At 44.5% G+C, this 72,089-nt stretch overlaps 2 protein-coding genes across 2 annotated transcripts; both read left to right on the plus strand.

Moving 5' to 3' along the window:
• The first annotated feature begins 24,998 nt into the window (after positions 1-24,998).
• On the plus strand, positions 24,999-31,457 carry LOC111185731 (C-C motif chemokine 2). The gene is made up of 3 exons (XM_022595577.3): positions 24,999-25,158; positions 25,930-26,047; positions 26,430-31,457. The coding sequence occupies exons 1-3, from the start codon at positions 25,083-25,085 to the stop codon at positions 26,533-26,535; spliced, it is 300 nt and encodes a 99-aa protein (XP_022451285.1). The 5' UTR covers positions 24,999-25,082; the 3' UTR covers positions 26,536-31,457.
• Positions 31,458-52,154: 20,697 nt separating this feature from the next.
• On the plus strand, positions 52,155-54,315 carry LOC111185794 (eotaxin-like). Its single transcript, XM_022595713.3, is given in 3 exon segments — positions 52,155-52,488; positions 53,686-53,797; positions 54,195-54,315. Coding segments are annotated over 3 exon segments (309 nt in total). The 5' UTR covers positions 52,155-52,412.
• The last annotated feature ends 17,774 nt before the right edge of the window (positions 54,316-72,089 follow it).

The following is a 72,089-nucleotide window of genomic DNA, read 5'->3' on the forward strand; positions in this document are numbered from 1 at the left end:
GAGATATGGGGATATATGTATGTATATAGCTGATTCACTTTGTTATACAGCAGAAACTAACACACCATTGTAAAGCAATTATACTCCAATAAAGATGTTAAACAAAAAACCTGTGAAGATGATTCATCTTTACTTTCCTATCTACCATCGTGTCTGTCACTTCAGAGCTAGGGGTCAAGCCCTGGGGCAGGGCAGGGGTTGGGAAAGTGTGTGTGGGTCTGGAAGTATATTTCAACGGCCAACCCAAAGGGCTGGCTCTCAAGTGACTCTTGCGTCTCTGCCTCTCGTAGGGCTCTAGGGACACAATCGTGTGGCAGTTCTCTCCACCCTCAACACACATACACACGCTTAGAGCTCCCTGAGGGATAGAGTCCGCTTCCCTCTGCATTTGGCTGGCGTGGCTACCAGCTGGGTTGAAGGCTGTGGGTGGAGAGCAGTTCCTGTTAAGGTGAAATTAGTCTCCCTTGTCATCTTCACGGAGCCTGTAAAGGGCTCCTTCTCTGTTAATCATTCGCTGTTTCTCTTAGTTATGGGTGAATGGCCACTACGGTGAGTTACCCTTTTTCCAGAACTGCCTGAGACTGTCAGACTCTGGCACGGAGAGGACAGGGGGTGGAGAAGGGATGGTCCCTGTTCGGTAAAAACAAATCACAGCATCAAACAGGTGGAAGAGACTGTGAACCAGACAGCCTCTAGGTTACCTTCAAAGGTGAGGCAGGAAGCCTGCTGTACCTGGTGCTCCGGACTGAAAGTAATTGGCCCCCTTCCTGTTCTGAATCCAAAGGAATCTATCTTCAAAGTCACAAGAAGGACGATCCCCCCTCCTAACTCACACGCACACCTGTCTTAACCCCCTACCTGTTTCCAGCAAGCTAGGGATACGGTGGTACCCTGAGGTCTTCCGGGCTCAAAAGGAAAGAAACAGAATCCAAGGTAAACCCCTCTTACATAGCAAAGCAGAACCAATCTCCAGGTTCTGATAATTCAAAACTGAAGTTTCCCTCCTTGGAAAATCTGGATGCTCTGTGCTATACAAACTTTCACTTGCAGCTGCCGTAATGTTGGAATATAACAGGGTGTTGTGGGTCCACAGACCCCGAGCATCTGGAGGGCAGGGACTTTATTCATCACCGTAATGCCAAGCACATAATAGACACTCAGTGAAATACTTGCTAAATAAGTGGGTGAATGAATGAAAGACTCAACATTAAGGGCTCAATACAATATTCCACAGGCTTTTTTTTGCAAGACCTGACTCCATCATAAAGAACTATCTCCAAGATGTGAGAAGATATAGGAACTAAATCACATGGATGCTGAAGGCCCCAGTTTTAGCTAAATGCATGAATCATCAGTGTAAAAGGGGTTATGTCCTACAGACCCAATGATCTGGTTTGAGGTTAAATTTATTCCTGTGGCCTGATTATTTTAAGTAGTCTCAGGCACCTGGAACTAAGTAAACCAAGCCACATCCAGCACCTGGGAAAAATGGAAAAGTGAATAAATAGATGTGTGCATTGGATGAAAGGTTGCCGCGGCCTTAGAACTTGCATTACAAAGTCAAAAGGAAAAAAAAAATCTAGGATTCAAGTTGCAGCCACATTTCTGAGGTTGAGTGTAATAAACAAAGCATGAGATAGGGCTGTCAACACTTATTCCTCCAGTCTCTGTTCCCAATGGCAGAGTCTAATTCCTTTTGCTGTGCATGCCCCCATCTCCCAATATTGAATACATTAAAAGAATTATTATCAATGCTTCTACCGTTTCGAGGTTCCTATCACTGAAATAGAATTGGCATTGGGCTGTATAGGGGTCAGTTAAGGGATTAATCTGTACAATGTCTTGGGAGGAAGTGTGGCAGAGGGGAGAGAGCTATGGAATTTGCATTGAAGCAGCCTCGGGATCACACCTCAAATATGTCTGTAATCACAATAGTATTTTTAACAATAGCAGTATATTTAATACGGGTATCGCACGGATTAAATGATATATCCCATGTAAAATGCCTCACACTTGTGACATAGGTCAATAAACTTGAGCCCCGCTCTCTTCCCTTCTTTTCATCCAAAAGCCTCCACATCTCCTTTGTTCTTTCTTCTCTTCATCCCTTATCGAATATTTCACCTGCCTTCCAGAGGCCAGCACAGTGCTGGGTATCTTGTAGACACTCATGAAAGGAGCATCCAGTTGAATACAAGCAAATGAACCACCTTCTCTGGTTCTTCCTCTTGAAACCTTGTCTCCGACCTTCTTCCTTTCAGTTCAGTTCAATGTTTACAAGCCCTGGCCCAGGGACTCAGGAAGCATGGAGAGTGGCTGGTCCCACCTGGTTGCTGACAACCTGGAGAAGGTTTAGGGAAGGAGAGAGATGCCCAAGCAGATCTTCTCAGTGTTTTCTGTGCTGTAAACTTCCTTCCTCCTGCAATGGGTATAATTCCCTAACACGTTCCATCCAGCTCTCCATATTGACCACTGCACACGGACAGGAGGTTTCCCTGAAGAACACATGGGGCCCAGCACTTCCTTTGTGCCACTATTCACATCCTGTTCAGATGATAGGTATTAGCGAATTTGTCTTATTTTTTCTCTCATTTTCCCCTCCCCCACCCCCCACACGAAGGTGACAGCTGCCCTAAGATGGATACTTCAGGTATCTGACCCTGGATCTATCTGCCTTCCCTAACTGTGCAAACTTGAACAATACCAATAGCAAACAGCCTTTCTGAACCAGCTTCAATTTCATAGTATGCAGATTGGATTTCTTGCAGGTATTGGGAGGAGCAAAAACAAAATTGTGCGCATTTCTGTCCTTTCTTATGCACCATTGCATCTCCTAGCCACGTACCGGGCACTGGGAACTGAGTCTGGCGCATTCTCCCTCAGCCTGTGGGATGGGGAGCCCTGTCTTGAAAAGACCTCCACGTGGGATTGGTGCTGACTTGCTCACACTATCCCTGAAGGGCACCTTGTCCCCTCCTCTGAACCAGAATCCCTTCAGCCACCCAACACAGGGGCTGCCCTGGCTGTACGATGCCCTCCCCCTAGACTGGTCTCAGGACTGTTAGCTTCCAGGGGTTGTGATTCTGTTCCTGTCCCCCAGGATCCCTAGCTTCCTGCTCCCTCCCTCAGCTTCCCACCTGATTCAGAAACGTCTTGTTCAGGCTTTTAGCAGTGTGACTCCCCGTGTACTGGATGCACTGCTAGGATGTCCTAGGGGTCCACACCCACCACCTACCAACTGTGAGACTTTGGTTCTTCCTTCCTTCCTCTCTTTCTTTCTTTCTTTTTCCTTCTTTCTTTTCTTTTTTTTCTTTCTCTCTCTCCTTCTCTCTCTCCTCTCCCTCTTTCTCTCTCTTTCTCCTTCCTTCCTTCCTTTCTCCCCCCCTCTCTCTCTCTCTCTCCCTCTCTCTCTCTCTCTCTCTCTCACACACACACACACACACACACACACACACACACACTCTGTTTCCTCCTCTGTAAGTGAAGGAGCTGGTGCTAACATTCTTACAGCCCCATCTTATAAAGGACCACACTCTTTTTCTACAATCAGAACCCCCTGGGCACACTGCACACTGCTGACTGGGTCAGGGCTGCCATCAGAGGGATGCAAAATCCAGCGAGGGTGTGCCCCCTGGGAAGGTCATGGGACCAGTGCTGCAGGACTCTATCTTCTCAAGTCATCTATTACAAACATCCATGGCTAGATTCCCTGCAGGGGGAGATCCAAGGGGACAAAATGAGGCAACATCAGGGCCAGACACATCCACCCACTCATCACCCCCCCACCCCCGCCCAAAGCCCGTGATTAAGGGGTAACAACCTCCCTGAAGGTCCCTGCCTCGTGGCGCTGTCCTCACGAGTCACCAAAAAAGCTGGAGCCAGTCTTCCACCGCTAAAGTCTGATTCCTCTGCCGAAGCCCCGCCCAGCTTCCCCTGGGGTCCTGTTTCCAAAAGGACTTGGAGGCAGACACAGCTGCCCTGACCTGCCCTGCAGGCCCCACCTGCTTGCTCCATGTGCTACGGATGGATGCTCCAGCCTGGCCCTGGAGGCCTCGGGAACACCCCCACTTCCCCGCCTGGCCCCCAGGAGCCCAACAGGCAGCAGAAAAAGAATTTAAAAAAAAGAAAGAAAGAAAAGAAAGCCTGGAGTTTCCTCCCAGACTCTGTTGATTGTCTCCAAAAGGCAGGTGAAACCCCATTGACAGGCCTGTCCTCCCAGCCCTGAAGGCAGGTCACTGCCAGGGGGCGGGGGGTGGGGGGGCTCTTTCCAGCGGTGAGTGTGGTGAGCCCAGCCTGCATCCATTGCGCTGGTACGTTGGGACTTCTCCCTACCCTCAGGGATGCAGGAAGCCATCGCAGGTGCTCTGGTGGTCTGGACACTTGTTAGAATCAGAGGGAGGCCAAAGTGACTTCAGGTCATGAGCAGCCTTTGTTTCCACATCCCTGAAAGGGAGACAGGGGTGACCTCCCAGAATTATGGTGACGATGAATAAAACAGTGCAGAGCAGGAGGTCTGGGGAACGGGGTTGACTGTGAACTCAAACTTGCTGGAGGCAGCAGCCTGTCTCACCTGCAGAGGGAGGGCCAGGCCATGCGGGCAATCAGACCAGGTCTACTCCCCCAACCCGGCATCAGAAGGGCGGGGCTGCCTCCTGGCTCTACCTCTCCCCGGCTGTGCAATCTTCATCGGTGGTTAGCCTCTCTGGGCCTCCATCTCCTCATGTGTTAACCGGTGATGATTAAACTGTCACATTTAAAGCAGCTAATGTCTGTCAGGTGCGCACGTCTGTGCCTGACAGGTGGGGTCCCTACCCTGGACACTGATCCCTTAGTCCATTCACTACTCCCAACACGCTTTCATCACCTCCTCTGCCCACCACCAGCACATCTCACGTGGCTTTCTGAGAAGTTTCCCTTCTCTTTTGTGAAATGCAGCAAATAGGGACTCCCCTGCCCTTATAAGAGGAAGTCCTCCAGCCCCAGAGCCCTTCCCCAGCTTTATGTGAGGACCTATGCTCAGCTACCCAGAGGGCCTCTAACACGGATTCTCTTTTCTCAAGTTCTTCGCAGGGACAGCAGTCAACTCCCTCTTCCCCAGTCCCCCAGGGTCTGCCCAGAGCCACAGCTGGGCAGAATGGGAGTGAGCCAACTTTTTGGGGGGGCTTCCCCATCACCCATTATTATGACCTTGGCACTCCAAGAATACCTGCCCTCAGCCCACTTTCCCCAGAACTCTGCCTGGCCCACTTGCCCTGGCACGGCCCATGCCATCTGGCTCTACCCCAGCTGCCCTCAGCAAAATGTGTCTGTTCTTTTTGTCAGGCTTCAGCTCCACGGAGCCCCATGGTGTGTTAATAAGTGAGAATCACTCTGTTAACTGCCCACTGGTGACAAATGTGTAAGACGTGATAACCTAGTCCATGGTTATCCAAGACCAGGACATTAAACAGCAATGAAGCACTAGTACAGAAAAGCATTCCCTTTTCTGTTATCTTTTTTTATTGAAGTATAATCGATTTACAGTATGTTAGTTTCAGGTGTACAGCAAAGTGATTCAGTTTTTTTGCAGACTATATTTCTTTATAGGTTATTATAAGTGTATTATAAGGATGTAATTCCTTGCATTATACAGTAAATTCTTGTTGCTTATCTATTTTATGTATAGTAGTTTGTATCTGCTAATCCCATACTCCTTATTTGTCCCTGTCTCCTTCCCTCTCCCCTTTGGTAAGCATAAGTTTGTTTTCTAGGTCTGTGTGTCTGTTTCTGCTTGGTATATAGATTCATTTGTATTATTTTTTAGATTCTACATACAGGTGATATCACATAGTATTTGTCTTTCTCTGCGTGTCTTGCTTCACTAAGTATATTCTTTTAATTTTTCTGATTCAATTAATAAGGAAGTCTCAGTACTTGCCAATCCCCCTTCCTTCTCTCTCTGCTATTTTTCTTCAACCAGAGAGTTAGTTCAGGACTCAGAAGAGCAGGCAGGCAGCTGCATCAAGTACAAACTGAAAAACAATGTTTGTTTTGATTGTATATAGAGCATTAATATTGGTTTTAAATGTATAGCAGTTTTAAATGTATAGCAGTTATAAATTGTTTCCTTCCAAAATGAATTTATTTAAGATAAAAAATGAATCATCTTAAAGAAAATCACCAAGTATATGAGAAAACGGTGTTACAAAGACTTGTGAAAAATCACAAAAGTAGAACGCCAGAACTGGGGACATGCTTTAGCTGAAAGACACACACACTGTAACAGTGACAATTCCAGACCCTTTGGACCAGCTGGTGGGGAAGGTGTCTGGATCCCAGACTTTCTTAATGTGCCCTTGAGTCTCAGCTTTGAGGGTGAGTTTCATGCACCCTTAGGATGAACTCCACCTTTTCCCCCCTGTCCATTCATTCATTCAGCCAGTAGGTATGTTAAAAAAAAAAAAAAAAAAAAGACTAAAAGACCAAAATTTGCTGAGCAGAGAGCCCCATCCAGCACCAAGTATGAGCTCTGGGAGATGAAGCTGGGGAGAGGGGAGATGGGGCTGGCAGGCAAAATCGGCATTACAGGTGGGCTGGCGAGGTCTGGGTTCCTCAATCAGGTGAGACCAGGCCTGAGTGGAGGTGAGCTCTGGGTGACGGTGGCCAGCTGCTTCTGCTGTACATGGGACATATGTGAGTCAGGTGATGAACCCAGACAGGTCTGCACCAGTGTAGGAGGCTAGCTGGGGAGGTCACAGGTGTCACTTATTTAAATTGTGTCATGATAGGAGTCAGAAGCCCTGAACTCTGACTTCAATTCTGATTTCTGCTGATTGTATGACCTTGAGCGAGTCACTTTACCTCCCCAGACCTCAGTTTTCTCACTTGCAAAAGGACAGGGATGGGTACTATCTCTTAGCTCATAGAGCTATTGGGAGACTTAAAAGTGAGCTTTAGATAAACAACAAGGATTTTCTGGATAGCACAGGGAACAATTTTCAATATCTTGTAATAACCTACAATGGAAAAGAATCAGAAAAAGAATGTATATCACAAAATTATTTTGCTGTATACCTGAAACTAACACAATATTGTAAATCAACCATACTTCAATTAAAAAAAAAAGATTAAATGTGAGCTTCACCAAGGCAGGAACCATGCCTGTTTAATGAGTTAATGTAGACCCAGTATCTGTCCCATATTAAGTTCTAATTATCTTCATGAATTAATATGTAAACTGTCCAGCAGTAATGTTCTACCTATTGCAGGGTCTTGAAAATGGTAGGTCTGATGATACAGTCGTTCCCTCTACTCCTAGCACCAGCATTTTTCTGCAACGAGGATGAATCCACAGCAGGACAACAATGAGGGAAGCCAGTTGAGTTCAGCGGTTCCCCGTGGATTTCAGGAGACTTAAACATGAGCAGATGCATGGGTCCCAGTTCCCAGGTGCAGCAAGGCACCTGTGTACCGAGCTCCTTCTCCAAGCTCCAGCTTTGGCAGTTTGGCCCTGAGTGGGAAGAGCAGAAAGACGCTGGGCAGAAACCCTGACCATGGAGCAGAGAGAAAGAAACTCCGACTAGCAAAAGGGAAAAATCAAATGGCTTTTTATTCTCCTCTTGAAAACCGCCCGAGGACCTATGCTACAGGCAGAAGCCACAGGAAAGCATGTGGACTTTCCCAGTTACAATGACTATGCTGCTTCTGCTTTTTGAAGCATCTTGAAATGGGGCTTGAAAGCGATCCATTTGTTCTCTAGAAAAACAGACACAGACACATTCCTGCCTTCTGAGCTCCAACCGCCCACGAGGGAGGACAAAGTTGACTACATTTTGCAAGCTGCTTTGGAGCAGAGAGCATAAATAGCTTCTTTCTTTGAAATGTTTCCTGAGTTCATTCAATAGAACATGACTAAGCACCTTCTTGGTCTAGGCATTCTCTATGTAATATGGATCCAGGGTCCCACAGATAAACGGGAGACAGGCAAGACCAATAATGCAATAGAATACATGAATTCTTGTTTGGGGTGAACATTGATGCTGTAGAAATGTAGAAGAAAAGCATCTTTTCCAGCCTTGGCTTCCAGGAGGAAAGAGCCTCTGAGCTGGGTTTTGCAGGATGAGCGATGCCGAAAACTTGGCCTCTGTGCATAAGTGCCAAACCGAATCTCAGAGACAGAGTTTTGGGTGAGGTAGGAAAGAATAGATGTATTGCTTTCAGGCAAAGGGGAACACAGCAGGCTCTTGCCCCTCAAAACTGTGTAACTGTGTGTGCCAACCTGGAGGGATTTTGTGAGTTTTATAGCAATGGTTCAAGGATGGGGTTGCTCATAAGGATTAGGGAGTATGCAGGGCCTGCACTCTTTTAATCTGGCCTCAAATGGTCTCTTGAAGAGCTTTAATCTGGAATTTAATCTGGAATAAAGAATGCTAACATCTTCCATTTGTTGGGGGTTTACTTCTGTAAAGAGCTCAAAGATATTGTTATGTGTATCCCTTGAGGTGGAACTAGGACTCTGCCCCAAGGCTGTACTATTGTTTCTTGGCTGCCCCTCCCTTGTCTCTGCATTCCCTCCCTTCCCTGATTAGCAACTGCTTGAATCTGCCCTTTGGAACTCGAGGAAGGTCATGGAGGCTGGAGTCTATTCCCTACAAGAAATGGGGGACATGGAAAGGCTTCCCCAGGAGCCCCACAGGGTAGAAGTTGGTTTGTTAATGAAGAAAGGTAAGATCCTCCAGGAAAAGGAAACAGCTTATACAAAAACCCAGAAGTGTGCCTTTGGTGGATGGGAGGGAGAGGTGGAGTCCCTGCAAACTGCTTGGTTTCTGGTCCTGTAACAATCAGGGTGCCCGAGGCAAGAGAGGAGAAATGAAACTGGAGCAAGAGGAAAGGACCAAGCCATCACGAAAGTCCAGGCAGACACACTGAGGGACTTAGAGTTTATCCTGAGGACAGGAGGGAGCCATAAAGGATTTTCAGCAGGGAAGAGACACAGTGGGATTGGCATTTCAAGCTTTTGGCATCAGGATGGAGGATGGATTAGAGGTGTGAGATTGTGGGCTAAGAGCCCAGCTGGGAGCCTGGCAGTATCCAGGAAAAAAATATTTTAAGAACCCGAAGAAGTGCAATGCCAATGATGATGACGAGGAGAAAGCTGGACGTGGAGTGTAAAGTAGATTGAAGAGCCCAGGGTGACTTCTAGTTTTCTATTCAATCTGCTGAACCAAGATTTAACTCCTTGAAGTCAGGTACAATGTTACGTCAACTTCCAGCCTTCTAAGCAGCTAGCATGATGCCTTGCACAGAATAGATCTTTTTTTAAAAACATTTTTAATTTTTGGCTGCTTTGGGTCTTCATTGCTGTGCACGGGCTTTCTCTAGTTGCGGCGAGCGTGAGCTACTCTTCGTTGCAGTGCACAGGCTTCTCATTGCGGTGCCTTCTCTTGTTGCGGAGCACAGACTCTAGGCACGTGGGCTTCAGTAGTTGTGGCACATGGGCTCAGTAGTCGTGGCTCACGGGCTCTAGGGCGCAGGCTCAGTAGTTGTGGTGCACGGGCTTAGTTGCTCCACGGCATGTGGGATTTTCCCGGACCAGGGATTGAAACAGTGTCCCCTGCATTGGCAGGCGGACTCTTAACCACTGAACCACCAGGGAAGTCCCCAGAATAGATCTTTGATAAAATGTTGTTAAAGGAGGGGGAATGAATGAGTGAGTGAATGAATGAATGAATAAAATCTTCCACTAATACCTCTCTCAAGGTCACTGCTAATCTAATCAACACTGGTTGATTTTTTTTTTTTTTTGTCTTATCTTCTCTTTAGGGACAGTGGATGACCCGAAGAGATGAGGGTGACAGGAAACTTCAGTCAGCTTAGATGAGAAAGCCCCCCACCTTCTCCGGGAAAGGCCCGACTGGAGTCAGTGGAGAGAGAGCTCTGGGCAGGAAGCCAGGTCCTGGCCGCTGGCCTGACCTTGGCCATCTGCCTGTGAGGCTCGCCGGGGGCCCAGTTGGGGATTTCGCCATGGGGTTGGGGCCTGGGCATGGAAGACAAGGCCGGGCAGTGGGAGGGGCCCTGAATTTGTGATGCAGTCACTTAATCACTGAATTTCAATACAGGTGACTTCAGAAGATTGCTGTAAGGAAAAAAAAAGTCAAAGCTGTTGAAGGTACTTATTACAACTGAACTTATTATGAGTTTCTGTGTGAGAGCAATATAGCAAAAACCCCCAGATTTAGAGCTTCGGTTCTGTTGTTTTCTATTTACGCGGCCCTGGCCAAGTTGTTTAACTTCTCTGAACCTTAGGTTCAGAAAATAGAGTGTCTCTAGAACAGACTGGTATAGAGACCAGAAGTGAGACACATTATGCAAATGAGCTTAATCAACTGTAAAATGCAACCTACCTCTAAGGGATCATAATTGTCATTACTATAATCATAATGGGAAAGGCGAATGGAAGATGGCTCTTTTCTGGGAACAGATCATTTGGTGGCCTTGGAGAGTTCTTCAGGCATGGGAATGACCAACAGTCCCTGCCTCAACTTCCTTCATCAAGGCTTTGGAGAGCCATGTCAGCAAAGAGCTCTGTGGTCAGCCTGTGACAGAGCGATTTGACCCCCTCCAGGCAACTTCTTCAGGTTTAAAGGTATCAGGTAGGAATGACTGCAAGAGATTTATCCAGAATCCATGCTTGGAGATTTTGCAAGTCACTTACTAGAGGCCTCTGATGCTCCAAGAACCTTGTGGTAGAGGAATGACTTCTTCCCAGAAAAGTTATCAGAGACCGAAGTTTCAGCCCAAACCCGGGTCACTAATTTGCTGTGTGACCTTGGGCAAGCCACTGCTTGCTCTGTGCTCTTGGAACCTCAATATGCAAAATGTGGCATGGGCGCCATGATCTCTTTGGTGCCTTTCCATTCTCAACCTAGACATGCAATGTTCATGTCAATCAACCCTCTTACCTGTGGCTGTACCCACTGATAGAAGGATGGTCTCTTGAGCTGATAGGGTGTTAGTAACCCTGATCTCTGGTGAACCTGGAGAAAAGGCCACAGCGAATGTTGAGGGTCTAGAGTCAGAGTTGCCTTTTGATTTCCGCAAGGGCCCGGCTAAGAACCCAGCAGCCCCCAGCAAGGTTGTTGCTTGTTTAGCAAGATGCAAATAATGGAGGAGACAGGGGCTTTCTGACTTGACTTTTCCTAGAAGGTCTAGAGACTAATATCAGCCCTGGAAAAATCAGTGCCATCCTTCAAAATGGGACGTCTGATGTCACCGAGACAGCCAGTTGGGATGATGACAGGTCCCAAGGAGATGAAAATGAAATGAGAGAAAGAAGAATGGAGAACTAGAGAAACAGCTGTAAGGAAAATTGAGCTGCAGAACCTGATGACCAGAAAGGGAACTAGAGGCTTGATGTTTGGCCCAGAACAGTGAAGATAAGAATTACATTGCAAAACACATCCAAGAAACAGGGCTAAAGAGGATGTGGTTTAGGCCAAGATGTTAGAGCAGACCCCACTGCAGACCACACTGGTTTCAAATTTGGGTATCCAGACCCACTTTCTTGCCAAGATGCCCAGCAAAGCTGTATTGGAGAGTCCCAAACTGGGCTGGTTGTAGATGCAGAAGACCTGCTTTCCAATACTTGTTCCACCACCTTCTCGCACTTGACCTTGGCAGGTCATGTGACCTCCTTATATAATGGCATGATCATCCCCGACCTGCTCATTGTTACAAATATCAAGTGAAATGATACTAATGCTGGGCCTGCGGGCAGGAAGCCAGGCATCCCATCCAATAGGGAATTTCCAGAACTGAGATATTTCTCTTTCTCTGCAGCTGCCTCAGAAATGAAGAAGTAATGGGACAAATGAAACTCAGAATTATAAGGAAATTCAAAGATTTATCATTTCCCTTCTGCCCACGAGGACCCATGATAGCTAAACACTCAGCCAAGGTAATAAAGTGAGTCAGTGGGAGGGGTGAATCTGATGAGTGGATGCCCAGTGTAGCTAAGACCCATTTAAAATACAGTCAAAACACAGATTAGATTTTTTTTCAGATTTTGACCCTTTTATTGAGTTGAGGTCTTCCTATCCCCAGGCTCTCCATTCATTCAGCAAATATATGCCTAATACAGAGTCCCTGTCCAGCAGAGAATAGGAGGCTCTTAATTACTGCTTGTTAAATGAATGAGTGAATGAATGAATGCCAGGCTCTGTTCTAAGTGCTAAGATAAATTCAAAAAAGAATAGGTAGATCCTGCCTATCTTTGCTCAGAGTGTGGTGCAGAAGACATACATATAAAAAACCTTTAAAATACAGGGTACAATCAAGTGTTGTAAAAAGGAAAGAACACAAAGGATCATGTGTCTTAAGGAGTCTGGAAAGACTTCTTAGAGAAGGTCCAGCTACTTTTCCAAGCAAAGGAAATAACGCATGTGAGGGCCATGTTCTGGGAAAGATGATCTAATTGGTTTTGGTATTCAAATACCCAGCCTAGGGTATTTGAAAGTATTGACTCATGACATGTGCCCTTAAAGGTATGCTGGGCCCAGGTCAGCCCTCTTGATGGCCATTCTAAGGCCATCAAGTAGATATGGAGAGTTGCTGAAATATTTTTAGCAGATCAGATTGGTAGTTTGGGATAGATACCTTTGCCTTCAGTAAAAAGGATGGACTGGGTGGTAGATTTCTCTTGGCAGGAAATCACATTAAACTGTTTTAATAGAGCTCAGACTGAGGCAGGGTCATCTGGGACAAAGAAGAGGAGGTGAATGCAAGAGATGCTTCAGAAGTGCAACAGATGACATACACACAATGGAACACAACTCAGCCATAAGAAGGAATGAAAGTTTGTCACTTGCAGCAACAGAGATAGAAGTAGAGATTATCATGCTAAGTGAAGTAAGTCAGAAAGGGAAAGACAAATACCATATGATATCACTTATATGTGGAATCTAAACTATGACAAAATAAACCTATCTATGAAACAGAAACAGACTCACAGACATGGAGACATGGTCCTACCATATAGCACAGGGAACTATAGTCAATATCCTGAGATAAACCATAATGGAAAAGAATATAAAAAAGAATGTATATGTATAACTGAATCACTTTGCTGTACAGCAGAAATTAACACAACATTGTAAATCAACTATATTTCAAAAAAATTTATTTTTAAAAGAAGTGCAACAGGTGGATCTTAGTGGACCAATTGGATGTAAAGGAGGTGAAGAGGAAAATCTAAGGATGGTCTCTGCACTCTGCTTTGGCCTCCTGGGTGAGTGGGCATGGGAATTCTTGACAGGGGAAGCAGATCTGAGAATAGCATGGTGGTTCTGGGCACTGTGGATCAGGATTGATCTGCAGACCTTGCACTCAGCATGGCAGCCAACAGAGTAGTCACATACAGAAATGGCATCAAGGGATGGTTTGGGGAAGTTTAAAACCCCTCCTCAAAAATTCTCCATAGACTCCCTGCCTGAAGCCTCCTCAAATGAATAAAGTAAGGGAAAATGATGTCCCTCTTATGCAAATAGAGCCTCAACACCAGTCCTTTACCCTGTCTTCCAACCAAACTGATTCCCCAAGGCTCTCAGAGGTAGAAGTTCTGCATCTGCCACAGGGTCTTGTTATATTTTGGTTGAAAGAAGAAAAGAAAGAAGGAAGAGAGGGAGGGAAAGGAGAGAGGCAGAGAAGGGAAGATGAACTTGTTGAAGTTGAGTGGCATCCGGGTAAATGTCCAGTGGGCGGATAGAAACACAAGTCTAGAGCTTATCTAAAGACTAATTAGCTGGATTATGAAACTTAAATGTGGGAAAAAGAGTCCAGACCCAAGGTAACAGATTCAACTATAACAGGAGCCAGGCAGATAGGATAAGTGAGTGAAGGGAGGGAGCAATAATTAACAGAGAAATTGTGGGGAAGGGAGGAAGGGATTCTCTGGTGAGCCTGTGAACCTATGCTTTATCCAAAGGGACCACAGCCACTCTGCTCCCACGGATCGTTGCCATGCGAGGATGCAGGCTCAGCGCTGCCAATTCTGATTCTACCAAGACAGACCAGATATCCAAATTTTTAAATGAGAAATCGTTCCCATTTTAAACATTAGCAATTACTTTTATTCTTTTGAATCACTGTACAAGACAAACAGAAAAGATCTCCAGGCCAGAACCAGGCGATGGGCCACCAGTCTGCAAATGCTAGTGAAGAGTGAGAATACAGGGACTTCTCCCCTGGTGGCACAGTGGTTAAGATTATCTGCCTGTCAATGCAGGGGACACAGGCTCCAACCCTGGTCCGGGAAGATCCCACATGCCGCGGAGCAGCTAAACTGGTGCGCCACAACTACTGAGCCTGCGCTCTAGAGCCTGCGAGCCACCGCTACGGAAGCCCGTGCACCTAGAGCCCGTGCTCCGCAGCAAAGAGAAGCCACCACAACGAGAAGCCCGCGCACCGCAATGAAGAATAGCTCCCACTCGCTGCAACTAGAGAAAGCCCGCGTGCAGCCACAAAGACCCAGTGCAGCCTAAATAAATAAATAAATTTATTTAAAAAACAAAAGCAACAAAAGAGTGAGAATACAGGTATGACCCCGTCGTGAAGATCAGTATTTAGGGATGAACAGACAGAAAAAGCCAGTGAATGCAATGTCAAAAAAGAAGAAGCAGAGAGTAGCACAAGAAAAGAACAGAGCCCCAGACACAAAGGGAGGACAGGATCTCCTGAAGGAGGGGGTGGTAGACGGGGGTTTCACAATGGATCAGAGTTGAGAATAATTCCTTTAGTTAAGTAATGAGGAGGCTGCTGATGAGATCGTAAGAACTGCAGTTGAGCAACAGATATAGGAAGTAAATGGCCACAGTCAAGGAATTAATTGAGAATGTAGAGGCCACAAGTAGAGATCAATCATTTAAGGGTTTTTGCCGTGGAAAGAAAGAAAAGCAAGGGAGTGGCTTGAGGGAAGATGGAGTTAAGGGAAGTACTTTTTTTTTTTTTTTTTTAAATAATGAAGAAGACTTGAGCATGTTGGTTGGAAGAAAGGAAGGGGATTGGAACGAGGGAGATCGAAAAGGCATGGAGCTAATGGAGAATGCCAGGTTCTGGAAAAGGCTGCAGGAGATTAAGGATATGGATTGATCTGTGACCCTCAAAAAGAGGGGCCATCTCTTCTAAGGCAGGAGAGAAGAGATGTCATAACCTGAAGATGGGATTAAGTTTTGATAGGGGCATGGAGGCAAGCATTGAGGGAATTCTCATCTCATAGTCTCTGCTTATACTGGGGAGTATATTGTTTCCTGAGAGCTCTGAGGCTGGAGCAAGAGATGTAAGAGAATGGTGAAGGTTTGGAGCACTGCCGTGGAGCGGGGCAGAAAGAAATAACTAGGGATACGTGAAAACATTGCTGGTGTAGCCATCGAGGAGAGCGAGGTTTCCAGCAAGCCTGACAGCCTGGGAGCGGTCAGGAATTGGGGACATGATCAGATGACCTGGGTTTGGGCACTGGTGAGTGGGGGGACAGAATGGTAGAAATGAGGGAATCGGTATGCTGGTGAGAGTGTGACCGACCCCAGGCTGGGCTGGGGAGGAAGGGAAGCCAGGTAGGGGCCGAGGGGCCAGGAGGAGATGACACAGTGACACAGAGTTGCTGAAGGGGAAGGAAGTGGAAGACTGTGGTCAAAGAAATGTATTACTCAGTCCAAAACCATGAAATGGAGAAGTTCAGGGAGATGACAGAGTCCAGAGGGTGGCCATGTGGGGCAGGGGCTGAAGTGAGGTGGCAATGAAGTCACTTGAAGAGAGACCCAGAGCACACTGGAGAACGTCCCTGTTAGTTGGTTTACATCACCTAACTTTTTCCTTCCTTCCACCTACTCACCAAGCCTTCCATTTACACAGTAGATGGAGGTGATCTCCAAAGGTGGGCTTTAGGATGAAGGGAAAGGAAAATAACCAGGAGAAGGAAATGACTGTTGGAACATAAAGAAGAATGACCTTGGACGGGGAACACGTAGACTTCAATCCCAGCGCTTCTATTTCCTAGACCCCTTGTCCTTGAGCAAGTCAACTTCTAAGCTTCAGTTGTCCCACCTGTGAAATGGGGATGATGATCCCAGTCTCACTTACATTACAGTGCTCTTCTTAGGCTCACATGGTTTAATGAGTCATAAAGCACACATCATGAACGGCACAAAGTTCTAGAAGGCGTTCAGTAAATACTACAATTAATGTTTATCATCATCATGAAATCAAAATTGTATAAGGGAAAAGCTTTTCATGATGTTGAAATATAAGTACCTCCTAATTGCAATGGGAGGGGAGTGGGGAAAAGCAAGTGGGCACATGATGGACTGGAGCAGTGAATTGTCCACAGTAAAGAACTGTGTGTGTGTGTGTGTGTGTGTATGTGTAACTGACATAGTCTTTCTGTCATCTCAAGGCACAAAGGGTTCATGTCTCTTTTACTATGTTCAGTTAATCCCTAGAGCCCCAAGTTGTCCAGAGTAGGAGGAAATGTAATAGTTCATGCTTAAGTGCCCCCTCCCAACCTCCTCATGTTGCCCGAGGACCATGGAGACCTATTCGGTCCAGCTGATCAGTCCTGCTGCTAAAGTGCAAGCAAAGTGAGAGCTGGGTGATCTGACCCACCAATCAGTAGCCAGGGCTCTTGGCTACCATTGATTCCATCACAGCCCCTGGGGGGAACTGTGGACAGCTGACCCCCAACCACCCAAAGCGGTTCCCTGCTCCTTGCTCTAACTATGCCTCCTCTTGTCTTGACCACGGTGCCACCCTTGGGCTTCCAAGGCAACAGCATTATCAGCTTGCCCCCAAAGCATGACTACTGCATCCACATGGTGGGGGGCGGGCCAGAAGGTCTTCCCACCTCCGCCCTCACCCCCTGAATCCTCAGCCCGGACTCAGAACTCGAGTTAACCAATCCACTTGGAACCTCTTCAGACTCTCAGAAAGTGTCTAGTCATTTTGGACTTGAAAGACAGGGTCTCGATTCCTCTCCTTTTAGAAGGTCACCTGGTCCTTAAGCAAATGTCTATTTGGTCCATTTGCTCCCCCTGTGGCCAGCTCTGCATCGCAAGGGGTGCTCGAAGGGGCAGCCTTTCTCTTTGGCCACCAAAGGTTCTTTCCTCCCTCCCTCCAGGGCAATGAGTGCCTATTTACAATGAGTGCCTAATTCTATGGCCTCAGTAAAATTTCTCTATAAACAAAGAAGTGTTTCTCCTAGAGAAAAAATAGCTGGCAGTCTCACTGGAAAATGTTAAGATCCCTGACCAGGCACTTCCCACAACACACACACACACACACACACACACACACACACACACACGGCTTGTCTGCACTGACTTACGAGTGCACTAAAATCCTGGGAAACATTCTTTTCCCCATTTTGATTTAATCAGGGCAGGGATTGTCAACTCTAGGACCTCTCTGGCACCTTCCAGCTCTAGTTATCTTCCCCTAATTCATTCATTATCACATATATGTCAAACCCCTAATGCTGGGTGCTGGTGCTGGGGATACAGGACAAAAATCCCTGCCCACCTGCATGCCTGACATTCCTACACCATTAGGTGGATTATTTAATAATGCTTTGTTCTCAAGTCCCTGCATCTAAGCCAGAAAAGTTGCATGTGTTTTGCAGAACAATTTCCCCCAAGTTCACTCTCTCCCCTGCACAAATGCCTTCAGCATCCTCATTCAGACCCTCTCTCAGACTCCAATTTACGTAAATTCAGGGAGAACTTTGGAGTGTAGCCAGTGCTTTGCAACCGCAGGTTCCACCAGCGAGCCACCTGAAACTAGTAACAAAGAAGGAGCTTTCCTTGGGTTGAACTTTCCCTTTCTCGGCATGCACGTTTTGCAACCAAAAGGGAGAAACAGCCCATCCCCATGAGGGATTTATGGGGCCCCCGAAAGCCACCATTTGGTAGTGGTCCAGGCACTGTTTCCCCAGCCCTGCCATGATCTCGTCCCCAAATAAAACAAGTGGGGAACTCGGTAAAAAAAGTCTTGCTTCCCTACTCATTTCCCTGCCTGATACTAAATCATCCCATAATTCAGATATCTGGGAGAAATGCTGTGAGATTCTTGGGCTGTTCATTAGTTCAAACAATATTTGTTGAGAACCCATTATAGGAAAGACACTGTACCAGTAGCTGGGGTCTGGCCTGGGCAAGGGCCTTGAGGTGGGATGGAGCACGGAGGTTCTAGAAGCCAAGAATGACTCTGGGGGCCACAGGAGGTTAAAGGCAGACAAGGACCTGTCAGAATGTGAACTTCCAGTGAGAGCTGGCTGCTGGGTGAGGGAGCTGATACCCTAACTCGATTTGGGAGCTGCTCCTCTCTGACCCTCAGTTTTTGTCAGCCCCTAAATGCTCTCTCCCTGTCCACACACAGACAAGAAAACAGTGATAAAAACGAACCTGGGAAATCGAAACCTGACTGCATGATATAGATGCCCAATCCACTTTCAGAGCAAGAAATAAGAGTGGAGGCTTGGGGACTTCCCCAGTGGTCCAGTGGTTAAGAATCCACACTTCCAGCTGCAGGAGGCACGGGTTGGATCCTTGGCCGGTGAACTAAGATCCCACATGCCATGTGGTGCAGTCAAAAAAAAAAAAAAAAAAAGCATCAGGGCTTCCTGGGCTTGGCCTTGTACCCAGAGACTGTCTGAGATCGTATTGCTCAGGCCCTCAGAGTGACACAGCTTTTTACACGTTGCTTACAAAACACCTTTGGCTTATTGTTTCATAGGAGTCTCATGACAATGTTAGAAACGCTGTCTTACTAATCATACATTACAGAAGAGGCCCAGAGAAGTCAAGTGACTTGTGCAAAGCCGTCCAGCTAGACAGAAGCAGAGCCAGGCCTCTGGCCCTAGTGGCCTGACATTGCCTGGGGCTCTTTCCACGATTCAAGTTTCCCTCTTCTTTACCCCCTCTCTTCTCTTACACTTTCCATCTCCCTGTTTTCTTTTTTCTGCCTGTGCCTTTCTCCTGTTTGTGCCACCCAGCCCGCCAGCACAGCCTCTACCCCATGCACCCTATGCTCAGCCCAGGGGTGCCCAAATATAGACCAGCAATCATCTGAGGGTAGGAGGAGAGCTTAGAAAAAAATACAGCTTTGGGGGGGTGGGGGAGGGATGGACTGGGAGTTTGGGGTTAGCAGATGCAAACTATTATATAGAGAATAGATAAACAACAAGGTCCTACTGTAGAGCACAGGGAACTATAGTCAATATCCTGTGATAAACTACAATGGAAGAGAATATCAATATATATGTATAACTGAATCACTTTGCTGTATAGCAGAAACTAACACAACATTGTAAATCAAGTATACTTCAATTTAAAAAAGGGGGAAAGAAAGAAAAAATAATCTTTAAATAATAAAATTACAGACTGCGATTCAGCGGGTCAGAGGTGAAGACCAGAACTCTATTTTTGTTAGGTTCAGTGGTCCTTAACTATCTGGAGGTCATGGATGCCTTTGCTAATCTGATGGCAGCTACGGACCTGCTCTCCAGAAAAACACACAATCACATAAATGTGGGACACAATTACAGATGATTCTTGAAGCCTAGCCAAGAGCCACAGGTAAGAACCCTTGTCTAGACACGATGAACTGCTCATGTTCCCCACCCCTGACCACAATTTCCCCTGCTGAGCCCTTTTAAGGTTCTTCTGATGGGACGATAGACCAGTATCATAAGCCTCACCTGGGAGCTGGTTAGAAATGCAGGATCTCAGGCCCACCCAAGACCTACGGAATCAGAATCTGTACTTTAACAAGATCCCAAGAAGCTATGTGAGCACTTTAAACCTCTGATCTCTCTAAGTTCACTCCAGAATGCACCCCTCCTCCATCCAGTAATCACCCAAGGTTCAAAACCTGCCAACCCCTGAGCCCATCTTAAAATAACCACCATGAAGCTTTCCTGAGCCCCGTAGCTGGGGCTCTCACAGCTCTGCATCTCTCTGGTTATTGCAGTGATTCTGTGTGTCACTTGCGTTTCCTTCAGAGGACCCCAACACAGGTGTTAAAACACGGATGCCGGGCTTCCCTGGTGGCGCAGTGGTTGAGAGTCCGCCTGCCGATGCAGGGGACACGGGTTCGTGCCCCGGTCCGGGAAGATCCCACATGCCGCGGAGCGGCTGGGCCCGTGAGCCATGGCCGCTGAGCCTGCGCGTCCGGAGCCTGTGCTCCGCAACGGGAGAGGCCACAACAGTGAGAGGCCGGCGTACCGCAAAAAAAAAAAACCCGAAAAACAAAAAACCACGGATGCCATAGAAGGCTGTCAAAACAGTGTTTCTCTGTCTCCACTCCACCTGCTCTTCATGAGCTCTGTTTCCCTACGATGTCCCCAAGTTCAGGGCTGTCACAGGGGTACCTCAAATGTGCTCGCCAGCCCCCTTGACACTGCCTGGGGCACCTTGGGCAGTGCAATCCCAAGAAAGTGGCTTCTCCCACACGGTGCTACCCCTGGTTACAGTCTATCTGGGGAGCAGTATCGAGTCTTACACTGTCATTATCCTAACGATTTTCTTAGATGTGACCCCCTTGCCCAGAGCAGCCCCTCACTGTAGGGCTCAGGTGCTGGTCCTTGAGGACTGGCCCACAAGGCAGTCTAAGTGACAAGCCCCCCACTTGGCTGAGACCCATTCTCTCCGTCCCCAACCAACAAGAGCTGGCTGTTGCAGGTGAATCTTTCCTTTCTTTTCCCATAAGCTATCCCCGCCTGCTCCCTCCCCCCAAACATCCTCGGCTCTTTCACACATATAAACTTGGGGCAGATCCACCTGGAACACAGGAAATGCCTGGATGCTGAAGCCTGGGGTGAGCACTGTTTAGGTTTACTTATAAACTCAGGTTTATTTATAAACTCAGCCTGACTTCCTGTGGATACTTAATCATCTCATCTGGAGAGCAGGCTGGCTTTTCCCATCTGGCTCGCTTTTCCCATCCTCCAACCCCAGTCCCCTACCTGGTGCTGTGCACCGAAAAGATGCTAACTGTTTGTGTGTTATAACAAGGAGCTAGTGCAGCATCTGAGGAAGGGTGCTATGCTGAGAACCCAGAAATGGACAAATCCCCACAAACTCTGCTGTTCGTCTACTATGTCACCTCAGGCCTGTCACAGCCTCTTTCTTGGCCTCAATCTCCCCATCCGTGAAACAGGAAGATAACCTCCAAGGTTCTGTTTTTATCTGACATTCTGTGCAAGAATAAAGAATGGATTTCTCGTCCTTGAAAGGCAAGGGATCTTAGAGTTGGGGCCCCAGGAAAATAAGCTCTGTCCTCCCTAGAATTCAGAGCTAACGTGGAGGAGAACGGAAGGTAGCAGCTGGAGGAGAGGCCCAGGGAAGTGTCTAGAAAGGACCCAATGGGTGTAAGGCCTACTGTGTATCTCACTCGAAGGCCTGAACCGGAGAAGCATCAGCATGCAAAGGTAAGTGCGCCCCGTGCTAGACGCAGAGGGGGAAGCAAGCGAACTGTGGAAGGGACCAAGGCAGGGGCGAGGTGCTGGCCTCTGGTATGTCTAGAAAGCTCACTCTCAGTTCCTCTTTCCTTTGCCCCTGACACTGAGTGGGAGTCTGGGCCGATGATCAAGGCCCACGCGGAAGATCCGGGTTGGGGCGGGGGGCGGGATCAGCCCACAGGGAGGAAGGAAGGAAAGATTATTCACCAAGAGGAACTTTTCCATTCCTCATCTGTGTGTTGTTGAGGAGGGGTCCCAGGGGGACTGGGGATTCTGGGGAACAGCAAAACCTTAACCCTGCCTTCTCGCCACAACTCTCCCCGGGGCCTTTCCCTTGCATGCCCTCAAGCAGGGCGTCAACCCGGACCTTGCACTGGGATGTTCGCAGCTTATGCCCCACGTGAGACGTCTCTGGCTCCAAACCCAGCATCTGGGATGCAGGCTCCAGCCAAGTGCATTCTTCTCCAAGGAATCTGGGGACTTCCAGAGCTGCCTCAGAGTGGGAATTTCCACTTGTTTCTCCCATCCTGTGATTGACCCTCCAGCTGGGGAGAGCAGCTCTTCTTGACTGAGCAGAAGTGACAGGGAGACGGCTACCATCTTCCTGAAGACTTTCTCTTCTGACTCATCTTTCACCTTTGATCTGTTTGTTGCCTGACACTTGCAGTGACTGAGTCACTTTCCAAAAATGGTGATCGCTTCCTGAAGCAGAGACATGGCTTCAAATACTCAGAAGTCTGCCTGAAAACTCAGAAAAAAAAAACAGAAAACTTCTCTGTGTGACTATGGGTGACCAGGGGCCAGCTGCTCTCCCTGCCCATATCAAGAATATGGTTTCCTTACATAAGAAGAGGAGATGTACTGTAAGATCTCTACAGGTGCATTGGCTCTAGGAGACGAGGAATGATAACTACCTAGCAGAATCAAGAGAGAGCAGTTTCAAGATCTCAACATCTTGATTCTTTTAGGGGAATTATATTTTTATTTATAAAGACAAATTATCAATGTCATGAATGAAAGATGATAAATCAACGTTTAACCTTTAGACAATAAAGAGGTAATAAAAGAATACTGTGGACAAATATATGTCCATAAATTCAACATGATACATAAAATCAACCAATACATCACAAGAAACAAATTACCCAAACTTTCCCACAAAGAAATAGACAACCTGAATAATCGTATACAAAAGCCTGATATCTATCCAGTTAAAAACTTTCCAGATAAAACCTTCAGACCCAGATGTTCTATTACTTTTCAATATTATGGGGGTTTTGTGGGGTTTTTTTCTTATAGACTTACATTTTTCAAGATCTCAACATCTTTAAATTTGTTAACCTAGACAAAAATCCAAGGAACGACCGGATTCTAGAAGGAAACGGGATGCAATCCACCAAGTCCACAGAAAAGGACACTAATAGACTAGAGAGGAGTTTCCATTAATATGAGGAAAAATGTCTTGGAAGTTAAGGTGAGATGGTCTGGGAAGACATACATGACGTTACACAGTCTCCATTCCTGAAAATAATTGACTCATTCAGTAAGAATGGATAGAGCCGTTGGCAGAGCACTGAGCAAAACAGCCCAAGTCGGGGGTGAGGAGGTGGTAGGGGGGTTAAAAGGAGTCAGACAGAATGCAGTTAAGGCTCCTAGAGGGGCACAAGCAGAGCAGTGCCCAAGTTAATTTGTTCTCTTTGTCCTGCCCTTTTGGAATCACACCCAAAAGCCTGGCATGGCCTCTCCATAGATTCTCTGCTCTTAGATTCTCTAGGAAACCAATATCCATCCTGAGACATTAAGTCTAGTGCCTGGAAGTAGGGATTCTGGAATCAGTGTCCTGGGTGGGAATCTCAGCCCCACCTGCTATTACCTGTGAGATCCTCGACAAGTGAGTTCACTTCAGTTGCAATGTAAGGCAAGTTGGCTTGTTTGGAGGACCAATGAGACAATGCTGGAAATCACCCAAGCACAGGGCCTGGCTCCTGGGAAACACTCAGTGAGACCAGCTAGTCCTCTTCTTCGCCATTACTGACCACTGATATGGACCAGATACAGTCATTTGTTCAATAGAACCCATTTCTTATTACAAATGTAGTAGTGGTTACAAATGTCAGATGGTTCTTCCAAAAAGTTCCATGTATTTCATAGACCTTGTCTCAAAGACCCTCTAAGAAAGAAAGGTCACCAGCTCCTTCCATGCCCACTGGGCAAAGACCAAGCAAGCTCAAAAGCACGAGGCAGTGGAATGGGGGAGTAGAGACCTGAATTCGAGGCTCGGCTTAGCCACCAACATGCCTCAAGGAATCCTATCATATTTGTAAAAGAAAAGAGTTCACTGAAATGAATGCTAAGGTCTTAGGTATTATGACTGCTTCCGGGGTTTCTGAGGAAATCTAAGACAGAGCTGCAGCATGAAGGCAAGTGTTCTAATTCCAGTAATACTGTCCCTTTGCTCACCCCCTGCTACCTAGGAATCCAGAAAGAAGCTGGGATAACAGCCGCCGCAGCAAAGGACACGCTTCTTGTCTTGTCTGCCTGCCGTGCTGACCACAGGCTCCAAATCCCATAATGACTTAAGGGCAAGGAACATCCCCGACTCCCCTTTAGACGTCGGCTAGTTTGGCAGAGGCTGAGGAAAGAGGGCGCCCAGGTAAATGACCAGACGGCCAGCCGGAGAATGTGCCCCTTTCATAAGTCCTAGTCATGACAGCACGAGACACTGGGTTCTTCTTGGGGGAACTCAAGCAGGTTACTTAACTTCTCTGTATCTTCGTTGCCTGGCTATAAAATTGGAATGAACAATACCTACTAGATGGGGTTGGACAATTGAAAGACTTGGCATTTGTAAAGGGCTTAGAATGTTCCTGGCACAGAGTAAGTGCTGCATTAGTATTACATGAAAATTTCTTTTGCACCACTACATGATTTAGATGGCTTCTTCCAAGTCTTAAATCCGATGATTCTAGAATTCACTTTTATAGTTTAAAAAACCCTATATTTCAGCTAAGCTTCAATTGTGCCACCATCCTACATTTTAAAGAGCAAGGGGATTTAATACGCTGTTGGGGGAGGCTGCCAAGACTTCAGAACCGTTTCTTGGCTTGAAGGTCCCCTGGGATGTTGCTTGAAGGTGGACCAGGGTTAAACCAGGGTTAAGCTCAGAGATGCTTTCATCATCCTTGTGACCTCTCTTTCTCTTGCTTCCTTTCCTTTCTGCAGTTTTCACTTCGGACAAAGCAGAATCCTTAAGAATAAACCGTTTGGTTTATGTCTGTGGTCTCTCGGGATATAACTGTACCCTGCTCCTCCCATTTCTTTTTATCTCAGCTTCGAATGGAAAAGGTGTCCAGTCCTGACCTACCACTTCTCTCTCCTACTTCCTGGAAATGTCTTCGGGTGCTTCACTTGCTCAGCACTTTCAAGATTCCACTTCGTCATTCATTGAGGATGATGCTGCCCTGGGCCAACCTCTCTCCCATTGCTCCACCCTCTTGGTTTTCAATAAAAGGCAGGCAAAGCCACTGCAGGAGCAGAGAGGCTGAGACCAATCCAGAAACGAGCAGCTCCCACGCTGAATCTTGAATCCTCTCCCTCCAACATGAAGGTGTCCGCAGCCCTCCTGTGTCTGCTGCTCACAACAGCCGCCTTCAGCACCCAGGTGCTCGCTCAGCCAGGTAAGCCCCCTGTCTCTTTCCCTTTGAAGCACATCACCCCATCCCTGGGTTATGATGGGCCATCAGAGCAGAAGGGTACCCACACTCTCGCTTTAACTACAAGATCAGGAAAGTCAGAGAGGCATAGGAGTGAGCTTGATCACAGAGCTTCCCTTGGGCAGAGCCTGGATGAGAATTCCAGCTGCAGACCCCAAATCCAGCTCCTTCCAGGACTCCAGCTCTGGAAGCCTGAACCCAGAGCAGTTACTGCCCTGGCTCCTTTCAGCAAAATTTGGGGACTGGGATATAAAGAGAGGGGGTTCTCTGGCAGGGTATTTCCAGATACTGTGGAGAGCAGAGGAGGAGACCTGGAATCTGGACTCCAGAGACTCAGTTTTGCAGAGGCAGTGGGTACCAGGGAAACTCACAACCAAGCATCGATTACTTGGAGCCTAAAGGGGACCCACAGCTGTGTCCCTGGCCCTGATAACTTGGATTATTAGCTCCTCCTAAGAGCACTTCCAAAAGTTATTTAGTTTTTTTTTAAGTTATTTAGTTTTAACAGAGCTCCCTTCCCTCAGTTCATTATCGATGCTGTATACCCATTTTAGAGCATAGGAAACTGAGTTTGTATGCTATTCTAGCATAGGCAGAAGTATTGGGATTTAAGCGGTTCTACCTCCACTCGTGACTCCCTTTTGTCTTCTCCTTACTCCTCTTTTCTGCTCTGATTGAGATCAGAAAGAACCTAGTCCATCCTAAAGTGCTTTTTCTTTGTGGTTCTATTTCCAGATGCAATTAACTCCCCAGTCACCTGCTGTTATACATTCGCCAATAAGAAGATCTCGAATCAGAGGCTGATGAGCTATAGAAGAGTCACCAGCAGCAAGTGCCCCAAAGAAGCTGTGATGTGAGTTTAACACTTCAGGCCTCCGTGGTCCAGTTCTTCCTCGGGGCACTAGGGGCATGGCTCACAAATGTAAAGTCAGAGAGTTACATGACCTAATCCAATATCCAAAGGTGCCCAATGGAAAAACTGCAGCCACAAGGGAAAAAGTTACTCCTAACAACACTCTCCATCTGGGTGCTTATTCAGACCATCCCAGTTTCTTTAGCCTGAAATCAGGATGGCTTTAACTGTGCCATCTACAGGACTGACTTGCCCTGGGCTCCCTTCTTCCACCTGCTTTCCTCCTCAAGTTCCCATGGCAGCGTCTTGGGGTAAATAGGCTGCATTCATATGCTGAAATCTCAACGGAACTCCATCTAACCGTCCCCTCTCTTCTCCACAGCTTCAAGACCATACTGGGCAAGGACATCTGTGCAGACCCCAAGCAGAAGTGGGTCCAGGACTCCATGAGACATCTGGACAACAAAAGGCAAACTCCAAAGCCTTGAGCACTCCCTCCACAACCCGAGAATCTGAAGACAGTTTGTTTTCTTCTGGCTTTCCCTAACTGCCCTATGATGTTATCTTATTATAATTTTAAAGAGTGTGAACTTTATTGATGTGAAACATGATGCCTTAAGTAATATTAATCTTATTTAAGTTATTGATGTTTTAAGTTTATCTTCCATGACTACTAGTGTTTTGTTTCTTTTTTTAAATGGAGACTTGGGCAAATTGCTTTCCTCTGTGAATCCCAATTCTATCCCTGGGATGGCGGGAGGGTGCTTGCAAGGATGATTAATGAAAAAACTTTTTGTTTTACATTCTAAGTCATTGCTGAAAGTGCTATTGTGGAAATGTATATTATGTAACTATTGAACAAAATATATATATTTTTGTACAAAACCTGTCTTTTGACATTTTCTTGAAGGAAATTAAAAAGCTGAGTATAGGGCTTCCCTGGTGGCGCAGTGGTTGAGAGTCCGCCTGCCGATGCAGGGGATACGGGTTCGTGCCCCGGTCCGGGAGGATCCCACATGCCGCTGAGCGGCTGGGCCCGTGAGCCATGGCCACTGAGCCTGTGCATCCGGAGCCTGTGCTCCACAATGGGAGAGACCACAACAGTGAGAGGCCCATGTACCACAAAAAAAAAAAAGAATATATGACTTGAACTTATCTTTGATGAATGTATGAGATTTTTCTAGACAAATTACAAGATCATTAAGAAAAGGAGAGGGAATTCCCTGGCAGCCCAGTGCTTAGGATTCTGTGATCTCACTGCCGAGGGCCAAGTTTCAATCCCTGATCAGGAAACTAAAATCCCACAAGCCACTTTTGGCATGGCCAAAAAAGAAAAAAGAAAACAGAAAAAGAAAAAAGAAAAAAGAAAACAAAAGGAGAAGAGTGGGACCAAATATCTAGAGGTAAAAATGATGATGACATGTCCATCAAAGAGGGAGAGAACCAATTAGATGAGAATTGGGCTCCATGTCTGTGTCAAGTGACGGGGAAGATTAGGAAGGAAGGTTGAGTAGAGGGTTTTATTTATTTATTTATATTTTGGCTGCATTGGGTCTCCGTTGCTGTGCACGTGCCTTCTCTAGTTGCAGTGAGCGGGGGCTACCCTTCATTGCAGTGTGCAGGCTTCTTATTGCGGTGGCGTCTCTTGTTGCGGAGCACAGGCTCTAGGCATGCAGGCTTCAGTAGTTGTGACATGAGGTCTCAGTAGTTGTGGCTCGCAGGCTCTAGAGCGCAGTCTCAGTAGTTGTGGCACACGGCCTTAGTTGCTCCTCACAGGCTTAGTTGCTCCGTGGCATGTGGGATCTTCCTGCACCAGGGCTCGAATCCTTGTTCCCAGCATTGGCAGACGAATTCTTAACCACTGCGCCACCAGGGAAGTCCCGAGTAAAGGGTTATAAATGTCAAGGTGGAAAGTTAATACTCAGCCTCATAGGTTAACAGGAGATGTTGGAAATGTTTGGGCCAGTGAGGAAGGACATGTCCATGTTCAGAGGTTCATAGATGAGTTTCAGTAACTGTAACTTACTGGCTTCCTGCAGACCTGGACAAGTAGGGACAAGGAAGAGGCTACTGCCATGGTCCAGGCAAGAGATTATGAGTGTCTGAATATGGAGTATAAGAGGTAACATCGGAGAAAAATTAGCTGGGCAAAGTGAAATGCTGGATATCGTAGATGGAGGAGAAGACCTGTGACTTAAGATACAGAGGAAGCTCCTTCTACAACCTACATTCTAAGGGGTCAGCTTTCCCAGAAACCAGAATGCACTTTTCTCCATCACTGTCTCCTAATCCCAACCCCAGGAGTCTGAGATCATATTTTAGATGGATAGGCCTCTTTTTCCAGAATGTCCACCTAAGTTGTCTAGTCCTTTGCGTGGCTTTTGACCTACCTGTGAGGCATTTGACCCACCTAGACCCAGACAGCTCCTCCACTAAGGAAAGCAAATATCTTGCCCTATGAATAAATTCTGCATGGTGAGTTTGCAGATACCAAGGCCACTCTGGTGGGGAGAGGGTTGCTGTATCAAGCTAGATCAGGCAGTGCCTTTGGCAGTAGGGGAGAACCCTGGTTGGCAGAAGGACACTTAGGTTCTAATCCCGGAACTGGCACTGACTCACTCTGTTACCTAGGGCAGGTTGAGTATTCTGAGTCTCCATCAATAAAATGGGGATGATATTGTATTACATGTAGGAACCCAGCAGACCCTAGGTTTTGGGATCTGGGTGTATGTCTTTTGGAAAACTTTCATTTCTACCACCTAGAGCTGAAGAGGAAGAGAAGGTATTCTGCTTCCAGATTCCTGAGCCCATCCGGAGTCCCTGATTCTGGCTGAGGGATTCCATCAAAACTCCAAGGAACACTCCCAAAGTGCCCTGTACATCGGTCAGCAGACAATTCACTAGCAGCTGTTAATGGAACTCACTGACCCTCGTGCCAGGCCCAACAGTACCCCCTGCCCGTCCTTCACTCCTCCAATCCTCAGCCCTGACCGCTCAAATTGCAGTGGATGCCAGGAGGCAAAAACAGAATGAAGTGCAAGCAAATGGGGCATCACCATACAGCTTACTGAGCATCAGACCCTCTAATGCCAGGCTGATTTGAAGTGGAGGGTCTGGAAAGAAGGGAGGCTTAGGGGCGGGGCAATGCGTGTGCTCAAGTCCCCAAAATTATCTACTCACATTTCCTTTGCAACACATATCTACTCACTTTCAGGAAACCTTGAATCCATTTTTGTTGTTGCTGTTGTTCCAGCTAAGCGTGGGATTCCTTGCTCCTTGCATGACGAATCTCTGAGCACATAGCACTGGCAAGAGGCCCTGTTTTAGGAGGGAATGCCAAGTGTATTCATATCCTGTCACTGCCAACAGTCTGTTCTGGGAAAGCTAGGCTTTTCCTATGCTCAAAATTCTTCCAGCCTCTTCTCATTGCCCCATTCTAAAGTCACTTCTACATGTTTTAGTATTTGTAATAGCAGCACCCCACTTCCCGGTACCAAAATCTGTATTCATTCCTTATTGCCACTGTAACAAATTATCATAAACTTAATGCCTTAAAACAATACAAATATATTATCTTAAAGTTCTGGAGATGTTTAAAATGGGTTTGTAGGGCTGCACTCCTTCTGGAGACTCTATGGGAGAATCAGTTTTCTTACCTTTTCCAATTTCTAGAGGCTTTCTGCATCCCTTAGTTCCTGGCCCCCTCCTCCATTCATAGCAGCTTTTTTTTTCTCTGCCCCCACCACCCTTTCCACCTTCTCTCCACACACCTGATAATGGTGAATAAGAGACTGGGGCAAAAGAAATAAGCCAGAGAGAGAGAGAGAGAGAGAGAGAAGGGGCAGGTGATAGGCATCAGCCAGATTCTGTGATTCTTCATTCATCTTCCCTGCATATAGCAGGAGAGCTATATAGGATCAAAGTTCACATATACAATTGAAATTAAGATGGTATTAACCTGAACTAGATTGTTACAAATTACAATAATAGCAGTAATCCTCATAGTGCCCACGAAGAAAATAACTCAAAAATATACGATAAAAGAGAAGAGGAGGGTTTCCCTGGAGGTGCAGTGGTTGAGAGTCTCCCTGCCGATGCAGGGGACACGGGTTCGTGCCCCGGTCTGGGAAGATCCCACATGCCGCGGAGCGGCTGGGCCCGTGAGCCATGGCCGCTGAGCCTGCGTGTCTGGAGCCTGTGCTCCGCAACGGGAGAGGCCACAACAGTGAGAGGCCCACCTACCGCAAAAAAATAAAAGAGAAGAGGAAATAAAATGGTACACTAGAAACTATGGAGCACAAAAAAATTTAAAAAGTAATGGAAAGAAGAATGAAGTCAGTAAGATGACCAAATAAGATGTCCCTTGCTCATATCTCCCCATCAACAACAAGTTTTCAGCTGTCCATGAACAAAAGTGCCTTTTTGGAGCTGTGGGATCAAGCACTGTATGCCACGGGACCTGGGAGGAGTCTTGCCACCCATTCATCAGGTCAAAAGCATATAGATCGAAGTCCTAGCTGTGAAATCGGCAGTAGTCCATGAATTGGCACCAGCCCCTCCTGTCTGTGGTTTGGAAGCCCCTGGAGAGCAGTGTCTTAGCTAATTACCTACAGATGAGAGCGCCTTTGTGGAAGTCCGGGTTTCTAGTGGAGAAGTTCCAGCACACCACACAGTTGGAGCAAGAAAATCAAGTTTGGATGCGTTGGAGAGCGTAACAGGACCAGTTTCACGTCACCTGCATTACCCCTCCCCCAAAGTGGTACAGCTCAGTGCCAAGAAGGACATTCTGGGCTGCTGTGCTTTCTCCTGAGACGTTGGGGGGCGGGGAGTGAGATTGTGTGTGTGAACTTCCCCAGCTCCCCAGCTATGTGGACACTGCCCCAGAGACCCATTTTTTTCCTGCTCCTCACAGAGTCTTGATTCCAAACTACATACATGACTAGGGGCCAGGAAGAGGCTGGGAGAGCAGCAGATAGAACTTTGGGGAGGCATTAGAAGGATGCAGATCCTAGTAATTGCATTACAGACTCCGAGAAGCCTGCAAGATCTCAGCTACAGATCCCCCTAAGTGGCCCACGGGCACCCCGGCACTCCATGAGCCTCACACATACACACACACCCAACCTGTGGCTGGCTCCCTCTGAGTGTTCCCAACAATGGCAAGAGCGAGCTTTGGCAGACAGCTAGAGAGCACGTGCAGAAAGCCGGCCTGAATCTGTGCCTCACGGAGAGATCTACTTGGGCTTGAGCCCCGCCCTTGAGAAAGCAAAGGAGGCTGCCAAGCACTTGGCAGGCTTGAGAGAAGGCATGCAAGTTAAAGAATTCTGCCACAAATGGGAGCTTAAAGCATGGAGCAAGCATATTTTTAGAAGTTCTGAGAGAACCTCAAAATCCCTAGCAGGGCTGACAGGAGGTATTTCTCTCCTGAAGTCACTCAGTGAAGACCGGAGGGAGTGACTGCTACTTCAGATTCAAAGAAAGCAACACAGGGCTTCCCTGGTGGCGCAGTGGTTGAGAGTCCGCCTGCCGATGCAGGGGAGACGGGTTCGTGCGCCGGTCCGGGAGGATCCCACGTGCCGCGGAGAGGCTGTGCCCGTGAGCCATGGCCGCTGAGTCTGTGCGTCCGGAGCCTGTTGCTCCGCAACGGGAGAGGCCACAGCGGTGAGAGGCCCGTGTACCGCAAAAAACAAAAAAACAAACAAAGCAACACAAGGCTTCAAGGAACATGAAAAGTCAAGGAAACGTGACACCATCAAAGGATCACAATAATCTTCCAGCAACTGTGACCCAAAGACACTGAGATGTATCATTTACCTGAAAAAGAATTTTAAATATCCTTTGAAAGGAATCTCAACGAGCTACAAGAACATGGAGAAAGACAATTCAACAAAAGTAGTCAAAAAAATATATACACAAACAAAATAAGAAGTTTAACAAGGAGATAGAAAATAGAAAATCATTTTTAAAAATTCCATGGCTGGAGATACAATGAATGAAATGAAAAATACAATAGATGCCATCAACAGCAGGATGGACCAAGAAGAATTTGTGAAATAGAAGACAAGACCTTTGAAATTATTAGTCAGGGGAGAACAAAGAAAAAAGAAGTAAAAAGAGTGAAGAAAGACTTTGTGGTCTATTGAATACCGTCAAAAGAAACAATCTGTGAATTATTGGAGTCCCAGAAGGAGAAGAGAGGGAGAAGGGGGCAGAAAGCTTATTTAAAGAAATAATGGCTCAGAACTTCACAAATCTGGAGAGAGATTTGGATATTCAAGTTCATGAAGTTCATAGGTTCCCAAACAAACTCAAAGAGATCTTCTCCAAGACACATTGTAATAAAACAGTCAAAAATCAAAGAATCTTAAAAGTGCAAGAGAAAAGAAGCTTGTAACTTAAAAAAGCAACTCCCATAAGGTTGTCAGTGGATTTCTCAGCAAAAACCTTGTAGTCAGAAGAGAGGAGGGTGTTATAGTGAAAGAAAAAAAAAAACAAAAAACAGCTGCCAACCAAGAACACTCTACCTGGAAAAGTTGTCCTTCAGAAGTGAAGAAAAGATAAAGATTTTCCCAGATAAACAAAAACTGAGGCAGTTTATCACCTCTAGACCTGCCCTACAAGAAATGCTGAAAGGAGTTCTCCAAGCTGAAATGAAAGGACATTAATTAGTTATATGAAAATATACAATACACTGGTAAATGTACGCATATTGTCAAATTCAGAATACTCTAATACTGTAATATGATTTTACACTTAACTCTAGTACAAAGGTTAAAGGAAAAAAGTATTAAAAATAAATATAGCTACAATAATATGTTAATGGTTACATGATACACAAAAAGGTTAATTGTAACATAAAAGGGGGATAAATGAGTAGAGTTTTTGTATGCAATCAAAGTAAAGTTGTTAACAGTGTAAAATAGACTGTTGTATCTATAAGATGTATTATGTAAGCCTCATGATAAACACAAAGCAAAAAACTATAGATACGTAAAAGATAAAGAAAAGGGAATCAAAGCATACCACTATGAAAAAGCATCAGTTCACAAAGGAAGGCAGTGAGAGAGGAAGAAAGTTTCAAGGGAACTACAAAATATTAAGAAAACAATAAGAAGGCAGTCCTAAGTCCTTACCTACCAACTATTACTCTAAATGTGAATGGATTAAATTCTCCAAAAAAGGCATAGTGTGGCTGAATGGATTAAAATGATAAGACCCAACTGTATGCTTCCTACAAGAGACTCACTTCAGTTTTAAGGACACACACAGGCTCAAAGTGAAGGGGTGAAAAAAGATATTTGATGCAAGTAGAAACAAAAAGGGAGCAGAAGTAGCTATACTTATATCAGACAGAATAGACTTTAAGCCAAAAACTGTAAGAAGAAACAAAGAAGGTCATTCTACAAGGATAACGGTGTCAGTTCATCAAGAGAATATAACAATAATAAATACATATGCACCCAATATTGAAGCAACTAAATATATTAAGCAAATACTAACAGATCTAAGGGGAGAAATAGACAACAATATTAGTAGGGGACTTAAATACCTCATTTTCAATAATGGCTAGATCATCCAGACAGAAAATCAATAAGAAAATATTAGACTTGAACTACACTTTAGACCAAATGCACCTGACAGACATATACAAAACATTTCCTCCAACAGCAGCAGACTACACATTCTTCTCAATCACACACAAAACATTCTCCAGGATAGATCATATTATAGATAACAAAATAAGTCTTAGCAAATTTAAAAAGATTGAAATTATGCCAAGTATTTTTTCTGAACACAATGGTATGAAACCATAAATCAATAACAGGAGAAAAACTGGAAAATTCACAAATGTGAAAATGAAACAACACACTCGTGAACAATGGGTCAATGAAGAATCAAAAGGGAGATCAAAAAAAAAATCTTGAAACAAGTGGAAATGGAAAAACAACATACCAGAACTTATAGGATGCAGCAAAAACACTCTAAGAGGGAAGTTTATAGTGATAAATGCCTTCATCAAGAAGAAAAAAATCTCAAGTAAACAACCTAACTGTACATCTTAAGAAACTAGAAAAAAGAGGAACAAACTCAGCCCAAAGCTAGCAGAAGAAAGGAAATAACAAAGATCAGAACAGAAATAAATTAAACTGAGTCCAGAAAAACAACAGAAAAGATCAACAAAACTAAGAGCTGTTGTCTTTTTTTTTTTAAAAGATAAACAAAAGTTGACAGTTAGTTACACTGAGAAAACTAAGAAAAAGAAGAAAGAAGGCTCAAATAAATAGAAGACTCAAATAAATATAAAATCAGAAATTAAAAAGAAGACATTACAACAAATACCACAGAAATACAAAAGATCATAAGGGACTACATGAACAATTTACACCAACAAATTAGATAACCTAGAAGTAATGGATAAATTCCTAGAAACTTACAACCTAACAAAACCAAATCACGAAGAAATAGAAAATCTGAACAGACCAATAATAAGGAGATTGAATAGGCAATCGAAAATCTTCTAACAAAGAAAAGCCCAGGACTAAAAGGTTTCCCTGATGAATTCTACCAAACATTTAAAGAAGAATTAATGCCAATTATTCACAGTCTTCCAAAAATTTGAAGAGGAGGAAACACTCTCAAACTAATTTTACGAGGCCAGCGTTACCCGATATCAAAGCTAGACACTACAAGAAAAGAAACCTACAGCCCATGTTCCTGATGAATATAAATGCAAAAATCCTCAAAATATCCCAAGCTGAATTCAAGACCACATTAAGAGGATTTTATACCACGATCAAGTGGATTTATCCCTGAGACGTTACTATGGTTCAACATACACAAATCAATAAATGTGATACACCACATTAATAGAATGAAAGATAGAAACCACGATTTTCTCAACAGATGCAGAAAAAGCATTTGATGAAATACAATATCCTTTCATGATAAAAACTTTCAACAATAGGGGTATAAGAGGAACATACCTCAACATAATAGAAGCCATAGATGACAAGCCCACAGTTAACATACACCCAACAGTGTAAGGCTGTAAGCTAAAACAATGGTTTTAAAACGTGTCTGCAAATTCTTTTACACTCCTTACATTAAGATACATGGTCTATGTTCCCTAGCCTTGCACCTGGGAGCCTAAAAGGAAAATGGGGAAATTCCTTTCATCTCCTTGGCCTTGGTATCCCTACCTCCTTCCTTGTTCTACAGAAAGTGTTTTATTTCAAAAAGCAGGACACTTAATAATAGCCAGAGGTCACATCCTGTGGTCCGACTGGGTATAGCCCCTACCTCCCCTACCGCTCCTTACCTTAGAAGGAAAACAGGCCTGCGTCAACTCACACTTTTCTCTTTCATCTCCTAACAGCTTCCTCAGGGCAGGTTGATGGCTCGGCTGATTTATTACTCCATGCTGTGATTCATCCAGAAGAATGAGGGCCTCTCACCCACTGACTTTCTCCCTATTCCTGTGTGCTCTCTATAAAATGTAGGCAGAGCCACCAGAGGGGAAGAGAGGCTGAGATCAACTCAGAAACCAGCAACTGCCATGGTGAAGCTGAAATCCTCACCCCCCAACATAGGGGTCTCAGCGGTCCTTCTGGGTCTACTGCTCACAACAGCTGCCTTCAGCACCCAGGTGCTCCCTCAGCCATGCAAAACCCCCTCTTCTTCCCTTTGAAGCACATCACCCCATCTCTAGGTCATGATGGGCCTTCAGAGCAGAAGGGTACCCACACTCTCACTTTAACAACTGTTTTTACAAGATCCGAAAAGTCTGAGAAGGAGAAGGAATAAGCCTGACTGCATGGCTGCTCCTGGGCAAAGCCAGGATGGGGATTCCAGCTGTGGACACCAAATTCAGCTCCTTCCAGAACTCCAGCTCTGGAAACATGATCCCAGTGCAGTTACTACCCTGGCTCCTTTCAGCAGTGTTTGGGGACCAAGATATCAAAGAGAGAGGGTCTGTACCAGTGGGTGTGCAGAATATTTCCAGATATGGTGGAGGGCAAAGGAGGAGACCCAGAATCTGGACTCCAGTGACGTAGCTCTGCAGAGGCGGTGGGTATCAGGAGAACTCATGACTGGGCATAGATTGGCTGGAGCCTAATAGAGGACCCATACCTGAGGTCTTCTTGCCCTAAGGAATTGTAATATTCTATTCGCCCCTCCAAGCATGTCAGCCCAGAGTTGCCGTCAGTTCTTCTCCTCTCATCTGGTGATGGTGCCCCCCCACTTCACAGCACATGCAAGTGAGACGGAGAGTTTAAGGAACACTTCAAAGGGCAGATCACTGGGTTTAGGATGGGCAGTTTCCCTTTTCTTTGACTCCGCCTTCTATGGTTCTCTACTTTATAAACAGAAAGCCCCGGAACACAGTCTAAGTAGCCTTTCTCTTGTTTCACTCAGAAGGAATTAGTCATTCAACCACCTGCTACTATAGACTCACTGATAAGTAGATCCCCATCCAGAAGATGGAGAGCTACAAAAGAATTATCAGCAGCCAGTGTCCCCAGGAAGCTGTGATGTGAGTGAACCACAACCACCCACGTTCAACCCTCGGTCCTGACTTCTTCCCCTGGGGCAGTGGATAGGGTTATTATCAGACTGAGTTGGAGATGCTTTAAACCATCTCTAATCCAATCGTAGAAATTTTCCGTTGGGAAAACTGAATTCAAGAAAATAAAGAGACTTCTCCCTCCCAAGTCCTGTCCAGTCATTGGTTCAGCTCTACAGTTCCTTCATCCAGGAGCCAGGATGGCTTCCCCTGGACCAGCAAAGGCAGCTGCTTCTCCTGAGGCCCCTTCTTCCCCCTCCATCCCTGGGGCAGCTCCATCATCCAGACTATCGGGCCAGGCATGTTTCCTATACAGTAGGTTACACTCCCACGCCTGAATACTCAAGGCTCCCCATCTAACTGTGCCGTCTCTCCTCCACAGCTTCAAGCCCAAACTGGCCAAGGAGGTCTGTGCTGACCCCAAGCAGAAATGGGTCCAGGATGTCAGGACAAGAAAACTCAAACACCAAAACTTTGACACTCATGGGTGCACTGAAGCCAAGCTGGCACCTGAGAAACAATTAATTTATATTCCTATCCTTCCCAAGATGCATTCTGAGATAATTTTATTATAATTCTAAAGAGTGTGAGCGTTGCGTAATAATTTGAATCATAGTTTTTCTTCCGTAATATTTTATATTTTTAAAAGTAATATTCTAATTTAATGTGACATGGAATTAATTCAATTAATTAATTTAATAAAAGTGGGATTTAAATGCAGACCCTTGGACACATCACATCACATCAGTACCCTAAAAACTACAGGGCGCTCCTCTCCCCTCTACCTCACTGATTTGCCATTAAAAACCTAAAATGTGTGGTATTGATTAGACATTCAGCAGCAGCAGCAAGGAAGCTAATATCTCGGGGTGAAGAGATGGAGGTTCATGTTACAAAGGGTCAAAGCTGTGAGGTCCTGTCTGCTGAAACTGTAGCTCCACAGCTTCAAGCCCAACTGGCCAAGGAGCTCTGTGCTGACCCCAAGCAGAAATGGGTCCAGGATGTCAGGACAAGAAAACTCAAACACCAAAGCTTTGACACTCATGGGTGCACTGACAATCTCTCCTAGACAATCTCTAGGAGAGAGTATGAAAAATGTACATTAGTCATATATTGGTTGTTTTTGTCTTCATTTGTTAAAGCATTGCAAGATAGAGATGAGCTCAGAAAAGACAAGTTTTAAAGTAGAAATGAAATAGAATAAAGTCTCCAGATCCAGGACCTGAGATTGTTGGGAAAGCCATCTGTTTCTGGGTCCCAAACCTTAAAAGAAGGAATTTAAGGGGAAAAAGTAAAAGGGTTTTAGTAATAAAATTCAGAAAAAGAACTCTTAGTTGGATGAAGTGACTTAGGGCAAAATCAGATTGAAGTTGTTGCCTTGCCATTTCAAGCCCCATTAAGAAGAGGGAGAGAAAGAGAAAGAGAGAGAGGGAGAAGAAAAAGCAGAAACCATTTGAGAAGTTTATCCAGAAATAAACTTGGGCTGTGGTTGTTGGCATATGAAATTGACTGAGTGGAAAGGTATCAGCCTACTAAGTTATCAAGAGAATTATACTATATTTGCCATTGAAACAGTGAATGCATGAGCTTGGACTGGAAAAAACAACAAAGAGAGAAGCCATTGACAGTTCAAGATGAAAACAAACTCCAAATACCACAGTGCAGCAAGCAGTCTTCGAAGGCTGCAGAGCCCCCATAGATGATCATGTCTCTCTTCCACACCCACTTCAAAGGTGGCCAAGGGGAATAATGTGAAAGGAGGGTCCTCACAGAGGCAATCAGGAGCCAGGATCAGAAAGTCAAAAGAGACTCCCCAGATTGCAGAATCAAGCCTCATCAAGGGTGAGAGACTTTTCCAAACTCTTCCTGAAGGACTGAAGGATTGCTACAGAGTACTGTCCACTGGGGTCTACCGTCTTCCCCTCCATGAATGAGGGTGTTGATGGCAAGTAGCCTGTCCTCTGCAAACTTGATAGATTACATTAGGGGCAAACAGTTTGTCTTTTTAGTTCGCAGGTCACTGGACATAATATATCCGTATCTTCACCTGACAGAGAGGACCACCTGCCATCCAGAGATCCTGGACATATAGGTTGATGCAATGACCACATAGGACCTTGGGTTGTCTCTCTCGGGGATAGGTTAATTGTGTTAACCTATGTTGAGAAGGAAGTGAGCAAAGGACAGACTATGATAGAAACTATTAGCCCTAATCAAAATTCATGTGCTCCTCTGCATTTCTCAGCCTCCTTTGCACTTAGACTAGTCATGTGATGCATGAAGGTCAACAGGACGTAGACAGATGTGATATAAACCGCTTCCATGCCTGGTTCTTTAAAACATCCTACACAATCTATCCACTCTCTCTCTCCCTGCCTCAGTGAACTTGGAGGCCGCGTGTTCCAGACGGTGGCTGTAATTTACAAGCAAGCTGGATCTTAGTCACTCCTCAGAAGAGAGCACTCTTGACAAGGCAAACTGACCAATATCAGGCTGTGACATAAACAGAAAATAAATGTTGCAATAAGCTACTGAGATTTTCATGACTGTTATTGTTGAAGCATAGGCTAGCTGTACTGTGAGCAATGGCTCAGGAAAATTCTTCCAGCATTCTGTGCCTCAGTTTTACTCTCTGTACGAAAGATTGAAGTTGATTTTGCTCCAAAAGGACTATATGAGATAAAATAACAGACAATAAGAGTCTTTTAAATACAAGACTTTTAAATATAAGGTCTTTTATTTATCTATTTATTTTTATAATTTTTAGTGGGGTATAGTTGATTTACAAGGCTGTGTTAGTTTCAGGTGTACATCAAAACGAATCTGTTATACATATACATATATCCACTCTTTTTTAGTTTCTTTCCCCATATAGGCCATTTCAGAGTATTGAGTAGACATCCCTCCCTGTGCTATACAGTAGGTCCTTATCAGTTATCTATTTTATATATAGTAGTGTGTACGTGTCAATCCCAATCTTCCAATTTATCCCTCCCTCTCTTACACCCCTGGTAGCCATAAGTTTATTTTCTACATCTGTAACTCTATTTCTGTTTTGTAGATAAGTTCATTTATAGCCTTTTTTTAGATTCCACATATAAGTGATATCATATGATATTTGCCTTTCTCTGTCTGACTTACTTCACTCAGTATGACAATCTCTAGGTCCATCCATGTCCCTGCAAATGGCATTATTTTGTCCTTTTTATGGCTGAGTAATATTCCATTGTATATACGCACCACAATTTCTTTATCCATTCCTCTGTTGATGGACATTTAGCTTGCCTCCATGTCCCTGCTATTGTAAACAGTACTGCAGTAAATATTGGGGTGCACGTATCCTTTCAAATTATGGTTTTCTCTGGTTATATGCCCAGGAGTAGGATTGCTAGATCATATGGTAGCTCTATTTTTAGTTTTTAAGGAATCTCCAGACTGTTCTCCATAGTGACTGTACCAGTTTATATTCCCACCAACAGTGTAGGAGTGTTGCCTTTTCTCCACCCCCTTTCCAGCATTTGTTTGTAGATTTTTTCGATGATGGCCATTCTGACCAGTGTGAGGTGATACCTCATTAAGGAGACAATCCCATTTACTATCACATCAAAAAGAATAAAATACCTAGGAATAAACCTATCTAAGGAGGCAAAAGACCTATACCCAGAAAACTATAAGATACTGATGAAAGAAATAAGAGATGACACAAACAGATGGAGAGATATACCATGTTCTTGGATTGGAAGAATCAATATTGTTAAAATGACTATACCACTCACAGCAATCTACAGATTCAATGCAATCCTTATCAAATTACCAGTAGCATTTTTTGCAGAATTAGGACAAAAAATTTTACAGTTTGTATGGAAACACAAAAGATCATGAATAGTCAAAATCTTGAGAAAGAAAAATGGAGCTGGAGGAATCAGGCTCCTGGACTTCAGACTATACTACAAAGCCACAGTCATCAAAACAGTATGGTACTGGCACAAAAACGGAAATATAGATCAGTGGAACAGAATAGAAAGCCCAGAGATAAACTCATGCACCTATGGTCACCTAATCTATGACAAAGAAGGCAAGAATATACAATGGAGAAAAGAGAGTCTCTTCAATAAATGGTTTGGGGAAAACTGGACAGCTACATGTAAGAGAATGAAATTAGAACACACTCTAACACCATACACAAAAAATAAACTCAAAATGGATTAAAGACCTAAGTGTAAAGCCAGATACCATAAAACTCTTAGATGAAAATATAGGCAGAACACTCGTTGACATAAATCACAGCAAGATCTTTTTCAATCCACCTCCTAGAGTAATGAAAATAAAACTAAACAAATGGGGCCTAATGAAACTTAAAAGCTTTTTCACAGCAAAGGAAACCATAAACAACATGAAAAGACAGCCCTCAGAGTGTGAGAAAATATTTGCAAATGAAGCAATCGACAAGGGATTAATCTCCAAAATATACAAACAGCTCATGCAGTTCAATATCAAAAAAACAAACAACCCAATAAAAAAATGCATGGAAAATCTAAATAGACATTTCTCCAAAGAAGATATACAGATGGTTAAAAAGCACATGAAAATATGCTCAACGTTACTAATTGTTAGAGAAATGTAAATAAAAAATAATGTCTTTTAAATATAAGGGTTTTTTTCAGAGCAACTCTGAGAAGCAGGCTTCACTTTCATAAATGATTTCACAGGAGAGGAAGTCACTTAAATTCCCTAAGCCTCTGTTTTCTCATCTTTAAAGTGGACTTAATTAGAATACCTACGTCGTAGGTTTTTGGGGAGGATTCAATGAGTCAACACATTTGAAGTGAAATAATATGGTAGCTTGCATAGATTACTGAAGTTAGCATTGTTATTGAGAACTTGCTATATGCTACACGTTAGAATTTTTTAAAATTAATTAATTAATTAATTTTTGACTGTGTTGGGTCTTTGTTGCTGCATGTGGGCTTTCTTTAGTTGCGTTGAGCAGGGGCTACTCTTTGCTGCGGTGCATGGGTTTCTCATTTCAGTGGCTTCTCTTGTTGCAGAGCACGGGCTCTAGGTGCAAGGGCTTCAGTAGTTGTGGCATGCAAGCTCTAGGGCGTAGGCTCAGTAGTTGTGGTGCACGGGCTTGGTTGCTCTGCAGCATGTGGGATCTTCCCAGACCAGGGCTCGAACCCGTGTCCCCTGCATTGGCAGGTGGATTCTTAACCACTGCGCCACCCAGGAAGCCCATAGACATGTTAGAACTTTTCTACTAACATATACTGGAAGGTAATTTTCCTCCAAAAGTAACAAGAAACTGCACACTTGGTCTCAGTGACCCTTGAGAAAGAGAGGTAACAGACCCTATTTTGCATGAGGGAAAACCAGGTCCAGGGACTTCATTGTGCTAAAATTTTCACAAGACGGACGTTCTAGAATCAGCTTACCCTAAAACACACCACGTGAGGAGAGACCTTCAAGATGGCAGAAGGGTAAGATGTGGCGATCACCTTCCTCCCGACAAATACATCAGAAATACATCTACATGTGGAACACCTCCTACAGAACACCTACTGAACGCTGGCAGAAGACCTCAGACTTCCCAAAAGGCAAGAAACTCCCCACATACCCGGATAAGGCAAAAGAAAAAAGAAGAGCAGAGACAAAAGAATAGGGACAGGACCTGCACTCTAGGAGGGAGCTGTGAAGGAGGAAAAGTTTCCACACACTAGGAAGCCCCTTCACTGGTGGAGACGGGGGGTGGGAGGAGGGAGAGCTTCAGAGCCACGGAGGAGAGCACAGTAACAGGGGTGCGGAGGGCAAAGTGGAGAGATTCCCGCACAGAGGATCGGTGCCGACCAGCACTCACCAGCCCGAGAGGCTTGTCTGCTCACCCGCCGGGGCGGGCGGGGCTGGGAGCTGAGGCTCAGGCTTCGGTCGGAGCGCCGGGAGAGGACTGGGGTTGGCGGCGTGAACACAGCCTGAAGGGATTAGTGCACCACAGCTAGCCGGGAGGGAGTCCGGGAAAAGTCTGGAGATTCCGAAGAGGCAATAGAGAACATTGTCTTGGGGTGCGTGAGGAGAGGGGATTCAGAGCACCGCCTAAATGAGCTCCAGAGACAGGCGCGAGCCGCGGCTATCAGCGCGGACCCCAGAGACGGGCATGAGACGCCAAGGCTGCTCCTGCAGCCACCAAGAAGCCTGTGTGCGAGCACAGGTCACTCTCCACACCCCCCTTCAGGGGAGCCTGTGCAGCCCGCCACTGCCAGGGTCCCGGGATCCAGGGACAACTTCCCCGGGAGAACCCACGGCGCGCCTCAGGCTGGTGCAACGTCACGCCGGCCTCTGCCGCCGCAGGCTCGCCCTGCATCGGTGCCCCTCCCTACCCCGGCCTGAGTGAGCCAGAGCCCCCGAATCAGCTGCTCCTCTAACCCCGTCCTGTCTGGGTGGGGAACAGATGCCCTCAGGCGACGTACACGCAGAGGCGGGGCCAAATCCAAAGCTGAGCCCCGGGAGCTGTGCGAGCGAAGGACAGAAAGGGAAATCTCTCCCAGCAGCCTCAGGAGCAGCGGATTAAAGCTCCACAATCAACTTGATGTACCCTGCATCTGTGGAATACATGAATAGACAACGAATCCCCCCAAAATTGAGGCGGTGGACTTTGGGAGCAACTATATATATATTCTTTCCTTTTTCTCTTTTTGTGAGTGTGTACGAGTATGCTTCTTTCTGTGATTTTGTCTGTGTAACTTTGCTTTTACCATTTGTCCTAGGGTTCTGTCTGTCCGTTTTTTTTGTTTGTTTTTTTAGTATAGTTTTTAGCGCTTGTTATCATTGGTGGATTTGTTTGCTTGGTTTGGTTGCTCTTTCTTTCTTTTTTTAAATTACTTTTTAATTCTTTTATTTTTAATATTTATTTTTTATTTTAATAACTTTATTTTATTCTATTTTCTTTCTTTCTTTCCATTTTCTCCCTTTTATTCTGAGCCGTGTGGCTGACAGGGTCTTGGTGCTCTGGCCAGCTGTCACGCCTGTGCCTCTGAGGTGGGAGAGCCGAGTTCAGGACATTGGTCCACCAGAGACCTCCCGGCTCCATGTAATATCAAATGCCGAAAGCTCTCCCAGAGATCTCCATCTCAATGCTAAGACCCAGCTCCACTCAACAACCAGCAATCTACAGTGCTAGACACCCCATGCCAAACAACTAGCAAGACAGGAACACAACCCCACCCATTATCAGAAAGGCTGCCTAAAATCATAATAAGTTCACAACACCCTAAAACACAATACCGGATGTGGTCCTGCCCACCAGAAGGACAAGATCCAGCCTCATCCACCAGAATACAGGCACCAGTCCCTTGCACCAGGAAGCCTACACAATCCACTGAACCACCCTTACCCACTGGGAGCAGACACCAAAAACAAGGGGAACTATGAACCTGCACCCTGCAAAAAGGAGACCACGAACAGAGTAAGTTAAGCAAAATGAGAAGACAGAGAAACATACAGCAGATGAAGGAGCAAAGTAAAAACCCACCAGACTAAATAAATGAATAGGAAATAGGCAGTCTACCTGAAAAAGAATTCAGAGGAATGATAGTAAAGATGATCCAAAATCTTGGAAATAGAACGGAGAAAATACAAGAAACGTTTAACAAGGACCTAGAAGAACTAAAGAGCAAACAAACAATGATAAACAACACAATAAATGAAATTAAAACTTCTCTACAAGGAATCAATGGCAGAGTAACTGAGGCAGAAGAACGGATAAGTGACCTGGAAGATAAAATAGTGGAAATAACTACTGCAGAGCAGAATAAAGAAAAAAGAATGAAAAGAATTGAGGACCGCAGGCTTCCCTGTTGGTGCAGTGGTTGAGAGTCCGCCTGCCAATGCAGGGGACGTGGGTTCATGCCCCGGTCCAGGAGGATCCCACATGCTGTGGAGCAGCTAGGCCCGTGAGCCATGGCCGCTGAGCCTGCGCGTCTGGAGCCTATGCTCCGAAACGGGAGAGGCCACAACAGTGAGAGGCCCGTGTACCACACACACACACACAAAAAAAAAGAATTGAGGACCGTCTCAGAGACCTCTGGGACAACACTAAACGCACCAACATTCGAATTATAGGGGTGCCAGAAGAAGAAGAGATAAAGGCACAGAGAAAATATTTGAAGAGATAATAGTTGAAAACTTCCCTAATATGGGAAAGGATATAGTTAATCAAGTCCAGGAAGAACACAAAGTCCCATACAAGATAAATCCAAGAAGAAACACGCCAAGACACATATTAATCAAACTATCAAAAATTAAATAGAAAGAAAAAAATATTAAAAGCAGCAAGGGAAAAACAACAAATAACATACAAGGGAATCCCCATAAGGTTAACAGCTGATCTTTCAGCAGACACTCTGCAAGTCAGAAGGGAGTGGCAGGGCATATTTAAAGTGATGAAAGGGAAAAACCTACAACCCAGATTACTCTACCCAGCAAGGATCTCATTCAGATTTGACAGAGAAATTAAAACCTTTACAACAAGCAAAAGGTAAGAGAATTCAGCACCACCAAACCAGCTTTACAACAAATGCTAAAGGAACTTCTCTAGGCAGGAAACAGAAGAGAAGGAAAAGACCTACAATGACAAACCCAAAACAATTAAGAAAATGGTAATAGGAACATACATATCAATAATTACCTTAAATATAAATGGAATAAATGCTCCCACCAAAAGACATAGACTGGCTGAATGGATACAAAAACAAGACCCATATACATGCTATCTACAAGAGACCCACTTCAGACCTAGAAACACATACAGACTGAAAGTGAGGAATAGAAAAAGACATTCCATGCAAATGGAAATCAAAAGAAAGCTGGAGTAGCAATTCTCATATCAGACAAAATAGACTTTGAAATAAAGACTATTACAAGAGACAAGGACACTACATAATGATAAATGGATCAATCCAAGAAGAAGATAAAACAATTGTAAATATTTATGCACCCAACAAAGGAGCACATTAATACATAAGGCAAATGCTAACAGCCATAAAAGGGGAAATCGACAGTAACACAATCATAGTAGGGGACTTTAACACCCCACTTTCACCAATGGACAGATCATCCAAAATGAAAATAAATAAGGAAACACAAGCTTTAAATGATACATTAAACAACATGGATTTAATTGATATTTATAGGACATTCCATCCAAAAACAACAGAATACACTTTCTCAAGTGCTCATGGAACATTCTTCAGGATAAATCATATCTTGGGTCACAAATCAAGCCTTGGTAAATTTAAGAAAATTGAAATCATATCAAGTATCTTTTCTGACCACAACGCTATGAGACTAGGTATCAATTACATGAAAAAAATCTGTAAAAAATACAAACACATGGAGGCTAAACATACACTACTTAGTTACCAAGATATCACTGAAGAACTCAAAGAGGAAATCAAAAAATACCTAGAAACAAACGAAAATGAAAACACGATGACCCAAAATCTATGGGATGCAGCAAAAGCAGTTCTATGAGGGAAGCTTATAGCAATACAATCCTACCTCAAGAAACAAGAAACATCTCAAATAAACAACCTAACCTTACACCTAAAGCAATTAGAGAAAGAAGAACAAAAAACCCCCCAAATTTAGCAGAGGGAAAGAAATCATAAAGATCAGATCCGAAATAAATGGAAAAGAAATGAAGGAAAAGATAGCAAAGATCAATAAAACTAAATGCTGGTTCTTTGAGAAGATAAACAAAATTGATAAACCATTAGCCAGAATCATCAAGAAAAAAAGAGAGAAGACTCAAATCAATAGAATTAGAAATAGAAAAGGAGAAGTAACCACTGACACTGCAGAAATACAAAGGATCATGAGAGATTACTACAGGCGACAATATGCCAATAAATTCACAACCTGGAAGAATTGGACAAATTCTTAGAAAAGCACAACTTTCCAAGACTGAACCAGGAAAAAATAGAAAATATAAACAGACCAATCACAAGCACTGAAATTGAGACTGTGATTAAAAATCTTCCAACAAACAAAAGCCCTGGACCAGATGGCTTCACAGGTGAATTCGATCAAACATTTAGAGAAAAGCCAACACCTATCCTTCTCAAACTTTTCCAAAATATCGCAGAGGGAGGAACACTCCCAAACTCATTCTACAAGACCACTATCACCCTGATACCAAAACCAGACAAAGATGTCACAAAAAAAGAAAACTACAGGCCAATATCACTGATGAACATAGGTGTAAAAATCCTCAACAAAATACTAGGAAACAGAGTCCAACAGCACATTAAAAGGATCATACACCATGATCAAGTGGGGTTTATCCCAGGAATGCAAGGACTCTTCAATATATGCAAATCAACCAATGTGATACACCATATTAACAAACTGAAGGAGAAAAACCATATGATCATCTCAATAGATGCAGAAAAACCTTTGACAAAAGTCAACACCCATTTATGATAAAAACCCTCCAGAAATTAGGGGTAGAGGGAACTTACCTCAACATACTAAAAGCCATATATGACAAACTCACAGCCAACATCGTTCTTAATGGTGAAAAACTGAAAGCATTTCCACTAAGATCAGGAACAAGACAAGGTTGCCCACTCTCACCACTATTATTCAACATAGTTTTGGAAGTTTTAGCCGCAGCAATCAGAGAAGAAAAAGAAATAAAATAAATCCAAATCAGAAAAGAAGAAGTAAAGCTGTCACTGTTTGCAGATGACATGGCACTATACACAGAGAATGCTAAAGATGCTACCAGAAAACTACTAGAGCTAATCAATGAATTTGGTAAAGTAGTAGGATACAAAATCAATGCACAGAAGTCTCTTGTATTCCTATACACTAATAATGAAAAATCTGAAAGAGAAATTAAGGAAATACTTCCATTTAGTATTGCAACAAAAAGAATAAAATACCTAGGAATAAACCTACCTAAGGAGACAAAAGACCTGTATGCAGAAAAATATAAGACACTGATGAAAGGAATTAAAGATGATACAAACAGATGAAAAGATGTACCATGTTCTTGGATTGGAAGAATCAACATTGTGAAAATGACTCTACTACCCAAAGCAATCTACAGATTCATTGCAATCCCTATCAAACTACCACTGGCATTTTTCACAGAACTAGAAGAAAAAAATTTCACAATTTGTATGGAAACACAAAAGACCCCGAATAGCCAAAGCAATCTTGAGAAAGCAAAATAGAGCTGGAGGAATCAGGCTCCCTGTCTTCAGACTATACTACAAACCTACAGTAATCAAGACAGTGTGGTACTGGCACAAAAACAGAAATATAGATCAATGGAACAGGATAGAAAGCCCAGAGATAAACCCACGCACACATGGTCACCTTATCTTTGATAAAGGAGGCAAGGATATACAGTGGAGAAAATACAGCCTCTTCAATAAGTGGTGCCGGGAAAACTGGACAGCTACATGTAAAAGAACGAAATTAGAACACTCCCTAACACCATACACAAAACTAAACTCAAAATGGATTAAAGGCCTAAATGTAAGAGCAGACACTATGAAACTGTTAGAGGAAAACATAGGCAGAACACTCTTTGACATAAATCTCAGCAAGATCTTTTTTGACTCACCTTTTAGAGCAATGGAAATAAAATCAAAAATAAACAAATGGGACGTAATGAAACTTAAAAGCTTTTGCACAGCAAAAGAAACCTTAAACAAGATGAAAAGACAACCTTCAGAAGGGGAGAAAATATTTGCAGACGAAGCAACTGACAAAGGATTAATCTCTAAAATATACAAGCAGGTCATGCAGCTCAATATCAAAAGAACAAACAACCCAATCCAAAAATGGGCAGAAGACCTAAATAGAATTTCTCCAAAGACATACAGATTGCCAACAAACACATGAAAAGATGCTCAACATCACTAATCATTAGAAAAATACAAATCAAAACTACAATGAGGTATCACCTCACACTGGTCAGAGTGGCCATTACAAAAAAATCTACAAACAGTAAATGTGGGAGAGGGTGTGGAGAAAAGGGAACCTTCCTGCAATGTTGGTGGGAATGTAAATTGATACAGCCACTATGGAGAATAGTAAGGAGGTTCCTTAAAGAACTAAAAATAGAACTACCATATGACCCAGCAAGCCCACTACTGGACATATACTCTGAGAAAACCATAATTCAAAAAGACTCATGTACTACAGTGTTCATTGCAGCTCTGTTTACAATAGCCAGGACATGGAAGCAACCTAAATGTCCATCAACAGATGAATGGATAAAGAAGATGTGGCCATATATATACAATGGAATATTACTCAGCCATAAAAAGAAACGTAATTGAGTTATTTGTAGTGAGTTGGATGGACCTAGAGTCTGTCATACAGAGTGAAGTAAGTCAGAAAGAGAAAAACAAATGCCATATGCTAACACATGTATATGGATTCTAAAAAAAAAAAAAGAAATGTTTCTGAAGAACCCAGGGGCAGGACAGGAATAAAGATGCAGATGTAGAGAATGGACTTGAGGACACGGGGATGGGGAAGGGTAAGCTGGAATGTAGTGAGAGGTTGGCATGAATTTATATATACTACCAAATGTATAATAGGTAGCTAGTGGGAAGCAGCCGCACAGCACAGGGAGATCAGCTCGGTGCTTTGTGACCACCTAGAGGGGTGGGATAGGGAGGATGGGAGGGAGATGCAAGAGGGAGGAGATATGGGGATATGTGTATATGTATAACTGATTCACTTTGTTATAAAGCAGAAACTAACACACCATTGTAAAGCAATTATACTCCAATAAAGATGTTAAAAAAATAATAAAAGTAAAAAATAAAACACACCATGTTGCCTTAGGGATTTTGTCAGTGGTCCCCAAGCTTAAGGTCTCTATTCTTTTTTTTTTTTTAAGAAAGGATTGGAATAAAATGAATGTTAATGTCTCTTTCAATTCTGTGTATAACTTTGCATTATTAGAGGAAATCTGGAGCAGAGCTGCAAAACAAACAAGGAGTCCGGCTTCCTGGGATCCTTGTCCACTGATCATCAGTCATTCTTTGGGAAACACTCAGGAAGGTCAGATTTCACAGGGCGAGGACCCACGTTCTGCCCATCACTCAGAGTCATTCCTGACCAAAGCCGCACATTTATCAGGCTCCAGGCCAGAGGCGAGTAATGGATCCAGCTCACATCACCACTGAGTGACAAACTTCCAAGGAAGAGAGACGTGACAGCCAGTGAAGCTGTCCCCACTTGTAAGAGACAGCCGGGCAACTGGACAAAACAGCTACTGAACTTAAATGTTTAAAGATTTAATTTATTTCTACCTACTGAGGTTTCTCTGCTCCAGATGAAATCCAGAGCTTTGAAGGGAAACACAAGAATGTAAAGTTCCTTGCTAATAGGGCCCTCTAAAAACCCAGGAGAGTTATGAAATTATTCCTCCTAAGAGGACATAATCACTCAACCTTGTCAGCCAAACATGTTTGAATGTTCCAAACTTGTTGTATTGACACAGCTTTGAAGAGCTTGGTTCCTCCACTAGTGTAACTCAGGCATTCTTGGAGAATGTCCCTAGCATAACATGCCTTTACTTGGAAGCAGTTGGGAAAACTGGGGAGAAGATGTTGACGAAACCATATGATCAGACTCAAGGTCCTTTTCTAGCATCCCCTGGCCCACAAAATCTGCCCCATTTCTAAACACAAATATATAGGAATTTCCACTTGCGGAGTAACAGAGTGTTCACTCCACTGAGCACTTTATACATATATTAACTCATTTATGCCGCCCAAGAATTCCCTAAGGGAGGCATGATTATTATTCCCATCTTAACCTAGCAGAGAATGGCTAGTGAGTTGTCCATGGTATCCAAGCTAATTAGTGGCAGAACCATCACCGAAACTCAGGATCCTGATTCCAGAGACCACGCTAGGCCACTTCATCTGGAGCTGAGCAGGAAAGAGTAAGGAAAATCCAGATTTCCTGGTCTCTACTTAATTCCTTTTTAGGTACTTGTAGACCAGTTACTCTAGATGGGAGCTGAGAGAGCATGTAGGCCAGTAAGTGGACTCTCTTAATCTCATGTCCATGATGGACATGACCAGTCAGCCACATCACTGTCATCTGCTAATGCAAGGCAAGGCCTCAGAGTCCTTCTCAACACACCTCTCTGCGCCACCTGTACCAATCTGATACGGGAGTGTAAAGGAAAAGCCCGGAAATGGCCTTGCAGTGCCTCCATACCAGTATTTAATTCTGTATTCACCGCAGTGACCCCATTAAAGACTTTAATTAAGGACCTCATTAAAAGACCCCGTTAATTATGACCTCCTCTTGCACCATCTCCTACTAGGGGGCCTAGTGTTCTGCATGAAGGGGATACATGTAGGTTCTTGTCTCTTTCTCTTTGATATTTTTAGCCATTGGGCACTTTGTCTGCAATGTGTGCTCAGGGAGTGAGGTTGAACTAGATTGCTGGTTTTCCAAATGTGTTCCTTGAATCCTTGGGGTGTGAGGGCATGTGGGCCAACTATTATGCTTCAGACAGACCCAATCCACTACAGTGTATTTGATGAACAAGCTTTGGCTATTTGATTTCATTTGGAAAATGCTTTAGCGGCTAAGCAAATAGCTTAGAAATGCCCAGGAACCTCCATACTGTTTTCCATAGGGGATGCGCCAATTTCCACTGCCACCAATAGCGTACAGGGGTTCCCTTTTCTCCACATCCTCGCCAACACTTACTGTGCCTTGTATTTTTTATAAAAGCCACCCTAAGAGGTGTGGAGTGATACCTCATTATGGTTTTGATTTGTATTTCTGGGGAGATGTTTGTCAAAGGGTACAAACATTCAGTTATAAGATGAATGAGTTCTGGGGTCTAATGTACAGCAAGGTGACTCTAGTTAATAATACCATATTATATACTTGAAATTTGCTAATAGAGTAGATCTGAAGGGTTCTCACCATGCACGCCCCCCAAAAAGTTAACTACGTGTGGTGATGGAGGTGATGGATGTGTGAGTTAACTTAATTGCAATAATCATTTCATAATGCATGTGAATATCAAACCATCATGCTGTACACCTTCAATATATACAATGTTTATTTGTCAAATTTCCTCAACAAAACTGAGTAAAGAATGCACAGGGAGTCAAGATAAATAAGAAATATTCAGTTCTGATGTCCTATAACACTAAAATCCCAGGGCACTAAGATTCTGTGACCACTAGATTGAATTATGGGGTGAGTTTCTCATGTGCTACAATTCCTGGGTTCCCAGAGACCAAGCAATGTTCAGAGCTGCTGAGATCTCTCTGTATTTGGATGGGAGCCTAGCAGAAGTTTTAGGGTCCCTTTCCGGCCTCTAAAATCCTAAAGACCACCATGTGAACACAGGGACCAGGGAAGGTACTTGAATCTCCTCATCTCTTCATGCCCTTGGTCTCCCTGACTCTTCCCCCACTGCAGATGGTTCATGTCAGAGAAAGCAGAGCTTGTAAAAATGACCTTCTAGGTTACCATCTGTGCTCAGTCATTCCAAAAACATGCAAGAATGAAAAAATGCGTTTGCCTATTATGTCCTGTTAACTTGCTGGGATCTGGAACAGCAATTCAGGACCTGCCTTTGTCACAATTTGTTCATGACCCTGGCCAAGCAAAGGTTTCCCTGGAAGCTCCCACACCCTGTGCTGTCTTTAAAAGTCATGTAGAGCAGCCAGAGCTGCAGAGAGGCTGAGACAAACCCAGAAACCAACAGCTCTCAGGCTGAAGCTGGTAACCTCCCTGCTCAACATGAAGGTCTCTGCAGCACTTCTGTGTCTGCTGCTCACAGCAGCCGTCTTCAGCACCCAGGTGCTGGCTCAGCCAGGTAAGTCCCTTCTCTAAGGCAAAGCTGATCACCACCAGAACTGTCAGATCAGCAAGAATCTGCAGAGACTTGCTGCAGACCCCGTCATTTTAAAGACGGGAAAACGGGTCCCATGAGTGGACAAGAAGAGCCCCGACCTCACAATCAGAGAAAGAGCCAGAACTAGAAACCCAGGCTACTGAGGTCAGTCCCCACGTTCTTTCCTGACATGAATATTGAGAGTGATGTTGTGTCCATCCATAATCCGGCTGCCTTCGCATGTTTGGGGATGGGGGCACACAAAAGAAAGACCCTCTCTTATTGCAGGCACAGGGGGCATTTTTGTCAGTGGTGGAGAGAAAAAAAATGCTTTGACTGTACACCCCAAAATTTTACTGGATCCCAAGACAGTTTTCAGAAACAGTGGTTAGAGGAAGGGAATGAGGTCCCAGGGGAGTCTATCAAGGTGAAGTGTTGTGATTGTATCTATATGTTTGTATCATAACTCATGTTTTCATTTTCTGATGACTTAGATTTTCTGCATGTAGCAGTCTGGATAAGACAAGGCATGCTGTGGTAACAAACAATCCTAAATTATCAAGGGCTTAAAACAACAAAGGTTAATTTCTTACTCATACTAAATATCTATAATGTATTGGCTAGAGCTTTGACTTCATATACTCAGGATTCTGGATTGATGGGGCAATTGATGGATTGGGAACATTGCTGCTTACTGTAAATGAAGGAAAAGAAAGCTCTCAAGGGTCTTGCACTGACAATTACAAAAGCTACCTTAGAAATGATACTTGTCACTTTGTCTTCTCACTTATTGCTCAAAACCAGTTAATGGTTCCAATCAACCAAAAGTGGCCAAGACTTGCAAGTCTACCATGCGTCCAGAAAGCAGAGAATGGAGAGTATTTGATGAGCAGTATTATGACTATCCCTTAGTGACATAGCTCTTCGTAGTGACAAAGTTGGAGCTTATTGCATTGACCAAGCTTTTTCCATATCCTTGCCTGTAGCGATGGGTCCCTACTGTACAGCTGGGGACACCAAATCAAAGGCAGAGGTACAGGACCTCGGAGCAGATGGATTCTGCCTCTATCTCTTACATTTCCTTGCCTTCCTGAAATTTCTTTCCTTACAAAGTCATACTTAAAAATTATCTACATATCATTAGTGCTCAGTCTTTCTATTCATTTCTCCCCAATTCAGCTTCTGTCCCAACTGTCTGCTGCTTTAATATGGCCAGAAGGAAGATCCCCATTCAGCGACTGCAGAGCTACAGAAGAATCACCAACAGCAAATGTCCCCAGAAAGCTGTGATGTAAGTAGACAAAACCTACCTTCTCCCAGCCCAAAATTTCATTTCTGGGGGATAGAGCTCTTGAAACTGCATTAGAGTTAACTGGAGCCTTGCACTTAGAGAGTTCCATCTCTATAATCCAATCCATGAGTTTTCACAACAGGAAATTTTCCCTCTAGTTCCCTGCCTAGAAGTTTGTTCAGGTCATACCAGTCCCTTCGAGTCAAGAGCAAGAATGGCTTTACTGAGCCATCAAGAGCAGCCACTGACCCTCAGCATCCCACCCTTCCTCTATCTCCTTCTTCTGCTCTCATGGCAACTCCTTCATCCCATGGCAGATGGTCCTGGAAGGTTCAGGATTAAATTGGCACAAGTTTCAAAGAGGATCCTTAATAAGTTCTTTCCCTCTCTCCCACAGCTTCAGCACCAAGCAGGACAAGAAGATCTGTGTTGATCTCCAGGAGAAATGGGTCCAGGATGCCATGAAGTACCTGGACCAAAAAGCCCAAACTTTAAAGCCATAAATATTCACCTTTTAAAACCAAACCAGAGCCTCAAAATGCTTGATTCATTCTCCCGGTCTTCCTAAGATGTATTCTGAGATAATCTCATTCCAAAAGGCATGGCTTTTATTTAATAATTTTAAAAAATATTGCATATAAGTTATTGACTTTTTAAAAAATTCTCTGCCATGAATTGTTGTTACTTTTAAAATGTAAAGCTTTGGTTGGGTCCCTCCCCCTCTGTGAGCCCCAATTCAATCCCCTGCAATGTATGAGTAATGTTGTCTCTTTCCTCTTTAATTCCCTGGAATCTTGTAAGCGTCCTGGCAAGGATCATCGATACAAAAATGTTTTGTATTTTTAAGAAGACATTGCTCTTGTGAACCAAAGATGTGGCTCATAATGTTAAATGGAAATACATGTTATTTTAGGAATTCAGAAAAAATATTTTTTCTTACAGTCAGCAGTCGTATATTTTGTATATTTTGTGGGGAATCTACATTGAGCTGGGAGGGAGAAAGATGGAAGTAGGGGTGAGAGGTATGGTTATGGGGGCGGGAACTGTGTTCCTGAGAAATGGCCTTTTAGTTCTGCTGGTCTTCAATGAGATTCAGGGTAAAACTGACAAGACTAGACAAACCCTTTCCATCCCTCTAATTCCAGTCCCCAAGAGAGGTTTCCCAGACCCCAGGTGCTTGTCTCTTATTCAGCAGGACTCTCACCACTATTCCTTGCCTGGCCAGCGCCATGCTTGCCCCACATCTCTCCCATGACCCATTGCAACAGCCTGTGATATTCTCCCTGTGCCTGACATTACTCCTCTGATCATCCTCCAACCCAGGATAAACAGAAAAGAGACATTAGGAAGTCAGAGGAAGCCTAGATAACCCTTGACAAGAGGTTTATTTAGACTAAGACTTTATCAGCACTTAAGGAGGCTTCATCCTGGAACTTAAACCAGGTCTTCATGGATGGACAAGTGCAGGGGCTCTTTGAAAGCTCTTTCAGGCCAGGCAGAAAGGAGACAGGTATAGTTTGAGCGAATGCCTAGAAGCGGGGGGGATTATAATGTGTTTATCAAGTTGGGTGGAGGCCCACTGGGAAGATGTTAGATTGGAGTCTGTGTGAAGTGATGGGGAAATTTGAGAAGGAAGCTTGAGGCCAGTCTGTGAAGGTGGGGAGTTTATGCCCCATTCGGATAGTCATAAGTAAGATGAACATGTCATTTTTATCACCCAAATTAGGGCACGTTTGAGAATAAAAGGAGGCACCATTAATAATTATGCTGGGACAACAGATATAAATTAACACCGACCCTGGCAAATCAGAGCATCTGGTCACCCTAGTGCTAACAGACATTGAAAGTTTTGATTTAATGGGGAAGGGGAGTGCCATGATCGGTGGGGCTTCTTCAGTAAACACCTCTATGGGCTGGAGTGGGAGGGGTAAGGGGGAACAGCCGGTAATCTCTGGCAATGTATAGGCATGAGGTTGTTAAATAACAAAAATTCTACTGAAAAAGTTTAAAGGTCAAATTGGCTTTATTCAACAATTCATGAATCAGGCAGCAGCCCATCTAGCAATAAAAAGGAGCTTCCCCAAGCTGTAGAAAGGAATGGTTTTTAAAGGCAGAAAGGCGATGGAAAAAGGAAGTTATTAGCAAAGAATGCATTGTTTCAGGCAAGGTCACCTTCCTAAGGAGAATGGAAGGGCCTGGCAGCTGGGTCAGCTCACTAGTGCTGACCGGATATTTCCAGGTTGACTGGTTAAAGGTCACAATCCTGGGCGGTTGAACTGAAGTTAGTTCAGGTAATAAGTCTTGGTTTGCTGATGTGGGGTTTAGCACAAGTGACTCTATTTGGGGCCTGCTGTCTCCTTTTTATTTTATTTATTCTATTTTATTTTTTATTTTTTCTGTCTCCTTTTTAAAACTATCCCGCCCCCCTCCACTTCTGATCAGAATAACTGAGACATGAGATCAAAATTTAAGGCATTAGCACCACTCTTAGCTACTGCTCTGTAGTTCTCACAGCTTTTGTCCATCCTCTGTGTGGTATTCACAGGTCAGGACCATTTTTTCCTTCATCTCTGTGATGTCCATAGGTCATGGTTTCAGGTTCATGATTTTTTTTTTTTGCGGTACGCGGGCCTCTCACTGTTGTGGTCTCTCCCATTGCGGAGCACAGGCCCCGGATGCACAGGAAACAACCCAGAATGGTCTGTGCAGGAACAACGGAATCAAGCTGATGCTGTGACAGGCCTGTGTTTATTACCAGGCTCTCGATGCTCCCAGGGCCTGGTTCTCTCTCTCCTGTGCAGATAAGGTGAAAGGTTTTGAATAGTGAGGTAGCCCTAGGACAGGAGGTTCTTGTTTTAGCCTTAGAAAGGCCTACCCATGTTTATCTTCCCATGGAAGGGGTTCAGGGACAGAAATTTTAGTAAGTTCATAGAAAGGGGAAGCTAATAGGGAAAAATTAGGAAACTAAGGCAATAAATAGTCAGCTAGGCCTAGAAAGCCACAAAGCTGTCACTTAGTTGTGGGCCTAGGAAGTCCTTGGTTTAGTTTAATCATTTTTGGAGATAGCTGGATTCACCAAGAGCTTACATTACGACTCAGTAATGAACAGTGTCTAGAGATAATTGTAACTTTTACTTATAGCAAATAAGTGGAATGCTTTATGGATGCCTCTTTGGTAACTGAGCACAGCAAGATGTCATCTCCATGCTGTAGAAGGTTGATTTCCTGACACTGGAGGGTCTTACATCTTGGTGGAGAACTTGGGAGGAACAGGAGGGGTCCTCAGTGAACCCTTGAAGCGTGACTGTCCGGGTATATTGTTGATGGTTCCAAGTCAAGATGAATAGATATTGGCTGCTGGGGTCCACAGGGATGCTGACAAAGGCTGAGCAAAGCTCCACAGCAGTGAACCCTTTTGAGTCTGTTGGAACTTGTGATAAAAGGAGGTTCAGGATCGGAACCACCGGGAAACAGGGAACCACTATCTTGTTAATAGTTCTCAAGTCCTGGACAAATCATCTTCCCGCCCATTAGCTATACTGGGAGGATCTGCGTGTTGCAGGGGCCGGTACAGAAATGACCAGCCCTGGGGTGATTAGGTCTTTTGCTATGTGACAAGTTGAGAGGCCTTGTACAGCCTCAGGCTTTAATGGACAGTGAGGCAATTTAGGAAGAAGTTTAGCCATATCTATCTGAATATGTACAGGCTTTATACTTTTTATTCTACCAACATCAATATTAGAAGTAGCCCACAGATTTTTGAGCACCTCGATTAAATTAGGGGAGTTTTGTTGGAATTCTTCTTGCAAACCAAGGACAAATTGTAAAGAACATATAAGATCAGGTTCAAGTTGGTCAGGAAATTCTAAGGTGGAGTCTCCATGGGAAGCAAAACATATCAGTCCTTTTCATTTAGAAAAGAGATCTCTACCTAATACATCAACTGGGGCTGTGTCACACAGCAAAAAAGAATGCTTTACCCATGATCATTTTGCATTGCTTGAGATAGAAATTCTCCCTGAACGTTATTAGATGGGAACCTTTTTTTCACAGGATTTGTTGTCCTGTGAGAGTGGGGTTTAAAGTGGAGAGTGCAGCCCAGGATCTACCAGAATTTGGCAAGGTTTCCATCAATTTTAATTTTTGTTTCCCCTGGGCTGTTTAAGGGTATTGCTGGTAGCAGTTACCAGCGGGTCCCTCAGAGCCCCCCATCAATTTTGGAAGAGGCCCAGATGGGTGTTCTCTCTTAGGGACATTTGCGTGGATATTGAGGAATTTGTTTAGGACTTTGAGGACAATTTTTCTTTTCCAGTGTCCCAACTGATTACCAATGAGACATTGCTTCTTGGGTGGGCGTTCTAATGATGGACCTAGCAGGATGCGATGTGGGAGGCCCAAGTATTATCTGAGGTCTGGTCTTGGTGCTGTCATAGTTAATAAAGCCAATAATGCATCAGATCTTCGTTTACCATCTTGTTTCAAAGTGCTCAGCTATGGTCACGAGTTCAGTCAGGTCAGTGGCCTCCCATTTAATTTTCTGCCTTTATTAATCCACTAATCTCAAGAGATATTCTGTTTACAAATAGGACAGCTGGAGCAAGTTAGGCGACGCCATTTATTATATGAAATCCGGAATGCCGCAGGACAAGCGTTCTTTCTTTTGTTTGAATGTTTGTAGAGTAGAACAATTAGTGCAGGGAAGACTCTGGGAATGGCTTGTAAAAGATTGGTGGCTCTTTTGGGAGCTTTTTTTTGGTTGAGGATCTCAAGTATCATCCTCGGTGTTTTGCCATTCTGCTTTCTGTATCCATTTTTGGGTTTCCCCAGGTCCCACCATCCCGGGCACAAGCTGATAAAGATCTGGCAGCCCCGGGTCATAGGCCCCAGTAAGGATTCTAAACTCTTCAAAAAACTCTTGGAATCCTCCCTGGGTTTAGGAAACCCTTTAGCTATGGCCCCTAGTTCAGTCTTTGACTAAGGAGTAGAAGATACCTGAAGAGGATGGCCTGCAATCTTGGGCAGTTTTTATTTTTAAAAATAACTGTTGGGCTTCCCTAGTGGCGCACTGGTTAAGAATCCGCCTGCCGGTGCAGGGGACACGGGTTCCAGCCCTGGTCCAGGAGATCCCACATGCTGCAGAGCAGTGAAGCCCATGTGCCACAACTATTGAGCCTAAGGTCTAGAGCCCGCGAGCCACAACTACCGAGCCCACGTGCCACAGATACTGAAGCCTGCACACCTAGAGCCCGTGCTCTGCAACAAGAGAAGCCACCGCAATGAGAAGCTCACGCACCGCAGCGAAGAGTGGCCCCTGCTTGCCGCAACAAGGGAAAGCCCACGTGCAACAACAAAGACTCAACGCAGACAAAAATAAATTTAAAAAAAATAACTGTTTACTAGTCTCTTAGAATAAAAAGGCAGTCCGGAGAATTAGTAAAATGTGAGTACCCAGGTAAAGAAGGATAGAGGGGGGCAGGAGGGGTCATGCTAGTCCCATTACCTTTTGTTTTAGGCATCTCCAGTATCCTTACTTTTTTATTGGCCTTTTGCAATGAATCTTTCTATTTTTCTCCCCATTTTTTTTCTTTTTTTTTTTTTTTTCCCGGCACGCGGGCCTCTCGCTGCTGTGGCCTCTCCCGTTGCGGAGCACAGGCTCCGGACGCGCAGGCCCAGCGGCCATGGCTCACGGGCCCAGCCGCTCCGGGGCATGGGGGATCCTCCCGGACCGGGGCACGGACCCGCGTCCCCTGCATCGGCAGGCGAGCTCTCAACCACTGCGCCACCAGGGAAGCCCCTCTCCCCATTTTTAAATTGAGTTTTTTAAAAACAATTATTTATTTATTTATTCAGCTGCATGGGGTCTTAGTTGCAGCACAAGGGATCTTTAGTTGTGGCATGCGGGATCTAGTTCCCTGACAAGGGATGAACCTGGGCCCGCTGCATTGGGAGTGCAGAGTCTTAGTCACTGGACCACCAGGGAAGTCCCTGAGTTGTTTATTTTTAATTTTTTTAATTGAAGTATAGTTGATTTACATTGTGTTAATTTCTGGTGTACAGCAAATTGATTCAGTTATATATATGTGTGCATATATATATATACACACACACACACACACACACACACACACATATTCTTTTTCAGATTATTTTTCTTTATTGTTTATTAGAAGATATTGGATATAGTTCCCTGTGCTATATAGTAGGACCTTATTGTTTATCTATTTTATATATAGTAATTTGTATCTGCTAATTCCAAACTCCTAATTTATCCCTCCCCCACCCTCTTTCCCCTTTGGTAACTGTAAGTCTGATTTCTATGTCTGTGAGTCTGTTTCTGTTTTGTAAATAAGTTCATTTGTATCATATTTTAGATTCCACATATAAGTGATATCACATGGTATTTGTCTGACTTACTTCCCATGGTATGATAATGTTTAGGTCCATCCATATTGCTGCGAATGACATTATTTCATTCTTTCTTGTGGCTGAGCAATATTCCATTGTACATATGTACCACATCTTCTTAAGCCAATTGTCTGTTGATGAGCACTTGGGATGTTTTCAGGTCTTGGCTATTGTAAATGGTGCTGCTATGAGCATTGGGGTACATGTATCTTTTCGAATTGGAGTTTTTTTCCAGACATATGCCCAGGAGTGAGATTGCTGGATCATATGGCAACTCTACTTTTAGTTTTCTGAGGAACCTCCATACTGTTTTCCATAGTAGCCACCAATTTACATTCTCACCAACAGTATACAAGGGTTCCCTTTTCTCCACACCCTCTCCAGCATTTGTTAGTTGTAGATTTTTAAATTATGGCCATTCTGACTGGTGTGAGGTGATACCTCATTGTGGTTTTGATTTGCATTTCTCTAATAATTAGCGATGTTGAGCATCTTTTCATGTGTCTATTGGCCATCTGGATGTCTTCTTTGGATAAATGTCTATTTAGGTCTTCTGCCCATTTTTTGATTGGGTTGTTTGGTTTTTTGTTATGGAGTTGTATGAGCAGTTTGTGTATTTTGGAAATTAAGCCCTTGTCACATTGTTTGTAAATATTTTCTCCCATTCTGTAGACTGTCTTTTTGTTTTGTTTATCATTTCCTTCGTTATGCAAAAGCTTATAAGCTTCATGAGGCCCCATTTGTTTATTTTTGCATTTATTTCTGTGGCCTTGGGACACTGACCTAAGGAAACATTGCTAAAATTTATGTCAGAGAATGTTTTGCCTATGTTCTCTTCTAGGAGTTTTATGGTGTCATGTCTTATATTTAAATATTTAAGCCATTTTGAGTTTATTTTTGTGCACAGTGTGAGGGTGTGTTCTAACTTCATTGATTTACATGTGTCTGTCCATTACTTGCTTAAGAGACTGTCTTTTCTCCATTGTATATTCTCGCCTCCTTTGTCAAAGATTAATTGACCATGGGTGTGTGGGTTTATTTCTGGGCTTTCTATCCTGTTGCAATGTTCAATGAGGCTATTTTGGAATCTTGAAGGCTTTTGGAGGCCTCTGCATACCAGGTAAAATAGGTACCCCATTCTGCTTGTTTAATTCGGGAATCCTGACTTTCAAGTGCTCTTCTTAAATGAATGATCATGTCTAATTAAAATGTTCTCCATGATGACCATTGTAATTCTAGGCTGTTTTTGGTAAGATTTCGCCACCTTTGTAGATATTTGTAGCTTTCAGGATCATATTTTTCAGACATAAAATAAGCAGTTGTGCCAAAAGGTGGTACCCTTGACTCTTTAGAGTTTAAGGATCCCATTAGCTAAGGCTTTGAGTTTCTCGAAGCTGGTCTAATACCTATAAGGGATGTGCCACTGAGTTGGGGATTATGTGGTAGTTTACAGCGCACATTGTTGCACGGAAAATTTCTTGAGGTTGGTGAGTGACCTAGTGTCAATCTGACCCACCCCATGGCCAATTTATCCTAACTCAGAAGTCTTTGGCTTTGGTGGCAAGTGTTTTAACAGCTCTTATGTGCTTGATCCGTACCCACCAATTTTTTTAGCTTTTTGGCCTCCCAGATTACCATTAGCTGTAGCCTTTATCTATACAAAACAAGACAAACAACCATGTGCACCTTAATATATCAGCAATAACCAACAGATGTTACTGCACCCTGGCCAAGAAAAGGCCTTGTGCACACCACCAGCAATTCCCAGTGTGGAACTGGGGATTGGGGAAAGGATTGAACCAGCAAACCCCAAAGAATGGAGACTTTAGGCTGATTCAAAACAAATATGGAAATGCAGACTAAACCGCCAGCAACTCCCAACGTGGAATCTGGGGACAGAACCGAGAGCTGGGGTTTCCAATCAAGCAGGGAACTGTGGTTTAAGATACCAGCAGCTCCCAACTTGGAACCAGTGACTCCAGACAAATGGGGAGCTAACTGGAAAGCTAATTTTTAAAAAAATCTTTTTAAAAAAATATTATTTATTTATTTTTTTCGGCTGCTCTGAGTCTTAGTTGCAGCACAGGGGATCTTGGTTGCGGCATGTGGGCTTCTTAGTTGTGGCATGTAGATTCTTAGTTGTGGCATGCATGCGGGATCTAGTTCTTTGACCAGGAATCGAACCCGGGCCTCCTGCATTGGGAGCATGGAGTCTTACCCACTGGACCACCAGGGAAGTCCCTGGAAAGCTAATTAAATTGAGCTTGATGCAAAGAGAGTGATGCCCAAAATCAAGAGGAAACCTACCCTCAGAATTGGTGAAAAAGACAGTGAACTCAAAGGGTTCATGGAGTACCTATGTTTCTCATTATCCTGAAGCTGTCAGAATTCTCCTTCAATTCCACCATTGCCACTAAATCTATTAAACAACAAAAATTCAACTGAGTGAATTTAAAGATCAAATTGGCTTTTTTCAATGATTCATGAATCAGCATCCCTTCTATCAATAGAAAAGAACTCCCCCAAGCTATAGAAAAGGAATAGTTTTTAAAGGCAGAAGAGGGGTGGAAAAAGGAAATTATTAGCAAAGAATGGATTATTTCAGGCAAGGTCGCCTTTCTAGGGGGTACAGAGGGCCTATCGGGGGGATCATCTCACTATTGCTGACCAGATAATTTCATGTTGCCTGGTAAAAGGTTATATTCTTGGGAGATTGAAACTGCAATTAGGTTAGATATTAAGTCTTGGTCTGCTGACATGGGGTTTAGCACAAGTGACTCCATTTGGGCCTGCTGTCTCCTTTTCACAAGGTAATGGGGGACAGAGCCAGGGAACTTGTAGATGGGAAGGGGGGAGAGGGCAATTGTAAGAAGAACGGGACTAGGTCAGGTGAAATGTTGAATGTTGTGGATGGAGAAGCAGGATTAGTGATGTGGAAATTTTCCAAACTCCACAAAGCTGCAACTAAAGGTGGCTTCTTAGACCCAGAAAACTCACTTCCCTCCATCACTCCTCCCATTACACCCCAAATTTCCAAGCTCAAGAGCTTCCAATCACGTGGACAGGACCCCCCACCTCCTGTATCAGCAACTCAAATCAGGATTCCCCTGCAGCATAGGAAATCACATTTCTGTCAGTCATGTGACCCCTGGACACAAAGACCCACTGTATCCTCTAGGGTAGAAAAGGGTCACCGGTGCTCTGCTGGTATAACTCCACCCAGCCTGATGCTGCCAATCTGGAGAGCCGATGGTCCCCAACATCTTGTTACATACAGCAGTGTCACTGCATTGCATACCTCCAAGGGGCACCATTCACACCTAAGTCCCCTTGGGCCACTATATGTGGTGACCATGGCACAAAGTAATATAAATGGCGGCATGAGACATCAGGAAGCACACTTACCTGGGAGGCAGGTGACTTCCATTTTAGCCCTTAGAAATGGTCTCTCTCACTAAGTTACTTTGGTTTTGATTACCCCATCCATAATATGAGAATAATGATGTTTTCGGTGTTGACTGAAAGAACACACACAACATAAGAGCAGTGAGTTTCAGGTTTATTCAGGGACCTTACTGAGAACTAGATCCTGGAAGACAGCCCCTCAGATAGTTCTGAAGGACTGCTCCGAAGAGGTAGGGAAGGAGCCAGGATATATATAAATGTTTTGGCTGAGAAATACATGTAGTCAAGCATACATCTTGGTAAAAGATTAGTGCTAACCAGCAAAAAAACAAAAACAAACAAACAAAAAAAACACATATCTCAAGGTAATGATTTTAGTGCTTTTCTGTGCATGGGAATATGCAAGAATCTGGGCTCATTGAAATTCTTCCTTAGATATATCTAGGGGTTATATTTCCAAAACTCTCTGTTTTTCTGCATCTTGAATTCCCCTCAGGGTGCACTGTCTGTGAGTTGTGACTTAACCCCTTGTATAACTGGATGGTGGGTGAGACTCTTGTTCTTTTTGTTTGTACAGGGAAGGATCTAAGGGATCAAATAAATGGTCCTACAAGATCTTCTGCTCTGAGAGCACTTTCTCTTGGAAAATATCACTGTCTCTACCCACAGGGGCAGGGAAGTTTGGGTGAGGGTTCTTACTCACACTCCCACAACCACACAAGGGTCAAGCTAACTGGCACACCCCTGCATTCAGACTGCCTTTCTGGGAAGCCTTTCTATCAGAGCCTCAGGTAGAAGCATGGACCCCAGGAGCCACCAGAGAGCTCCCAGTGGCTACCACAGAAAGTCTCCCATTTAGAGTAATCACTGGACCTCACTCCAAGGACAACAAACCTCCCTGCCTTTCCTGCAGCCCAGCAGACTTCAGCCCTAAATGCCAATCAGAGAGGCACCTCCAAACGTTAGCATATCCAGAGGCAGGCACCAGCAGACCAACAGTGTGGTGGCCACAGGACAGCTTACTGGGATCAGCAGACCCACTGGTGCCAGGAAGATCTTGAAGATGGGATCAAGAAAAGAGAGTGGCAGCGGGGAATGTCTTCCATTTGTGAAAGACTAAACAGAGTTTGCTCACGTCACTACTGCCAAGCTTTCTCTCTTCTCATTCAAGGAATCCTGAGCCCAATTCACCTCTAACAAGGCACAGCATCATCTGACCCTGGGGTTTGAAATGGTGGGCACAAAACACTGGAGGTATTTAAAGCTTCGGATGGCACACATTTTACCGAACTCAACCTGGATTTGCTTGCCCTCGCAGTAAAGCCAGTCTACTGACACCGGGTTGTGGTGAAAGAAAGTGTAGCATTTTCTTTGACTGTTTTTTTTTTTTTACTTTTTGACATCTTTATTGGAGTATAATTGCTTTACAGTGGCGTGTTAGTTTCTGCTTTATAACAAAGTGAATCAGTTATACATATACATATATCCCCATATCTCCTCCCTCTTGCATCTCCCTCCCTCCCACCCTCCCTATCCCACCCCTCTAGGTGGTCACAAAGCATAGAGCTGATCTCCCTGTGCTATGCAGCTGCTTCCCACTAGCTATCTATTTTACATTTGGTAGTGTATATGTGTCCATGCCACTCTCACTTCGTCCCAGCTTACCCTTCCCCCTCCCTGTGTCCTCAAGTCCATTCTCTACGTCTGCGTCTTTATTCCTGTGCTGCCCCTAGGTTCATCAGAACCATTTTTTTTTCTTTTAGGTTCCATATATATGTGTTAGCATGCGGTATTTGTTTTTCTCTTTCTGACTTACTTCACTCTGTATGACAGACTCTAGGTCCACCCACCTCACTACAAATAACTCAATTACGTTTCTTTTTATGGCTGAGTAATATTCCATTGTATATATGTGCCACCTCTTCTTTATCCGTTCATCTGTCGATGGACACTTGGGTTGCTTCCATCTCCTGGCTATTGTAAATAGAGCCGCAATGAACATTGTGGTACATGGCTGAAAGTGTAGCATTTATTGCAGGGCAACAAGCAAAGAGTCCAGACAGCTAGTGCTTAAAAGGTCTGAACTCCCTAGAGGCTTTCAGGGAAAGGTTTTTAAAGATAGGGTGAGGGAGGGGGTTGTGGGGTGTGGGGTGTGTGATCAGCTCGTAGACATTCTTCTGACTGGTTGGTGGTGAGGTCATCAGGAGTCAACATCATTAACCTTCTGGTTCCAATCGGTCTGGGGTCTATGTGCTCATGGGCAGCATGCAGTTAACTTCTTCCAGTCTGGTGGGGATTTCAGTATCTGCATAACAGCCCAAGGATATGGCTCAGAACCTTCTCTATAGCCTTTGAGGAGGAGCTAAAAGTCCTTGACTTTGTTTAATGGCTAAACTGTTATTATTTTGTCTTGCTTGACTGCTTTCCTTTCTTTCTGCATTTTTCTCACCCCTCTGATTACAATTATTCTTTGACTAAAGTTTTTCTACAGACAAAAAGCAGGCAGAAGACATTGTGGGGGTGGTGTCTGTTGTGCGGATGTCCCATAGGGTCCTACTCAGTTACACACAGACCCCAACCAGGGACCAGGGATGTCATCAAAAGGTTTCTCTGGGAAACAAACTCTTAGATGAAAACCCTAATCCACTGCTGCAGCTGGTCTTGAGGCTGTAAATGATACTATGGTGTTGAAATTAATAATAAGAAATACATGTTCCTGGCACAGAGCTCCTAAAACTGGAATTTCCAGTGATGAGCGCTAATATGATCTGTTACGTTAGCGAGGTTACTTTTGGAAAGTGCCTAAGGATGGGGGCCCTCTGGCCCTGCTTGTGCCCAGTCCCAAGGCGCTGATTTAATCTCACAATGGATTGTTGCTGGGCCCACCTGGCTTTATAACTTGGTGGGTTTCACTAAACCCAGCTCCTGACAGGCAGTTCTGGCTGCAAGTCTACTTGAATTCCTCTGGCCAGGCTCTTTGTCTCTGCCAGGGGCAGTAAACACACTGGGAACTCTTTTTTCAGAAGATATAAATTCTCCTCTTTAGATGGCATGGCCTTGGTCCAGAAGCCCAGGGGTCCTTTTTGTGATTCTCCAACAGTCATAGACTCCACGGGGCACAGTGGGCTTCTTTCCCCACCACATTACCTCTAATACCTGCGTCTAGCTTGTTGTATGGCACAAGCTGCAGGATCACTTGCCCCACATCCAGACCTGGTGGAACCCACTCATGCTCTGCACCCCTGGAAGCCTGGAAGTCACAACTGGAAGCCTTTTGTATGCGTGGTCAGAGCAGTCTTCCCGAGTACAGAGAAGCTGACTGCCAGGCACTGTGCCTCTTTTCTCAATGGTGGGAGGCAAGGGATGCTACAATTATTCTCTGAATTTGGAGGGTATATCCCAGTGAGCTCCCAGACTAATCCTATGAGGTGCTCTGGAGCAGGGATGCTCCTTTAGAATTATCCCATATAAGGAAAAAGCAACGGGCCTTTATCTGTCTACATCACGCATCATTGGGTGTGGGCAGTCCCCAGAAAAGGGGATGTGACTTTGAGGGAGGCAGCTCTCCCTACAGCCCAAGGCAATTCCTAGAGAGGCACTCAGTGCAGACCTGTTGGCTGAAGTTGGGGGAATGATTACCTTGGTCCTGAGGTGTGAATGGGGCTCTAGGCAGAGCAACATGGAAGCTGCTATAAGGATACAGGCCTGGACCTAAGGCATGTCTGATCCCTGGATGGGTTCTGTAGCTAGCCTGGAAGGTAACTCTTGGAAATTTACATTTTCTCACTGGGCTTTGGTGTACCCAACCATAAAATGGATCCTTGAACTAGATATATGACTTCTCATTGACTGTGCATTAAAACTACCACAGACATGTCTAAAAGCACAGGTACTTTTAAAAAATTTTATTTCATTGAAGTATAGTTGACATAAAATGTTGTGTTAATTTCTGCTGTACAGAAAAGTGATTCAGTTATACATATATATGCATTCTTTATCATATTCTTTTCCATTATGGTTTATCACAGGATATTGAATATAGTTCCCTGTGCTCTACAGTAGGACCTTGTTGTTTATCCATTTTATATATAATAGCTTGCATCTGCTAATCCCAAACTCCCAATCCTTCCCTCCTCCACCTACCCTCCCCCTTGGCAACCATAAGTCCGTTCTCTATGTCTGAAAGCACAGGTTCTAAGTTATCTTTCCCAAAGACTCTGCCTAATGTATTAGAGTGGGAGTGAGGCTTGGGGACCCTGTTCTACCTGCTAGACTTGCTTCAGCTCTGGTTTGCCTGAACCAGCTCTGCATTCTGTGGAAATCATTTAATCTCCCCAGTAAAGTGGGGATCAAGACTCTTGCTACTAGAGGATTATGTGAAACAACAGGCAAATAGCACTAGAACAAAGGCACATGGGTGTGTGTTCAGCATAGTTCAAGGGCAGGTCTGCACAGAGAGGCAGCTCTCCCTTTTATGGGCTCTGTCCCATATGAGGAAGGCTTTTGGCTTCCCTAAGCTGCACTTCTTTTATCTTTATAATGAGCATCATAAAATCACTTACCTCAGATGTTGGCCAGGAGGATTAAATTAGATAACATGCACAAATTCTATAGTCCCTGGCATGGAGAACGAATTCAAAAAAGCAGCCATCATTATTGAGTTTTTACTGTGTGTCAGTTGCAATGCTGAGCTCTTATATGAAAATGACTTTGTAGACTGCTTCTTCCAAAAAGTTCCAAGAAATTTTGGGAAAGGCTGATCCCAAATCTCAGCTGGTTCTCTTTTATAAAAGGGACAGTTGAGGCCCTGGGCTTGATAGGGTACAATATAGTAGGAACCTCATGGGACATGTCAGGGTACCTGGGCACTGGGACACATAGGCCTCTAATACACTGCATGGCCTGATGGATTTTGTCCATCCTTGGGCCTTGGTTTTTCTATCCAAGAAAGGAGAGCATAGAAGACAATGAATTCTCGGGTCCTATTCACTTCTTTCTCTAGTTGTGTGGTATCAAATGAATTCTGCAGCCAAGCTATAAAACAAAGCTGGGAGTCTGGATTCCCAGTTTGCACTTCTACCTGACCATTCTTATTTCTTAGGGACCAGGTAAGAAGTCAGGACATCAGTTTCCATAACAGGGTACTCATATCCTGCCCCCATCAGAGTTAATCCTGATCATAGACTCCCCAGGCACCAGCAAGAGCGAATGTGAATTGAATCTGCCTTGGGTGAGTGCTGGCTGGGAGGTCGCAGAAAAAAGTCAGAGAGCACCCACCTTGCTGCAGAAGGCAGCTGAGCCAGACAGAACAGCTGCCGAACCTGGATGGTGGGAATGAGTGGGTTAATATTTCACACTGAGTTCCCCAGGTAGCACAGCTGAAGTCTGGGGTGGAAAACTACAAAATGAAAATAGCAGCCTGGCGTCACTGAACACTCGCCAGCTATGACGCTGGCATCACTCAGAGGCTGTCGTCCCTGGAGCACATCAGTCACATTGCCTGAGGCCTGGAGCAATCAAAGCATCTCATCTGGTGTGGGAGAGTCAGTCTTTGACGCAGCCGCTGTGCTTCCAGCGGCTGGAGCCCCACGTGTGCCCAGAGCCATGCTGAGGATCTGCACCGCGAGACTGCGCACGGTCCGGTTACTGCCCGACCGCCGGGAAGGTGTGCCCTGGCCGGCAGGGGACCCGGGACTTGCACGGAGGTTGTTTTCCACTGAGAAAGTCAATTCTAAGGATCATGCTCTCCCCAACCCCAGCTGGAGCAAGGACTTAAGACTCCCCTTTGACCAGTTCAGGAAGAAATGTGAAGACGGCTCCTGGGAACGTTTGCCGTCACATGAAAGTAAATGTACTCAAGAGTGAAGACTTCAAAACCTATTTTCTTGTAGGAACAGCTACTCTCCCATAAAGAGTATTTAAATATCAAACATAAAACTAAGAACAGGAGGACCTTCAAGATGGCGTAAGGGTAAGACGTGGCAATCACCTTCCTCCCCACAAATACATCAGAAATACATCTACACGTGGAACACCTCCTACAGAACACCTACTGGATGATGGCAGAAGACCTCAGACCTCCCAAAAGGCAAGAAACTCCACCACGTACCTAGGTAGGGCAAAAGAAAAACAGAAAAAACAGAGACAAAAGAATAGGGACGGGACCTGCACCAGTGGGAGGGAGCTGTGAAGGAGGAAAGGTTTCCACACACTAGGAGCCCCTACGCGGGCAGAGACTGTGGGTGGCGGAGAGGGGAGCTTTGGAGCCGCAGAGGAGAGCGCAGCCACAGGGGTGCGGAGGGCAAAGTGGAGAGATTCCCGCACAGAGGATCGGTGCCGACCGGCACTCACCAGCCCTAGAGGCTTGTCTGCTCACCCGCCGGGTGGGTGGGTGGGGCTGGGAGCTGAGGCTCGGGCTTCGGTCAGAGCGCCGGGAGAGGACTGGGGTTGGCAGGGTGAACACAGCCTGAAGGGGGTTAGTGCGCCACGGCTAGCCGGGAGGGAGTCCGGGAAAAGACTGGACCTGCCGAAGATGCAAGAGACCATTGTTTTGGGGAGCGTGAGGACAGGGGATTCAGAGCACCGCCTAAACGAGCTCCAGAGACGGGCGCAAGCCGCGGCTATCAGCGCGGACCCCGGAGACGGGCTTGAGACGCCAAGGCTGCTGCTGCCACCACCAAGAAGCCTGTGTGCGAGCACAGGTTACTATCCCCACCTCCCCTCCCGGGAGCCTGTGCAGCCCGCCACTGCCAGGTTCCCGGGATCCAGGGACAACTTCCCAGGGAGAACGCAAAGTTCGCCTCAGGCTGGTGCAACGTCACACCAGCCTCTGCTGCCACAGGCTTACCCTGCTTTCCGTACACCTCCCTCCCCCCGACCTGAGTGTGCCAGAGCCCCCTAATAAGCTGCTCCTTTACCCCGTCCTGTCTGGGCAAAGAACAGATGTCCTCAGGCGACCTACATGCAGAACCCCAAAGCTGAACCCCGGGAGCTGTGCGAACAAAGAAGAGAAAGGGAAATCTCTCCCAGCAGCCTCAGGAGCAGCAGATTAAATCTCCACAATCAACTTGATGTACCCTGCATCTGTGGAATACCTGAATAGACAAGGAATCACCCCAAAATTGAGCTGGTAGACTTTGGGAGCAACTGTAGACTTGGGGTTTGCTGTATACGACTATTTTCTGATTTTTATGTTTATCTTAGTATAGTTTTTAGTGCTTGTTATCAGTGGTGGATTTGTTTATTGGTTGGGTTGCTATCTTCTTTTTTTAATTGCTTTTTAAAATATTTTATTTTAATAATTAAAAAAAATTTTTATTCTAATAAAATTTTTTTCCTTTCATTCCTTTTTTTCTGCCTTTTATTCTAAGCTGTGTGGATGACAGGGTCTTGGTGCTCCAGCTGGCTGTCAGGCCTGAGCCTCTGAGGTGGGAGAGCCAAGTTCAGGACATTGAACCACCAGAGACCTCCCAGCCCCACGTAATATCAATTGGTGAGAGCTCTCCCAGAGATCTCCATCTCAAAGCTAACACCCAGCTCCACTCAACGACCAGCAAGGTACAGTGCTGGACACCCCATGCCAAACAACTAGCAAGACAGGAACACAACACCACCCATTAGCAGAGTCGCTGACCAAAATCAGAATAACATCACACACACCCCAAAACACACCAGAGGACTTGGTCCTGCCCACCGAAAGACAAGATCCAGCCTCATCCAACAGAACACAGGCACTAGTCCCCTCCACTAGGAAGGCTACACAACCCACTGAACCAACCTTAGCCACTAGGGGCAGACACCAAAAACAAAGGGAACTACAAACCTGCAGCCTGTGAAAAGGAGACCCCAAACACAGCAAGTTAAGCAAAATGAGAAGACAGAGAAGCACACAGCAGATGAAGGAGCAAAGTAAAAACCCACCAGACCAAATAAATGAAGAGGAAATAGGCGGTCTACCAGAAAAAGAATTCAGAGGAATGATAGTAAAGATGATCCAAAATCTTGGAAATAGAATGGAGAAAATACAAGAAACGTTTAACAAGGACTTGGAAGAACTAAAGAGCAAACAAACAATGATGAACAACACCATAAATGAAATTAAAAATTCTCTACAAGGAATCAATAGCAGAATAACAGAGGCAGAAGAATGAATAAGTGATCTCGAAGATAAAATAGTGGAAATAACTACCACAGAGTGGAACAAAGAGAAAAGAATGAAAAGAATTGAGGACCATCTCAGAGACTTCTGGGACAACATTAAACGCACCAACATTCAAATTATAGGGGTCCCAGAAAAAGAAGAGAAAAAGAAAGGGACTGAGAAAATATTTGAAGAGATTATAGTTGAAAACTTCCCTAATATAGGAAAGGAAACAATCAAGTCCAGGAAAGGCAGAGAGTCCCATACAGCACAAATCCAAGGAGAAACGTACCAAGACACATATTAAGCAAACTATCAAACATTAAATAGAAAGAAAAAATA

The sequence above is a fragment of the Delphinapterus leucas genome, chromosome 19 (genome assembly GCF_059928025.1).
Source record: "Delphinapterus leucas isolate spDelLeu-1000000601 "Yukka" chromosome 19, BTC_Dleu_Yukka2, whole genome shotgun sequence".
NCBI classification, from domain to species: Eukaryota; Metazoa; Chordata; class Mammalia; order Artiodactyla; family Monodontidae; genus Delphinapterus; species Delphinapterus leucas.

Coding starts and splice junctions, on each gene's coding strand:
- LOC111185731 (XM_022595577.3), top strand. CDS start 25,083: ATGAAGGTGTCCGCAGCCCTCCTGTGTCTGCTGCTCACAACAGCCGCC. Junction 25,159..25,929: donor CCAGGTGCTCGCTCAGCCAG/GTAAGCCCCCTG, acceptor TTCTATTTCCAG/ATGCAATTAACTCCCCAGTC. Junction 26,048..26,429: donor TGCCCCAAAGAAGCTGTGAT/GTGAGTTTAACA, acceptor TCTTCTCCACAG/CTTCAAGACCATACTGGGCA.